Genomic DNA, 61,002 nt, shown 5'->3' with positions numbered 1-61,002 from the left:
GATTTTTAAGACTGAGCATTGAAGCCTGGCATAGTGGCAAATGTCTGTTAATCCTAGAGACTCCAGAGACTGAGGAAGGACGACTGTAAAATCGAGGCCAGCCTCAGCAACTTAGTGAGGTCCTAAGCAACTTAGAGAGACCCTGTTTCAAAATGAAAAATAAAAAAGTTTAGGGATGTAGTGTCGTGGTAAAGCACTCCTGGTTTCAATCCCAATACCTAAAACAAAAGAAGAGCACTGAATATAATGTTCCATGTGTATAAACAAAAGAGAAACAGAAAGAAAAAAACAAACAAAAAACAGCTCGTGTCAGAAAACATATTTTCAAGCCATTAATTTCTCTCCATTTTTATGCTATTCTAATATAAATCTCTGTTACTGTAACTTGACAAATACAATTGCCTTCAAACTAATCTTGCTTTTACACTTGCTTCCTCTTTAATTAATTTGTTGTATAAATCCATTTACAAGATCTTTTCAAAATGGGATTTAGATCATGTCCTTCTATTTAACCACCCCACAGTCAAGCTTTCCTCTAAGAATAAAACCCCAAACTCCTTTCTCTGACCCATATAACCCTTTGTATTCTGATTCTCAACCTCTCCCTCCATCCTTATTTCCAGCACCTTCTGTTGGGTCCAGTATGTTTCAGCCCACACCTTAGGGCTTTGGTATTAAGAATAAAGACTGCCTGTACCTTCTCAGAGCTGGCTGCTTCTTACTATTTAGATTTCAACTTAAGTATCACCTTTCTAGAGTTTGTTTCTGACATCCAGTCTAGAGCATGCTACAAGTTACTTTTATCAATCTGTTTTACATGTACATAGTGCTGCATCTAACATTATCTTTTTAGATAAATAAATAAATAAGATAATCTTTTGGTGCTGGGGATTGATCCCAGGGCCTTAAGCATTGCTAAGCATGCACTTTACCACTGAGCTACATCCCCAGCCCTTACCTTATTAATCTTTTTTTATCTTTAGAAAGTAAGCTTTATGGGAATAGGAAACTTGTCCTTCTTATCTTACTTTTCAGAAGAGTGCCTGACTCACTGTAGGTATTCAAATTAACCCAAGTAGAACTAGTCTATTTTCAATGAACTAGTAGATAAATAACTTTATCTACTAGTATTAGTGATTGTGATGCTTTATTTGGACATAGCTGTTTCAGATAAATTTAAATTTTAACATCTTTTTCACCATTGAGTTTTTTTATTTATATAATTCTATTTTTAATGTTTTCCACAAACATTCTTTCATGTTAGTGGCTACTAAGCAGAAACCATATACTCTTTCCACTGTTGGTATGTATGAAACATAAGGCTAAGCTCTGGGAATGTACCATGAACAAGAAAAACACTGTTCATGCTTTCATGGAGCTTATCTTCTGGTGAGGAAGACAGAAACACACAAATGAAAGCAAAGCAAAATAGAAAGGAAGACAAAATAATTGTAAGTTGTGAGCAGTGATTTGGTGGAGAAAACAAGACCAATCCATCTCTAGAAAATCACAGAACATTCTAGAATAGAGCTCGGATCTGGAACCGAGGGAATCATCAAACATTTCTTTTTTTTTTTTAATATTTTTTAGTTTTTGGCGGACACAACATCTTTGTTTGTATGTGGTGCTGAGGATCGAACCCGGGCCGCACGCATGCCAGGCGAGCACACTACACTACCGCTTGAGCCACATCCCCAGCCCCCATCAAACATTTCTTGTGTAAATTATTTTCCTCTGACAATCATCTTTGGCTTTTGAACTTGCTGTGGAGAGCAGAGGTAGAAGATACAATAAAGCAATGGGAGAAGATTCTTAGATAATGAGACTTGAAGGCTGTTCATTATCTTTGTGATAATGTATTCATTTCCCATTCTAGTTTGTTTAAAACCCATCAAATAAGTGCTGAATGCTTGTTTGGTCTTGGCTAACAAGTATGAGGATCTTTAAGACTGTATACCAAATATGGTGGGGTAAATAATGACTAGATCAGCCTGATTAAATGGGCACTTCATGCTGAGGAGAAGTGAAATTCCAGGTTAGATAAGCAAGATTAGATTATGGTTGATAAGTATTACTTTAATGTGTGTGTTTGAGCTACATCCCCGGTCATTTTTTAAATTTTTTATTTTGAGACAGGTTCTTGTTAAGTTGCTGAGGCTGACCTGGAACTTGTGCTCCTTCTGCCTCAGCCTCCTGAGTCCCTGGGATTACAGGTATGTGTCTCTACTACCAGCCCAGATTACTTTAATGTATTAAATTAATAAATATGGTACTTTGAAAACAACAAAGTATTTGGCCCTTATCCTAACTGTATTGTAAGGTGATTCAAAGAGCCTCAGCTACGGAGTCAGACTGATGTAGAGGTCACCTCTTAGTCAGATGAACTCTGGCAGTTTTCTTTGCTTAACTGAGCTTTGATTTCCTCATCTGTAAAATGGTGGTAATACTCTTTCCATAGTGGTGTTTTAAAAGTTAGAGGTAAGGAGCCCCAAGTGACTCTCACATGGTAGACACTCCATTGGGTTGCTATTATTGGATAATGGTGAGCCATGGAATGTTTTTTGGGGACAGGATAGATAATGGTGAGTTTATACTATACCACTATACATGGTTTAAAACCCTGTGTATCTTAATTTTCATATTCTTGGTGATAGATATTATCCTCAGAGAGATTATATGATTGAGTCAAGTGGTACATGGACTTGAGTCAGTGCACTTAAAAAGGTGGGGTTTGAGGCCAGGGAGTCTGACTACAGAATCTATGCACTTCACCTCTATCCTGGATTATGAAAACTTTATGAAGATTCATTTAGTAAATCTAAAGGTTTTAGATTTTTCAGTAAGCAAGAGAAAGAAACCTTCAATTTAACATTATCATCCTTGTTTAGTAATTAGTGAGTGACAAAATAGTAGTCTTTGTTAGGCATAATAAAACTAGCTGGGCATATGCCTGTAATCCCAGTGTCTTGGGAGTCTGAGGCAGGAAGATCACAAATTTGAGGCCAGCCTGGGCAATTTAGCAAGATCCTAAAAATAAAAAGGGATGTAGCACAGAGGTAAAGTGCCCCTGGATTTAATCCCTAGTAACAATACATAAAAACAAAAACCCCACTCTTCTCTTCCTTCCTGGTCTAACAGTCTTAAAAATGTTTCTTAACTTAGAAGAATACTACCTGTATGATCCTTTATTTAGGTTAAATGTAAAAAAAAAAAAAAAAAGAATATATGAATCAGATAATCTTAAGCTTCAAGTTCCCAAAGGAATCAAATTTTCTTAAGACTTTACTTATGCTGTTAACCATTTTAGATATATTGCTTGTTTATTGGATGCCATTTAGTCTCCCCCACAAATTCACCTTATTTTGATTTGGGGACAAATGGGAAGACAGTGATTTTCTTAACAGCCCAGTGGATTCCTACCTTCCTTTTGGTTCAGAATATGGAGACTAAAAACTATTAACAAGTTCAGTCATTTATATTTTTTCTAATTAGCTCTAATGCAATTAAACCAAAACAAAGAAATTGAGAGTTTACCCCCATATTCCCTACCATCCCAATCAACACATAGTAGTCCTGTCTTTCTTTGGGAAAATGCTTTGGGGTAGAAGGCAACAAACCAAACAGCAGGCAAATAACATCAGCTCTTTTCTGTTTCTTCACCCGGATAGGTAGGGAGAGGGAGCAAGAATCCCCATCAAAGAGAACAAATGTTTAAGTATGCCATTCTAAAAAGCCCTTGTTTTTTCACACGCCCACCCCCTGAGCTCTGCAGTAATACCTCAGAGATTGTATAGTCTCTGCTTTAAATATAAATATATATATAAAACTTCCCCCTGTCTCCTTCCTCTCCTCCTCTCTCTCTCTCTCTCTTTTTTTTTTTAATTTCCTATAATAAAGTTTCCTATTGGATAAGGTCAGCTCTCTGATTTATGCTTGGCTCCTATTGGAAGCTCGCAGGGGCTGACATCACTTAGGAAAGCGAGGGGGTAGGGCTGCCAGATCAGTTTGTCACCACCCAGGCTCCCTTGCCTTTGGCTGGGTGCAACTTCCATTTTAGGTGTTGGATCTGAGGGGGAAAAAAAGAGAGAGAGAGAGAGAGAGAGAGAGAGAGAGAGAGAGAGAGTGTGAGAGAGAGAGAGGGAGAGAGAAGAGAAGCAGAAAAGATCCTGAAAGGAGGAAGAGGTGGTGAAAATCAGCTGCTTTGCTGGATTTGTCTTTCTCAGCACATTGGCGAAGCCTTGGGTTTCTTTCTCAAAGGACTGGTTTTTAGAAGTCCACATTTGAGGTGTGTGCTTTTTTTTTTTTTTTTTTTTTTTAAAGAAAAAAATGTGTGTACAGCCGGGCAAAGGAGGATAAGCCAAGTCGAATTTTTGACTGACGGTAACTAGAGGGAATTTAAAAACGGAGAGTCTGTTATGCTGATGGGTGACTTTTAAGCAATTGTTTTTTCCTTCTACTTTCAATACTTTGAGGGATTTTGATATTTTATTATATTAAAAAGGTAAAATATTACAAGACCTGGAAACAAACTTCTAGATTTAATACTGGGAACTGAATGGAATCAGGGGGGTAAGAGAAGTTGTGTGAATTTACATTTTGGTGTGTTCTTTGATTTTATATTTTTTCTGAATTAAGCTAACATACTTCTGTTTTCAGAGCCCAAATCAAAAGTTGGTTTTTTGGCTTGTTGTGTGTGGGTTGGGAAAGGAATTTGTCCGGTTCGGAAGCTAGTTATACAGATGGTTCTTCATATGTTTCAAACTTTTTCTTTTTTCCTTTTACCATTGGATTTGTGGAAATGGAAAATTGCAGGGAGCTTTGCAGCTTAAATGGTATTGTTTTTTCCTCCTATAGAGAGTTTGAACGGCCCAGATCGGTTTCAGCCCTGCTATTCCTGGGTGGATCCCTCTTACTTTTCCAGGTGTGGTGGGTGGGAGCCTCACTCGCCGCTAGATGTAGCTTTATAAAAGAAAACAAATGGATCTATGTTAACTGAATTGACATATCCTTCTCCTCCTAAAACCTTTAATGGCAAAGATTTGTGGAGGTTGTTTTGTTAAATCTGTAATAGGGTAACGCTTGGTATGTACTTAAAAGGGTAGAAGTTCTAATCATGCTTTTTATTTCACTTGAGTATAGTGGCAATACACCTGAAAAAAATTTCAGCTTTGTGGTCTCTGAAAGGTCCATAGGTTGAATAAGGTGAGCTAAGAGAAACCATTTACACAAACTTTGATGTTTAAAATGCATTTGAGAAAGCAAAAGGAGAGTTTTTATTTTTAAGTCAACTGGAAAGTTATTTTTTGGAGATGAGTTTGTTTGGTTAATTTACCTTTAAGTTGGAAGTCTGTTAGAACTGAAGGGCATGACTGTGCTTTCGTATCTTAAACCTTAAGATTTGTTTGGTTTTGTTTTTGCACATATATTTTTGTAAAAGTACTGATTCCAGATAATCATATAGCCAACTCATCAGTAGCTGAAAGCTAGGGTGTTCTCTTCCTCTTTTTGAAATGCGAATCAGTCCGAAAATTATAGCTGAGTAGATACTGCCCTAATTGTAACAAGATGGGCCTTAATGTATAAGCTGCTCATTAGCTTTAAACTGGTATGTATCTTTAATATTCCTCTGATTTCCTACCGCCCCCCTCCACCCATTCTTTTCAGACTAGAACACTTCCTTGAATTTCCTTTCTAGAATGAGAACATTTCTTGAAAGATGATTTCATCCTTGTGAGGTTGTGGCTTCAGGAGGAGACAGAACTTTGTTCTTCCTCTCAATATAAACTAGGTAAGGGTTACATAAAAATTCTGATGTCTGGGTCTCATAACAAGTAAATTAAAAATAAAAAGTGTGTACAGTCTGTTCGGCATAGTTCTTGTTTAATATTTTTCTGATTTTCTTTCAAATGTGCTCTCTACCTTAACTCCATACTAGGGAGGTTTCATTGGAGGGTTGGTTATGTTGCTGCCGGACTGTCGGAGTGTTGGTTTACCACTCAACCTTTAGCGGGGAGGGATGAGAGAATCTGAAGGAAGAGTACAAAGGCAGTTTGAAAATAGGTTCTGGATGACTGAGTGATAGTGATTTGGGTCCGGTTTTAAATACTGAGCTTTGTGTAGCTGCAGTGAACATTGCAGTTAACTAGGGTCTAGGACTGTTTCCATGAACTAGGGCATTGTTTTGATTTGTGTGTAGTATTAGAGCCTTTGGGGTGATAAGATGGAAGATTTGTCTTTTACCTCACTACTGGTTGTTGTTTTCCCAGGAATTATAGTAAAAGGTACAGATAAGAAAATCTTTTATTTTGCAATTTTTTAAATTTTTTTCTTTATTTTGATTTTGGGGTAAAAATGATGACCACTGTGAGTTGTACAGATTTTTCTTTCCTTGTTTGTCTCTTGTATAATACTGTTGGTTTCTTTGTTATGTGAGCAAGGTAGTGATCCGTGTTCCAGGTGGAGTCTCTTTTGGGTGTTTAGAGTTCTAGTACCTTTCTTAGGATTCCAGCATGGACAGAGGGACTAGAATATGTTCTGTCAGCTATTATAAAATTGAGGTTATTTGAGATCTTAAAAAAAGAAAAGCTCCCAATAATTACAATCCAGCCTTTGGTTTATGAAGTAGTTGCTCTCCAGGGTTGGGTGAGATAAGATTAATGCAAATAAATTAAGCATAGATCACTATCTATTGATAAAATGATTAGCTCTGTATAATTTTTGCTTTCTATTTTGGTACATGATAGTCATCTGTTAGTAACTGCCAGGTTCTCTTGCCTTTCCCCTCATTGTTTTTATGGTGTGCTAATCATTTTGCACAAACTATTACTTAATTCCAACAAAAACCTTTTTTTTTTTTAAAAAAAAAGAAGGAATCCCAAACCTAGAAGCACAGTTTTGCTGAAAATCTTTACTGCCTGTAAATGGTGGAGGCCAGGATTAACCCTGGTCTGACTTGACTACAAAGTCCAATGACTTAACCACTAATATACTGCCATTCTTCAGAGAGAATGGAAATAACAGAACTAAAATGAACTTACAAGAGGCAGGAGTGTTTCATTTTATGTAGGATCAGTAGTCACTCAGATTTCCAACCTTCTCCCATTTCCTTCAGCACCCATGTTGGGATAATGTATGTATGTAAAGATCCATTTTCCTTAGAGCCCTGGGGAGTTGAATATGCTAGAATGGATATTATTTTTAGAACAGGGATCTTTCCATATGTGTGCCATTACTGTCCCTTTTTTTCCCTCCTTTTTCTTTCTTTCTTTTTTTTTGGTACTGGGGATTAAACTCGGGTCATTCAACCACTGAGCTACAACCCCAGCCCTATTTTGTATTTTATTTAGAAACAGAGTCTCACTGAGTTACTTGGTTTCTTGCTATTGCTGAGGCTGGCTTGAACTTGTGATTCTCCTACCTCAGCCTCCCGAGCTGCTGGGATTATAGGTGGGCGGGCCTGGCTCTTTTTTTGAGACAATTTCCTTATATTTCCCAGAGTGGCCTTGAATTGGCCATCCTTTTGCCTTAGCCTAACCTAGTGGCTGGGATTACAGGTGTGTGTCACTGTGCCTGGTTCTAATTCCTTTAAATTCCTACAGTTGTCTCAAACTGTATTTGATTATCAGTGAAGTTTTCTTTTCCCAGAGAATTTTCAGGTATTTGGTTTAGAGGGAGAAACTTGTAGGAGGTAGTTCAAATACCATAGTAATCATACTATATTAAAATTCTCTCTTTTTTGTCTTTTTTTACTTTTAGACTAAGCTGCTTGGGTATAGGTACTATCTTCCTACCTCTGAATCCTTTAGTATCTTAGTATATGTACATACTAAGGTGCTTCGAAAGCCTTGGTTAAATAAGGCACTTGATTGTAATCATTGAGGGATATTTATTTAGCAATACTAGGGATTGAACTCAGGGATGCTCTACCACTGAGTACAGCCCCAACCCTTTTTTTATGTTGAGACAGGGTCTCACTAAATTGTTGAGGCTAGCCTTGAATTTGTGGTCCTCATGTTTCAGCCTTCCATGTTGGGATTACAGGCCTGATCCACCATCTAGCTAGTGAGGAACTTTTGTGGGGAAGGCTTGAAAGGAAGTTGAGATAAGAAGCAAAACAACATAAATTAATAATATTTCCATGTGGTTTTGAAACTTATACTGTAGTTTTTAAGCAAAGTTTCTGGAAATAATAGTAAAGATTTTAACTTTACTTCTGTTTCCTTTCCTGCAAGCAGCCCAAGAAAGGTGTGTGTAAAAAGCAAGAGACCTAGGATATTCATTTCAGAAGCTGTTAGTTTCACCACTGAAAATCTAAATGTAGCCATTTTTTTAGGGAAGAATACATTAGGGCAGCAGCAAGGAAGTACTGCTTTCAGCCCTGGTTGGAAAGAGTTGTTAATAAAAACACAAAGAGTGTGGAAGGATAGTTTTGACCATCAGTGCTTCAGAGAAATCATGTTTGGTGTCTTTTTTTTAGTGGGGGTAGGGGGTGGGTGGGGAGACGCCGGGTAGGCCTGGAGATTGAGCACAGGACCTTGTACATGCTGGTGAACATTCCACCATTGAGCTACATCCACAGCCCCTGATATCATTTGTGCTGTTTTTTTGGTTTTGGGTACCAGGGATTGAACTCGGGAGCACTCAACCACTGAGTCACACCCCCAGCCCTATTTTGTGTTTTATTTAGAGACGGTCTCACTGAGTTGCTTAGTGCCTTGTCATTGCTGAGGCTGGCTTTGAACTCACAATCCTCCTGTGTCAGCCTCCTGTGCACCACCATGCCCAGTTTATCATTGTGGTTTTTATCACTGCTTCAGTCATGGATCTTTAGGAGATTTTGTTCGTTAAGTGTATTGGAACGTTTATGAGTTTAAGAACCAAAATTAGTTTTCATGGGTAATTTAGAATCCTAATAGTAACCGGAAACTTGCCTAAAGGAATGAACTGTAGGTAATCAGGAAAGAAATAACTACAAATATTTTTTTCATGTTCCTTTCCCTCGGAGAAAGGGGTTAAAATCAGACATAGGGATTGCTCTGCCTAAAAAATGCAGCTACCTTCAATGCTTCCAATAGAGTACTGATATAGCGTGGCCGGATGATTGTAGGAGGCAAGAACAACTCTTCTGGATAGGAGTGAAAAGGGGGAAGTTAGGGTGTTATTGTTTTATGTTTAGTCATATATATTTTTTGAAAGTATTCTCCGTAATTTACTGGGAATTTCATGTTGATTATTAAATATTATACACTGTTCTTGATTATAAATATTATATATATGTAGGGCCTATCTGCATTTACTGATCTGGTTCAAGGACAGTTCTTACTTTTAGAGCCCCTTCCTGTCCTTTGGGTGCAGTCTGATGGAATGATTTGGGCAATTTAAATCACGCATGTAGAGAGGGGGCCTTATAAGGATCCATAGTTTTTTTTTTTAGTTAGATGAACACAATATCTTTGTCATGTTTCATTTATTTATTTATTTATTTTTAATGTGGTGCTGAGGATCGAACCCAGTGCCTCCCCCATGTGAGGCAAGCGCTCAATCACTAAGCTACAGCCCCAGCTGCAGTTTGGGTTTTTTTTTTTTTTTTGGAGAGGGGTCTCTATGTTGCCCAGGTTGGTCTTCAACTTCTTGGCTCAAGTGATCCTCCTGCTTTAGCTTCTGGAGTAGGTGGGACTACTAGAGTGTACCAACTTGCCTGGCTCCAGATTTTCTTAAGGCATTCTGTGCTCGTTCATGATAGGTAATTTGTCTTGGTTTTCACAAAATGTTTTCCATTATATGATGATAAAAGTGATTTTAACATTTTCATTTCAAACTTGCAGGAAAGTTTGCATGAATAGTACAGTAACTTCTGTATACCGGTCACTTACTCAGACACCAAGTGTTGCTTTATTTTTATTTGTTTGTGATACTGGGGGTATATCCTAGGTCCACTGACATGCTAACTAAGCGCTTTACCACTGAGCTCCATCCCCAACCCTGTTGTATGTTTTTTGACCAATATGCTGACCAAAAAGGTAATTTCCAATCTGTTTCACTAGTGTGGTGAGACAAGGCTGCATAGCAGAGTGCTTAAGGATATGGATGCTGAAGCCAGACTAAACTGCTTGGTTTCAAATCTTTGTTCCAGTACCTACTAACCTATGGCAAATTGCGTAATTGCTCTGTGTTTTAGTCTTGTCTGTAAAATGGGGATAATATTAACCGTCTTATAGGACTGTTGTGACAATTACATGATTAGATATGTAAAATTTGTGGAACAGTGCAGAGCTCATAGTAATACCTTATATTTGCTATTAGATTGGTAAATGAACTCAAATTTCATTTGTCTGTTGGACTAAATATCTTCCTTCCTCCCTCCCTCTCTTCCTTCCTTCCTTCCTTTCTCTCTCTCTCTCTCTCTCTCTCTCTCTGAGGATAGAACCCAGGGATGTTTTACCACTGAGCTACATCCCCAGTCCTTTTTATTTTTTATTTTGATGGGGGTCTTGATAAGTTGCTGAGGGTCTCACTAAATTACTGAGGCTGGCCTTCAACTTGTATTCCTTTTGCCTCAGCCTCCCAAGTCTCTGGGATTAAGGTTTTAGAACCTGAGATTTAGACCAAAAAGAAAACATAGAAAAAGAAAAAAGACCTCAGATTTGGGGCAGAATTATAGCCCAGATTAGAGTGTGGGTTCATGCAAGACCCTAGGTTCAAACCCTGACACCAGAAACAAAAACAAAAAACTTCAAACCTGAGATTCAATGTTAGATGTAGATTTTTTTTCCCCTTATACTAGGGAATTCACCCATGGCTCTTTACCACTGAGCTACATCTTCAGCCCTTTTTATTTTATTTTTATTTTTTTATTTTGAGGCAGAGTCTCTAACTTGCATAGAGCCTCACTAAATTTCTGAGACTGACCTTGAATTTACATTCTTTCTGCCTCAGCTTCCCAGAATCACTGGAATTACAGGTGTGGGCCATCATGCCAGCTAGATGTAGATTCTTATATTGTGGAATAAATGGACTTTATGGGTGGGTAAGCTAACTTTTTTTATTTAATGGGGGAAAAAGTTTTTTTAGTAGCCAACTTTGGGGAGTTGTATGGATGGGGTTATCCAAAACAATGGTGGTATGAGAATGGATTGCTTTTAATGAAGTGTGGTGTGAATGGGGTAGAGAAACAGGTAGCAAAGCTTGAGTATCTTACAATAATTTCTTCAGAGACTTCAATACTTTAGATTAAAATAACTGCAATACAAGTTACTCCTACCATTTTGTTTTTACAAGAAATAGAACTCTAGGGCTGGGAATGTGGCTCAAGCGGTAGCGCGCTCACCTAACATGCGTGCGGCCCGGGTTCGATCCTCAGCACCACATACCAACAAAGATGTTGTGTCCTCTGAGAACTAAAAATAAATATTAAAAAAAAAAAAAGAAATAGAACTCTAGCATCTAAGAGGTAACTTTAATTTTGTCAGAGAATGGATTGAAAGGTTTTGTTTGGGTTTATTATTTTTGGCTTTGAAAGAGGTTTGTTTTTTTTTTTTTTTTGGTACTGGGATGCCTAACCTCTGAACCGCATCCCCATCCCTTTTTAAAATATTGTATTTAGAGACAGGGTTTCACGGAGTTGTTTAGGGCCTCACTAAGTTGCTGAGGCTGGCTTTGAACTCTTGATCCTCCTACCTCAACCTCCTGAGTTGCGGGATTATTGGTGTGCACCATCATACTCGACTGAATGGTATTCTTTTCTTTTTTTTTTAATATTTATTTTTTTAGTTGTAGTTGGACACAATACCTGTATTTCAGTTATTTATTTTTTTTGTAGTGCTGAGGATCGAACCCAGGGTCTCGCACATGCGAGGCGAGTGCTGTACCGCTGAGCCACAACCCTAGCCCCTGAATGAGATTCTTTACCTCAAAGTCTTGCTTGTCTAACCATGACTTTAGGATAACATTCAGTTATGAATGGTTGTAGTGGAAACAATTGAAACGATTACACAGAAATGAAGGCAGGCTTTTACTATCCCTTTTCTTGAAATAAACTCCTTTTTTGTGTGTGTTCAGGAAACACTTCTTTACAGTTGTTATTTATGGATATTTGTAAAACTGACATATAGAAATTTTGAGTTCATGAATGCTTCCTGTGAAAAGTATGCTTCTAGGAAGAGTGTGCTTTTATATGGAAAAGCCCAGCTGTTGCCTGTGGGACCATATGTATGTGGTAGATACAGCCTTGCCTGGAAACGTGAAGGTTTTTTCAACCTAGGATTTTCTTTTTTCTCCCTTTTTTTTTTTCATGCTAAATAACTTGTGAAAATCGGGTTCTAAATAGGTTTAAAATAATTTCTGGCCAGCCCAGTGGTACACACCTGTAATTTCAGCTACTCAGGAGGCTGAGGCAGGAGGATCTCAAGTTCAAGGTCAGCCTCAGCAACTTAGCAAGACCCTATGTCAAAAAAAAAATAATAAAAGGGCTGGGGATGTGGCTCAGTGTATGCAATAATAAATAATAATGATAATAATTTATGTTGGTGCTCCATAGCCTTCTACCATAACTCCCTCACTCAGCATCCTACTTTTAATTTTCTCTGTGTGTATGTGTGTGTGTGTGTGTGTGTGTGTGTACGCGCATGCGTATGCTGGAGATTAAACCCAGGGTCTTGTGCATGTGAAGCACGCTTTCTACTGAGCTATACCCCTAATAGCCCCTTAACAGTTCTCCTTCAGTTTCTGTCCTATTGGTTTCCTTTCCTCTTCTGTCTCCCTTTTTCTCTCCTTCCTTTTTTCTCCTCATTTTTCACCTTAGGTTGGTGGTCTTCATGGGAGCATTGTTTTCCTAACTAACAATTGATATGGGAGAGGCGTGCTTCTTTTTCTGAAAAAAAAAATTACTTAATTACAAAAGGTAGAAGTGTTAGGCTATTGCTTCTGGTATATTTCAGTTTTACATTAGGATTATAATTATAATCTAAGACGATTGACTTGTTCTAGTAACTTAGTTTTTATCTTTGATTTTCAGATGTCATCTACATTTCCTAATTAGTTACTATTATGGCTTATTTGAGCAAAAGAAATTTACTTTTCCCAGAGTAAATTATTAGGTTTTCTTGTTGTTGTACTTGAGGTTGAACCCAGGACCTTGTACATGCTAGGCAAACACTTTACCACCAAACTACATCCCCAGCACTTTTTATTTTTTGTAACTTGCAGTATTGGAGATTGAACACAGGGGTACTCGACCATAGACTTGTATCCCCAGTTTTTTATTTTTTGTTTTGAGACAGGATCTCACTGAGGTGCCCAGGCCAGCCTCAAATATCAGATCCTCTTTCCTCAGCCTCTCAACTTGCTGGGATTCGCCATGTATCATCATGCCCGGCAAGGAGTTTATATTTTATTTTATTATTTTAATATTTATTTTTTAGTTGTGGTTGGACATAATACCTTTATTTAATTATTTATTTATATGTGGTACTGAGGATTGAACCCAGGGCCTCTCATGTGGTAGGCGAACACTCTACTGCTGATCCACAACTCCAGCCCAAGGAGTTTATATTTTAAGAAACTAAAATTTATTCTATTAGTTGACGATATAAGACATTGTTATAGGAACTAGGTCAGCTTTTCAATTACCTTTATCAAAGCACCTGCAGTTCCTATTTCATTGCAAGTGAAGTAAACTTCATTGAAATAAAGTAACTGATTTATATTCAGTACATTTTAAAATAATCTACTTTAAAACAGAAATTGGTGCCAATCTGATTTCTTTCATGATTCTTTGTTGGAATGGGGAAAGTTCTGTAAGCTCTCTGTTCTATTCTCCATTGACAACTTTGTAAATCAGGACAGAATTGGCTACTTGTGTGTCTGTCCTGCTGAAGATCATCCAAATGGGGAGGTAAGAATATAGGAGCCCCTAGTTTGTATGCCTAAGATCACAATTAGACAAAGGTTTAGAAATAAAAGTGAAACAAAGTTGATTTATTTTCTTAAATTTAACTTTTTGCATTCATTGAAGGAGTAAAACATTTTAATTCATCCAAAGAAATTTGAGAGTGTTATATACCATGGACTAGAGTACAATAAAATAAATAAACCTGGGCTGGGGTTGTGGCTCAGTGGTAGAGTACTTGCCTAGCATGTGTGAGGCACTGGGTTCTATCCTCAGCACCACATTAAAAAAAAAAAAAATTAGACCTAAATAATACTTGTTCTCACAGAGCTTAATATCTAGTTGTGAGAAACAAATAATAAATAAATTAAAAAATGTCAGAATGTGATAATGTTATTGAAAAAAAAAAAAGCAGAATAAGAATGGAGGATAAGAGGTGCCAGAGCGGGAGTGAGTTTATTCACTATTTTGGTACTGCAGATTGAACCCAGGGATACTTTACCACTGAGCCACATCTCAAGCCCATTTTATTTTATTTTTCAAAAATTTATTTATTCTAATTGGTTATACATGACAGCAGAATATATTTCAATTCATATTACACATATAGAGCACATTTTTTCATGTCTCTGGTTGTTCACAAAGTAGAGTCACACCATTAATGTCTTCATACATATCCTTAGGATAATGATGTCCATCTCATTCCACTGTCTTTCCTACCCCCCTGCCCCCTCCCTTCCCCTCCCTCCTCTTTGCCCTATCTAAAGTTCCTCCATTCCTCCCGAGTTCCCCCCATTGCGATTATGGACCAGTGTCCACATATCAGAGACAACATTTGGCATTTGTTTTTTTGGGATTGGTCTAGCCCATTTTATTTTGAGACAGGAATCTGTTAAGTTGCTGAGGCTGGCCTTAGCTTGTGATTCTCTTGCTTTAGTCTTCCGAGTCACTGGGATTACAAATGTACTGAGTGACTGGGATTACAAATGTACTACCGTGTCTGGCTAGAGTGAGTTTTATTGTATAGGTTGGACAACAAAGGCCTTATGTGTAAGGTATGTTTGAGAATACCAGAAGAAATGAGGGATGGAGTCATGTACATATGAGGAGTAGAAAGTGAAAAGACCCTTAGGCTGGTTGGTGACAGTAAGCAAAAAAGAGAAGGGGGAAAGGATAAAGTAAATTGGGTGCATGGTGTATACCTGTAATCCCAGTGACTTGGGAGGCTGAGGCAGGAGGATTGCAAGTTCCAGACCAGCCTCAGCAACTTAGTGAGCCTGTTTCAATAAAAAGGGATAGTGATGTAGCTCAGTGGTAAATAAAGTGCCCCTGAGTTAAATATCCAGTAAAAAAAAAAAAAAAAAAAGAGGGTGTTTGTGGGGAAAAGGGGAATAGTGTAGGACCTTGTTTAGTACTATATAGCGCATAGAAAAGTTGTCTCCTCACCTCAGGCACCAGAGATAATGTTATTATCAATTTTTTGTGTTGGCTGTTGTCAATTTTTTGTGTATTTCTTGTAAGTTGAGGCAGCAGTAGTCATATCCTCCATCTTTCTCCCATTGCTGAAGCCCCATGAACGTAATTGGCGGATTTTGCAGAGATTGATGACTCTTGTCTTGAGAATAATGTTAGGACAGTTACTTAGAATAAGTCTGTATGTGTTTGGGAAGTGAGATCAAAATTTTTATTCTTGTCTACAGGTGTCTTATTACCCACAGCTTTCTGTGAACCACAGTGAGAGACCTAGTAAAATTTCCTTTTAGTACAACCTTTGTTCATTTGGTTTATGTGCTTTTGGCCAGAAATTATGCTTGCCCTGCTTATTTGCTGCTTCCTCTTTTGCTTCTTCAACCAAAATTTCCTGCTTCCTTGAAACTCATCTTTGGAATTTGATGGCTTCGGGACTGATATTCTTTCTTTTGTTTCTAAAAATATTGTTTTTTAGTTGTTGCTGGATCTTTATTTATTTACTTATTTTATTTATATGCTGTGCTAGAATTGAACCCAGTGCCTCACACATGCTAGGCAAGTGCTCTACTGCTGAGCAACCACCTCAGCCCGCTCTTTCTTTTTAATTTATCAGGGAACGCTTTATAGGTCACTGTACTCATATTTCTGTCTTGTACATTGGAGCCATGATCATCCCTGGTAACTAACTCTAGATTTATATTTTCCCTTTCCATATGTATGTTTAGCTCATTAGGCATTATTAAATACATACCGAGCCACTTTGCCTGGTTGTCTTTGATAGAAACTGAGGAAGAAGCACCAACTTTTTTTTTTTTTTTTTTAAAGAGACAGGAGGAGAGAGAGAGAGAATTTTAATATTTATTTTTTAGTTCTCGGCGGACACAACATCTTTGTTTTGTATGTGGTGCTGAGGATCGAACCCCGGGCCGCACGCATGCCAGGAGAGTGCGCTACCGCTTGAGCCACATCCCCAGCCCGAAGCACCAACTTTTTAGTAATTTGGTATTCTGTGGCAACCCATGAATGAAAGTAAAAGAGTATCTGTAAAAATAAAAGGATATCAAGAGTACCTGTGTTTTGAATCACCCACTCTTTCTATCCCTTTCAAGACTTCTGGTTTAGCTAGTCTGTTCCTCAGTGAAAGATCTGTCTATCTGTTTCCTTCCCTCCCTCCTGTTCTCCCTTTCTTTCCTGAAGTTCTTAGTCCTGGTACTTGACCTGGTTACCCTCTATTCTTCCCTTTAATTATACTTATCTAGTTCATATCCTGTTACTTAATGTCATCTTTAGGAGATGACCTTAATCAGGAGATGTTTCACCCCTCCAATTCCCTTCTCTTTTGGTCAAGTAACTGTCTTGACTTGCATGGGAAATATTGCAGGCAATCAAAAGATTCCCAAGATTTTGAAGTTGGTTTAAATAACTAGTTGATATATTACTTCAGCATATGTAGATAAAAATCGAGAATTTGTGATTGTTCTGAGAGTATGTATTTTAATGCTATTATTATTATTATTATTATTATTTGTGGTGCCGGGAATTGAACCCAGAAGGCTCCACCACTGAGCATGTCCTCAGTCCGTTTTGCTTTTTATTTTGAGATGGGGTCTCCTTAAGTTGCCCAGATTGGCCTTGAATTTGTAATCCTCCTGCTTCAGCCTCCCAAGTAGATGGTATTCTAGGCATGTGTCACCACACTTGAATGCTGTTCTTCATTAAGTCTTCATGCTTCCTTGTGGAAATATTTTTCTCTATAGTTCTTTTTTTGTTTATGGTGCTGGGATTGAACCCAGGGCCTTTTGCATGCAAGGCAAGTGCTCTATCACTAAGCCATAGTCCTAGTCATTTATAGTTCTTTTTTTTCTTCTTCTGAGGTTTGAACCCAGAAGCACTTAACCACTGAGTCACATCCCAGCCCTTTTTAATATTTCATTTTGAGACAGGATGTCATTGAATTGCTTAGGGCCTTGTTAGGTTGCTGAGGCTGGCTTTGAACTTGGAATCCTCTTGCCTCAGCCTCCTGAGCCACTGGGATCAGAGGTATGTGCCACTTTGTTAGGCTCCCTATAGTTATTATAAAGACATTTTGCTACTCATTGGCTCTTACTCAAACCAGAGTTAAAGTGACTTGCTTGGATAAGTGTCAGAAGTAACTCTTGAATCCAGAGTTTCTGGTTATTTCTCTTATAAGTGATCAGGTACGCTAGAAATATCCGGGAGATCTTGAATGGTAGATTTAAGACTTACAAAGGCTTTTGGGATAGAATATGGACTCAGTCTTTGAAAATTGGGCACAGATCTTATGTTCTTTAGAGGAAATTTTAACTAGGACATTTTAAAAGTAATTAGGTTGCCCAGCCTGCAGTGTAAATACACCTCCATTGTAGCAACTCAGGACTCCCAAGAGGGTGGTGTTGGCAAGTGAAATAGTTCCTTCCTTCCAGGTTCTGGGTCCTAGAAAACAGGATTTAGGACTGCCATTCCAGCCATCCTTACATTTTTTTTTAATATTTATTTTTAAGTTTTTTTTTTTTTTAGGTGGACACAGTATCTTTATTTTACATTTATGTGGTGCTGAGGATCGAACCCAGTGCCTCGTGCATGCTAGCACTCTACCACTGAGCCACAACTCCAGCCTGCCTTCCTTACATTTAATTATTCATTTATTTTTGTGGTACTGGAGTTTGAACCCAGAGCCTTACACATGCTAAGAAAGTACCACTGAGCTATACTCCTAGCTGTTTTTAAGAGTCTTGCTAAGTTGCCAAGCATTTCACTAAGTTGCCTAGGCTGGCCTTGATCTTGTGTTTCTCCCTTCTCAGTCTCCCAGGTCCCTAGCATTACAGGCATGTGTCACCATGCCTGATATTTTATTTCACTTTGTTTTTTATCATGTAAATTATTTCAGTGGTGAGGCTCGAACCCAGGGCTTTACATTTGCTAGGCAAGCACTCCACTACCACTGAGCTGCTTCCCAGACCTCATCCTTATATTTAAATTCATGCTTTTTAAGAACCTCTAATCCATACTGAGTAATGATTTGAGCTGTCTGGTGAGCAGTAAAAACAGGCCCAGATAATGTATTTTATAACCAGTGCCCTTTTTGTAAGAATGTTGTGGTTTGAGGGTTGTTGGGGATGGGCCAGTAGTACAGTGGTTCCCTGAATGCTATAGGATCACTCTTGGGACTTTTTAAAAACATGAATCCCCAGACTTTTCCTCCAGAGATTGCAGTATGAGGATTGTATTTTTTGAAAACACTTCCCAGATGATTCTGATCTCAGGTTTGTGTATCACAAAATCTGAATTAAGCTTCATATATGTATTATTTCCCAGTGAGTAGTTATTTAGGTAGAATAAGAAGTAGAGAAGACTGGTAGTTCAAGGTGGTAGCATGTGAGAAGGTGGTTAATTTGAAGTGATATACCTGTGTCCTGTTATATTTTGAAATTACAGATGTTACCCCTGATTTGGAGGTTATGCTAGTACTTTACAAGATATGGAGGACTTGCCTGTTAGGGCAAAGGGAGCCTTTTAGACCTTATCTCTTCTTCCCCTCTCCATTTTGAAATTGTGGAACAAATTCTGGAGAGGATGTTTGCATTGAAACTCAGCTGGATAATTTGTTTAAAACTGGACAGGAAGGGCCAATTTACTTCCTGTCTGAAAAGGAAGTGCTAGCTTCCTTCCCTTCCTTCTTGGCTAACTGGCCAACTTGGAATATAGGTGGGGGAGGAGCTGGTAATGTTAGTACTCTTTCTTTCTTCCTTTTTTTTTTTTTTTTTTGGTGGGGGCGGATACTGAGATTGAAAGCATGGGCGCTTTACCATGGAGCTACATCCCCGGGTCCTTTTTATTTTTTACTTTGAGACAGGGTCTCACCAAATTGCTAAGACTGGCCTCAAATTTGTGGTCTTCTTGCCTCAGTCAGCTTCCTGAGTCTCTGGGATTGTGTTCTTAACTGATTGTGCCTTAAGAAATTGAGTTACCATCTTTGTTTAAGTGTGGCTGTACAACATTTGCTCGCTCGCCTTTGTGGTATGTTCTTGTCTCTTTGGTTTTACATGGGAGCTCTGTACTAGGTTTGGCTTTTGTAGTTTCAGGCAGCCTTCTAATCTGCCACACGTTATTTTACATTCAGTTTTGTGTGCATCTCTCCTGTATTGTCTGACATTTGAAAACAGACCAAGTAGTTGCAGGGAAGAAATTGAAACCCATTTGACCCTGAGGGGTGGGTTGTAGAAAGCAGAACATATTTGGGCAGAAGAGAGTGGATGACAAAGGTTTCTTATTTTTAAATTGAGCCAAGAATGCATTCCTTCTAAGTAGGGCCAGTTGGCACCCTTCCTGCTATTTTAGTCCAGGCTTCTTCTTCCTACTGACCAATTGTATTGAGTGTTTGATGTGAGTTTAAACTCTCAGGAGGTGGGGGAAGGGTAGGGGAGGGAAGGAGTGCAAGCAGTGGAAACAGCTGGTGCCTTCATCAAACCATCTTAATTAGCCTTCTTTTTAGAGCTTTTGGAGGTGAGGGGTGGCTGAGGAACTGGAACTGGATAGCAGAATCCTACTAGCTCTCATGTAATGGAACTGGATTCTCAGGCATTCTTAACTTTATGGGATGTTTTGGCTAGTTGGAATGTAGCTAAACCAATCCCAATTACATTCTTGACTCTGCCTCCCCTCCCTCTAATTCTTTCAGCTTTTTTTTTTTTCAAGGGGTGGCTGGGAAGCTAGATAGCAAAGCAGATTCATCCTCCCATTTTAGTATTCAGCTAAGTCTTGGGCCCTTCAGGGACTTCCTTCTTACCCATTCGCTATTCCATTGGTTGGGTTTTCCAAACGTTTTCATATAGCCCCCAGTACAATTAGAACCAGCTCCTCTGGTGAAATTAGGTTGAATGTAATTGGTTAGCTATACTTAGTCTCCTAATGTTCCTTACACTCAAGGATGACTGGATTTCTGAGTTGGCACTCCTTTGCTCTCACCTGCTCAATTTGATGCTGAGAAAACTCCCCATAGGTGCTACTATTTTTTAAATCTGTTCATGTATGCCCATCTGACACTTAATTGGCTCTGATTTATGTGGTTTGGACAATGAGGGAGTATTGGGTAAGAATACTAATGTTTGTAACTAATTTTTCAGTAATTTTATTTTTGGGGATTTATTTTTCTGGAGACTAAACCCAGGGGTGGTCTACTACCCAGCTACATTCCTAACTCCTCCCCCCCTTTTTTTTTTGAGACAGGATCTTGCTAAGTTTCTGAGGCTGTCCTTGACTTGGAGATCCTGCTGCCTCAGCTTCCCGTATTGTTGGGATTATGGGTTTGCGCTATAGCACCAGCTAATTTTTCAGTATTTTTGAGAGAAAAAGGGAATCTTGATTTGGTGCTAAGTAAGAGATATTAAACATGTTTTTTTGTGTGCTTCAGTGACAGAATTTTCAGATTAGACGCTGCTGTTGAAGTCCTGTTCTTTTGTTAGTGCTGAGAATTGAACCCAAGGCCTTGTATGCGGTAGGCAAATACTCTACCACTGTGCTACATTTCCAGCTCTTTTTTTTTTTAAATTTTGAGACAGGGTCTCATCAGATTGCCCAGGCCAACCTCAAATTCGCCATCCTCCTCCTCAAGCTCCAGAGTAGTTGGGTTTACAAACTCTTAATACCACACCCAGCTGAAGTTCTTTTCTAAAACATAGTGTTACTAAATATTATTTTCCAGCCAGCCCTAGAATGCCCGCCCTAGAGTGGCTTACTATTGTGCATATTCCCACTCTTGTGCATATTCCCACTCTATCTCTCCACCTGGTTGTGTCAGATCCAGATAAGAATTAAATCCTTCTAAATTGTGTTGTTTTATGCTTAGCTCCTTTTGCATCATGTTCTGGCTAGCTCAGGATTTAACCCATGTGCTTTTAGCAAGTCCAAGAAGGAGAGGGTCTAGAAGAAGCAAAGGAGAAAAGGTAGCATATTACTGGTTAGTTGCATGGAATGCCCCTCTGGTTTGGGAACTCTGCTGAGCATTACTGTGTTTATGCACAGGGAATCGAGGTTCTTTGGATTTCAGGAATCTCTGGCAAATAGAGCTTTACTTCTATATGCATCTTTGCTTCTGGGGTTTAGGGACTAGCTTCCAATAGGCTGTACAAGATAATAGAAGAAATGTATCATTTATTCTATTTTTGGAAGGGAGGGTTTTCCTTCTTCTAGATTGCATTTCTGCAGCCCAGCAGGAAAAGCTGAGGTTGCTGTTGTGACCTCTTTGCTGCCAGAGCTACAGTGCAATTCCTAGTGGCCCTCCTCTTACTCTCTAGGGAAGTAGGGAACTTTACACCCCCACCCCCACCCCTTGCACTTGATAAACTGCCTCTTTGTAGGGTGGAGTCTGCTGCCTTTGTTTGTTCTCTGTGGGGCCTGTCTTCGGAATTGGTTCTGTGCTTGGAGGGGAAATAGTTTGACTTTGAAAGCAGAAGTGGGTGATAGAGAAGGTGACAGAAGATATACCCTAAAGTCTCCAAGTGGGAATATTTCATTGACTGAATTCAGGTTGGTGATCAAATTGCCATAATGAAGCTTTCTTGGGGAACTTGTCACATGTGGTTGCGCTGAATGTAACAGCACCAATAAGTTTAAAATTCCCAGTGCACTGTCTCAAGACACTTACCAAGCAGGAATCTTAAAAATCCCTCACCCCCTCCAGACTCTTAGATCCACACACATAGTATCTTTCTGCTGATTCTTAAATGCCTGAGCTTTGTCCTGTGTAGTGTTGGCTTGGGGCAGGGAGGGAGGGTTGTTTTCCCGAACATGATAAGGAACTGTGCAGGGCAAAGTGGGAGCTCTGGCTGGTGATTGGTAGACAGGATGCCCTGGAATGTGGTTGGCTTGCAGCCCAGAATCCAGCACTTTGTATTTGTTTGTTTCTGGGAGACTGTGGTCTGGTGCTACTGTGACAGGAAGTGAGAAAGCTGGGAGTGGGGGAACAGAGAGGGGCGATGTCTTTGTGGTTCTCCTGTGAAATCTCTTTGTCCCTGGAGAGCGGTTCTGCTATAGAGCTCTACTGAGAAGAGAGCAGCCTTTGTGTGTCTAATGGGTCTGGGAGCATCTAGCTACTCCGAGGGATTAGAGGGTGTGAATTCTGACTGTGGCCTTTTACGTCTTAGCACTTGAGTTATATAAATGGCCTTGATCTCCTAGCATTGAGAAGCTTTACTGAGTTTTGTGTGTGCTACTATTACTTATGGATCTCTAGGATTTAATTAAAAGAGGAAGTCTAGAAGGAGTTAGATGTTAAATAATGTTCATGTTATATATATATTGTAGATATCTTATTGGATCTGAAAGGGACAGAGAGAAACAGGTAATGCTGGGTCCTGTGTTTTAGATCTCATCCTTATATTCAGAGCAGGAAAAAAACAATCCATTCTTTGATTTCATTGAGGGTTACTGGCAATTCTTTAGTGTTTGTACATAACTAGTTTACTGGCATTCTGCCCCGCCCCCCCCCCCCCCCCCCGCTCCCCCTCATGTCTAGACTAAAATGGCACCTGTGGCACTGTTTGTCCTCTTCTTCTTCTCTTTTCTACCTTGTTTTGTGTTTTCCCTGCCCTCCATTCCAGCTGTGAAACAGGCATCTTTTCTCACTTTGTGGATTGGGTGGCTGAGTTCTCAACTTCTTGCCAAGCTGGAGCACACACACAGACCTGCCTTTGATTGCCAAGGAGGACAGCTGCCCTAGAGGCAGATTGCTAACATACCCCTAGAACAATCCCTCCCCTCTGTTCTGATGCTGGCTAGCACAATCTTCCCTGCCTCTAGTTCCTTTTTTTTCCCATCCCAACTCTGATATTTGCTTTTGGCTTAGTGGGATGTTACAGTAAAAATGAGAATAGGAATATTTGTGATTAGGTTTTCTTTGTTCCAGAGAGGTGAACAGAGAATGTGGCGAGATAGCCATTTTCTAGAGCAGGGTAGCCACTGTGAAGATAAATGGCGTGGGGGACTCTTTTTTCCCTATTACTTTTCCTCCTGAGTTCTTGTCCCTTAAAAGGGGAAATAAGTCTCAAGTAGATTGTAAGCTTTCTTTTCCAGAACAGTAGAGGTTTGCTCTTTGAAATGAAAGAAAGACCCAAGGTCTAGCTGGTTCCATCCCATCTTGCTCCTCTCCCTACCCAATGAAAAAGCATCTGCATTGGGTTTATAATGATTTTTAAGGTCTTACTGAGTTGCTTAGGGCCTTGCTAAATTGCTGGGGTTGGCTTTGAGCTTGCGATCTTCCTCCTCAGCTTCCCAAGCTGCTGGGATTACAGGCATGTGCCACTTTGCCTGAAATAACAACTACTTTTGATATAGTCTACACATCTGGAAAAGGGAGCCACTAGTTGGCTAGGTGGCACATACCTGTTACTTGGGAGGCTGAGATTGGAGGATTATTTGAGCCCATAGGTTCAAGACCAGCCTGGGCAATGTAAACCCCATCTCCAAAAGCCGTGGGGCAGTAGTCATTATTTTAGAGGGTATTGAGAGGATTATATATGAACTTCTGGGGGAGATCAATAATACACACTTTTCTCCCCCTTTTAGGGTTAAATTTTCACTTTCATCCAGATAGGGAAAAACATTTCCTCCTCTTACCTGTTCTGTGGTTGAAACAAGACTTCAACACTTCTTCAGATTGATTTCTTCATAGATTTACACCTTTCTCCTTGCTGCTTGGCCCTAAAGGGAGGTGTATTCTAAACTTGATAGAGGGGGATGTCTTTTCAAAGATTTGAGGAAGTGGGACTTTGTAAATATGGTTCTATTGCATGCTTTCACCTTTTCCAAGTTATCTTCAAATGATAGACAAAGAGATTGAGAGGCAGGAATGCCATGGATAAAAAGTAAGGGTATCTGTTAAAATCTGGCCTTTTTAAGAAAGGAATGTGAGGGTGACCTCTAGCAAACCCTAAGGTTAAGTTTTTCCATGAATATATTCTTTCTAGCCTAGAGTGGGAGAAGAGTAAAAGGTGTCCCAGTTAATTTTAGGATCTCTTTTATGACAAGGGAGTTAACAATACCTTCTCATTTCAATTAAATTTTTCTTACTTCCTATTATGTACCTGACCTCCCTCTCTTTTTCTCCCTCCTCTACTAGGAAGGAGAAAGGCATTTGGCCTTTCCTCTTCCTCTAGTCTGACACCTCCCTGGTTTTTTTGCCCCTCCCTCTTATCTTTGTTTCCTTACCGGCCTCTCCCAAAAGCCCTGTTTTCTCCTTATAAGGGTAAGTGAGGTGCCTTTGGCAAGGTTGCAAAGGGATCCAGGTAAGTAATTGTGTGCCCCTGACTCTGGATTGAGAGAAAAATTCAGTGTTATCGGTCCCAGTGGAGGGCCTTTGAGAGGCATGTGGGTAATGGGGGAGGAGAAGGAGGCTGCCCGGCCTGAGAGATCAGAAGGACTTGTTAGACCAGTCCTATGTGTGTGTCACGCAGCTTGAGAGAGAAGCAGGTTTTGTTTCTTTCCATACCCTTTCAGTTCTGGGCCCTCTCACTAGCTGAGAACCACACCCTTGCTTTGCTTCAAAGCCAGTCTAGCATTTAGCCATTTTAGTGTGGCTTGGTGAGGGGGTTCCCAGAATACTTTGGATGGGAGCAAGACAAATGTTTTATCAGGTTTCTGAATTTTAGGAGGTCTATCATGATGATAGAAGTGATTATTTTTTTTTTTTTCCCTTCTCCTTTTTGAGATGGTGGCTTGCTATGTTGTCCAGTCTGGTCTTGAACCCTAGGCTGAATTGATCCTTCTGTCTCAGCCTCCTGAGTATTGGGTCTACAGGCATGAACTACCATACCTGTTGGTTCTTTTATTTTTATCCCCTGGCTGTACTTGGGATCAAATGTAGGGCTTGCCTCATGCATTGCCAAGCAAGCACTCTACCACTGACCTACACTCCCTTTCCTGTTTTGTTTTGTTCTGTTTGTAAGTCATAGTAAAAACTTTAAATCCTAACAGTAACTGTGGGTCATGATTATAAGACAGATAAGTTTAAGGAGCCCCATTGGACCTAAGTTCCATTTAGCTAGGAGTTTTTTATGTGGTGCTGGGAATTAAACCCAGGGCTTCAAACATGCTAAGCAAGTGCTCTACACTGATAGACGTTATTTTATTTTGAGACAGGGTCTCAGGCTCCCAAGTACCTGAGGTCACAGGTGTATGCATCATACCCATGATCTTCATCACCATCTCCTCCTCCTCATTATTATCATTTTGAAGAAGTGAAGTCTTGCTGTGTTGCCCAGGCTGGCATTGAACTTAGCACAGAAACTGCTAAGACAAGGCCATTTCTGAAGTATAGGTTTTGTTGCTCTGAGTAGTGCTTGAATGAGATGAGGTTGTGAAGTGAGCAGGGTTCTCTCTAGACCTTTTTTGGTTATGCTGTGTTGCCCAGCCAACCTTAAGCCCCAAGTTCAAGCATTCCTCCTGCCTCAGCCTCCTGAGTAGCTGGGACTATAGGTTTGTAACACCATGCCCATCTCTCTCTCTCTTTAATATTTTTAGTTGTAGATGGACACAATATCTTTATTTTGTTTATTTAGGTTTTTTATATGGTGCTGGGGAATGAACCCAGTCCCTCATGCATGCTAGACTAGGCAATCGCTCTACCACTGAGCCACAACCCAGCACCCCTACCCCTTTTAGATCTAAATGCCGGTCAGCCCCAGAGACTTGAGGTTAGCATAGAAGTTAGTCGACAAGTGAAATACTAGAATTATTCTGACTGAGCTTCAGAAGGTGGAACATCAAGTGAGAACAGAGGGTGGGTACTTAGACTTTGGACTCAGGTACAAGAACTCTTTCTGATAAGGAGCCATAGAAAAAACTTGACAAAATATATTCCTTTGATTTAGAAACAAAGTGGCAATTTTCTGTGTGTATTTGTGATTGAACAAGAGTAATTAATTTTGAATTTTGAAGCAGATCCTTTCTTTCTTAAATGTTGTCACATACAGTTCTATAGTATTCAGTGGCCATATTTTATTGATTGGCTTTTAAAAAATATTTTTAGTTGTAGATGGTCACAATAACTTCATTATATTTATTTTTGTTTGGTGCTGAGGATTGAACCCAGTGCCTCACATATGCTAGGCAAGTGCTGTACCACTGAGCTACAACCCCAGGCCTTGTTTGGTATTCTTGTGTGTGTGTGTGTGTGTGTGTGTGTGTGTGTGTGTGTGTGTGTGTGTGTGTATGTGGAGGGGTACTGGGGATTGAACTCTGACACTCCACCACTGAGCCACATCCCTAGCCCTGTTTTGTATTTTATTAGAGACAGGGTCTCAGTTGTTTGGTGCCTCAGTAAATTGCTGAGGCTGACTTTGAACTCGATCCTCCTGCTTCCACCTCCTGAGCTATTGGGATTACAAGTATGCACCACTGCATCTGGCCTTGATTGGTAGTCTTTAGAAGGAGATTCAGTGCATTTTGTTTAAAAAACTACTTTATATGCCTAGAAGACGGTGGAAGTGAAATTTTACTTATCATTGCATTTAGAGGAAAAGCATAAATTTATGGCATTGGTTTGATTTTATAATGCATAAATAAGAAGAAAGGAGGAGAACTACCTTTGGGATTGGCTGCAGAGAATAAAATTTCTGTCCCAAGAACTCAAAAGAAGTTTAGAGTTCTTCATCTTTTTTTTTTTTTTTTTAAATTTTAACATTTATTTATTTTTAATTCTCGGCGGACACAACATCATTGTTGGTATGTGGTGCTGCTGGGGATCGAACCCGGGCCGCACGCATGCTAGGCGAGCGCGCTACCGCTTGAGCCACATCCCCAGCCCATAGAGTTCTTCATCTTGGGACAAATTCTTTTTTCTCTTCCAGTAAAGGCTTGTTTGTCTAAATCTGGTCACATCATGGGATGTACTTATGTGAACTGCATGGTGGGAAGGAAAATAAATTAGCTCAGTTACATCCCAGCCCTTTCTATTTTTTATTTTGAGACAGGGTCTCACTAAGTTCTTAGGGCCCTGATAAATTGCTGAGGCTGGCCTTGCACTTGTGTTTTCCTGCCTCAGCTTCCTGTGTAGCTGAGGTTTGATGTGTGCCACCCTGACTGACTTAAGTAATAAAAATTGAAGCTTTCAGGGGCTATACCTTCTTCAAGATTGCCTAGCATGTTTTTGGCAGAGCCAGTAGTTAGGCCCTGGGTCTTTTGACTCCTAGTCTGGAGTGTTATTTTGTTTTTTCCCATTGAGAGTGTGAAGAATTCCTATAGAATGAGAAGTGCATATTGAGATGTGTGATTTACTCAGAAACTCTGCAACACCACCAAAATTCTAGTCCTTTGTGTTTTATAGAAGTATTTGTAGTAGTAACATTAATAACTTTCTATGTGTTAAGACCTTTTCCTATGAACTTACATGAATCATCTCATTTAATCCTCACAGTTATCCTATGTGTTTTTACTTCTCCATCGACAAGAAAGCCGAGGTTAAAAATAGGTGGTACTGGTCTGATATTATATAAGTGTTAGGTCTGTGACTTGAACCCAGTCAGATTTCAAAACCTATATTCTTAACCTTTAAGAATCATAATTCCAAATTATATTTCTATAGCTGGTTTACAATAGAACAAATCATTTCAGGGACTTTGCTATTGATGACTGGTTTTTGCCCTATTATTTGTTTGGTATTGTCTAATTGTTTGGCCTTCTGGGCACCGATTCAATTTAACTTGTTTTGGTTTGGAGTTCTGACAGCAGAGAGTGAACTTTTATCATTGTCACTGCTTGAATGAGGGAATCTTGCTGCTGTAGACTCTGGGTAATAACAGGTAGGCCTTCTAGTGTGGATGGGATCCAGTAATATAGGATCTAAAACTTGTTAATCATAAAGCTGGCTGACTATTCTTAGGAAATATTAATCTTAGGAGAAAAACAAGTTTCATTTTATGTGCCACCCTTTTCACATCAGGAATCCTTGATTTTTTTTTCTTTTTTTTTTTAAAGTGAACGCTTTGGAAACATTAAGTGGCAAAACTAGAAAGGTGTTGGACCAGACTTATAAGCCATTCCTGACTCTGCCAAAGTCAGTTAATGGTTTGCAGCTCTGGTTTGTAGCATTATCTTTTTATGATGTGTATGGCTTGTAGAAGAAACGTCATCAAATTTCTGAGTTGCAAGACTGGTCTTCTGTAGCTTGCTCAATGTCATTATTCTTTGTCCCCACTCGTTTCTTTTTTCTCATTTTTTCCCCTCTCTAATGTAGAAAAGGAATAATCTTTATTCTAAAGAAAAATGGAAACATCTTCTTTCCCCCTATTTTTATGATAGTTAGGAAGAAAGCTCTCAGTAGTTGTAGGGCATAGAGGCTCGCTCATGTATCTTTTTTTTAAATATTTATTTTTTAGTTATAGTTGGACACAATATCTTTTATTTATTTATTTTTTATTCATGTGGTGCTGAAGATTGAACCCAGGGCCTTACACATGTTAGACAAGCACTCTACCACTGAGCCACAACCCCAGCCCTCGCTCATGTATCTTATACTGCATATCTTTTTGGACTTGGCAGCGTGGTGTAGAAAGAGAATGTAGGCTTGGGAATGGCAGAGACCTGGGTTTAAATTCAAAATTTGCTATTAACTATGGGGACTTGGGCAATTTCTTCACCTGAGTCTGTTTTCTAATTTGCAATCAAACTTAGTTCCTTGTGGTTACTATTAGGATTGCCAGGATAATAAGTGTGAAGCATTCAGCAATTGTTAGTTCTTTTCACATTCTCTTTTTTCCTTTGTAATAATACTGGTAAGGCCTTGAATAGAGAATAAAAAAATTGGTATTAACAGATTTGTAATGCTGTAATGAGTGCCAGGCACTAGAGAAGTGCCCTCTGTCCCAGAAACACTGGCCTAGGTGAGACCTCTAAAATTGAGTAGGGTAATCCATTGTTTGGGTACTAGAGATTGAACCAGAGGTGCTTTACTATTGAGCTACCTTCCTGGCCCTTTTCATTTTTTAATTGAGACAGTGTCTCACAAAATTGCAGAGGCTGCTCTTGAACTTGCAGCCCTCCTGCCTCAGCCTCCTGAGCCAGTGGGATTACTGATGTAGGTCACTGCACCTAGCCTCAGCTATGATCTTAATTGTTAATTTAATCTACTACTTCACAAAATAGTTTGGAGCTGAGATAGTAGCATGAAGTAATGTAATTGGAAGACAGAAACTAACTCTTGAAACAACTTAGTACCTCACATTTGTATAAGAGTTATCTCATCGAATCTGCACAGCAACTCTTGAGTTACATTGGGCTGGTGATACTGGCATTGTACAGATGAGTATGTGGCAGGGACTTAACTGCCATTGTTGGCGAGTGGCAGAGTGAGGACTGGGACTGGTCTTCTGAGTTGTATTCTGTCCAACATAGCCTTTGCTTCTGCCTTCTTCAAGCAGAAAAATTTTCTGCTTTTAGACTAGGAATCTGACCTCCTCTTCCCACCAGCTGTACTGTCCTTTTCAATTTGGTCAGCTTTAAAATTATGAAGATGGGAGAAGCTAATGTTTCTCCAGACACTGCTTTCTGACCTACCTTTTTCCTATCTTCCTAACTCCCTTTTTCTGAGTTTAAGTTGTGGGGTCAAAAAGTAGTCATTTATGGCAGGATAACAAACAATTTCTGCAGCAGGGAGTGTTGTCTCTGTATGTCCCATGTAGTGGTTGTTTGGGCTTTTATTAGCAAGGAAGATTACAGGGCGAGGTTGCCAGAGTGGTAACTGCACTGCAGGCGCTGTTCAAGCTCAGTAACTGGAAGAATCTCTCTTAAGTGGAGTCTTCTTTGTGTGGAAGTTCATAGGTCATTGTACATAGCGGATAAGGGCAAGTGTTTAAAATGAAGAAATAGAGATGGAAAGAGAACAGTTTTTAATGATAAGGATACTTATTATAAGACCTTTGAGTGGCCTGTTAAAATGTAGGGTAGGAATGTGAGAAAGTGGCAATGGGCTTTGGACTCAAAGGAAGAACAGGAGTTGATAAGTGGTTGTGGGAGTTCATATCTGGGTGGGGGGGGCGGTATACTTTCTGATTTAGGGAATGAATTAATTCAAGAGTTTTGGGCACCTGTTTATCAGTTTTCTCTGGGGACTCTTGCTTGCTGAATGCTGCATACACTCTAAGGCAAGTAGGCCCAATCCTTTGTGCTTGGTGGGGCTCTGGGGAGCGTGGGAAACAGAACCTAAGCAAAAGATTCAGTCTAGGCTAGTCTCTACTTGTCTTCCCCACTGCTACTATTGCATTGGTTTCTCAATGTCTTTGTGGGCATGCTGGAACTGGGCTTTGAGGTTTCTGCCTTAGGGGTGAAAAGAAGGGGGAAGGGCATTCCAACAGGAATTTTCTCCCCAATTTGATTGCTGGGAACAAGGGATAAATGGGTTTTTATCCATATTATAAACAGTTCTTGATTCTGTATAGAGGTGCAAATAGAGGAACTCTTGATAGGACAATAGAGTCCATATTTTAATGAAAACTACATTCAAAGCCCAGATATCTGAACATAGCAAAGTCTAAAGGGCATTGGTCACATTAAGCAATTACAGTTCATTCATTCAGTACACACACACACACACACACACACACACACACACAATGTATATATTTATTTTTTGGTATTGAGCCCAGGGGTGTTTAACCACTGAGCAATATCCCCAGCCCTTTCCTTTTTCTTTTTTGAGACAAAGTCTTGCTAAGTTGCTTAGAACCTCTCTAAGTTGTTGAGGCTGGCCTTGAACTTTGGATCTTCTTGCCTCAACCTCCCCATCCAAATCATATTTTAAATTAATGCCTTTTATTCCTCAAACTTCCCCTTGATTCTCTTGTATTTATGCATTGGGCATATTTTATTTTCCTCTCATTTCCATTTTTCTTTCAAATATTTCTGCAGCTCTCTCCATCCTGCTTCCTCCTTGCTGTGGTGGCTGGGATGCTTCTTCCATGATTTTTTTGAATCTAGACTGGGCTGTTCTCTGTGTTAAAACAATCAATTACGATCCTTCTCTTAACAGGTGTGTATTAAAATCACATTTATTAAGAATAAATAAATATTTTTAAGTGGCTTTTTTCCACGGGGGTAGGGGGTTGATGAGAGAATGGAGAGTAGGGGAGATTACCTCCCACCTGCCTTTTGGACTGGCCATAAGGTCACCCATAGTGACAATCAACTAGGTACAGCAGTATGACTACAATGCTTCTTGATTTATTGGCCAACTTGCTGTTATATAATAAGGATATATTATCATTTATTGTATAAACAACACACATAAACCATCTAGATACTTGGGTATTTGTTCTGAGTTAGAACAAGTAAAGTGGTAAAAAGATAATCTGTTTAGAGCTTTCTGTAAGATTATAGAGTCATAGGAAGTTCTAGCCTTTGACATCTAGGAGTTAGAATATGAACTACTTCAAAATGTACTTTTTAAGAGTTTGAGCCTACTGCTCCTTTTCCTATTCCCAAAGAGGTAAAAGTCCTAGGAAATAGTGTCCCCCCCACCCCCCATAGATTATGTTTTGTGCTTCTATTACTATCTCGTCTCAGTTAAGGCACATTTTGCCCTCAATATTGTAGTATAGTTTGGAAGCTAGAAAGACCCATCCATAAATGTATCAAACATGGAGGACTTAATTTTGTCCTTCCACCTTTGATGAGGGGGAGGTATTTTTTTTTTCCAATTTTTACATTTCTTAGTTGGGATTTTAATTTAGCATATTAATTTAGTACATTTTGCCCCTATTATAGCAGTATCAGTAACAGATTTGAGAGAGGTTAAGTAAAATCTGTACTGCCTTGTTTTAGAAGTGGCTTGGCCCTGAAGGACAGTGAGTGCTTGTCTGTACCATGAAGTTAAAACTTTCATTAAATTGATACTAGCAAATTTTTCCAGGGAAAAAGAATCTAATTTTAATCTCATGCCATGATTACCACATTTAGTCACATTCTCCTCCTACTGACAGATCTAGTCACCACTTTCCTTTCAGTAGGTACTTTTGGTGGGCTGTTGAGGAAGGTAGTGGGCAAAGGACTCTGCTTGAGTAGACACTGGTGATGGGCCCCGGGCTTGGTGGTGGCTTGCTTTCTGCATTGTAGTAAAACCACGAGAGGGCATCTTTGGCTCTGGGATTAATAATTCATCTGTCTTCTCTGACCTGTGATCTTTTCTCTCCTCTCTCTTATCCTTTCCCGATAGTGTGAAGTGAGGGGGGCCTTCTCCCTCCTTCCTCCTCCCTCTGTGATCCACCTTCCTTTTTACCCTGCCCTGCCACGGCTCTGCCCCTTACCTTCATGGACGACTCAGAGGTGGAGTCGACCGCCAGCATCTTGGCCTCTGTGAAGGAACAAGAGGCCCAGTTTGAGAAGCTGACCCGGGCGCTGGAGGAGGAACGGCGCCACGTCTCGGCGCAACTGGAACGCGTCCGGGTCTCACCACAGGATGCCAACCCACTCATGGCCAACGGCACCCTCACACGCCGGCATCAGGTAACCCCTCTCTCCATCAGACCAGCAGGTAGGACTTTGGCATGGTCATGGAGAGGGTAAAATCCTTATTGGGAAGCTGCTTTACCCTCGGTGATGGGCTATCCAATGCCCATGCTTCATTTTGAACTTTTCCAGAGGTGTTAAATACTGATTAAGAAATAAGAAATATTGCTGCTGTGCTGAGTTGGGTGGACTTACCTCTAGAAGCATCATCTGACTTCTTGTTTTGTTGGAGTGGGTTTTCTGGGTTGGGATGCCGTGGCAGATATAGTTTGGGGCTATAGTCAAATTACTTGTTTTCTCTGATTATTTTTTTCTTGGCATCAAAAATTCAAGAAAGTAAATGGGCACTTATTGGTTGGGGAAGTTGGGCATCTTGTACTCCCAGCTTCATTCAGTCCTTTCAGGGAACACTCTGTTCTCAGAAGGTGTGACTGTATCCATAAATTGTATATTCCTGTTCCATATTGCCTTTGTGGCCTCTTTTTTGTTGGCTGTATAAATCATGTCTTGGAGGAAGGGGTTATTGTTAATTCTGTTGGTTAGAATTGGAGAGGGAGCTTCATTCTGCTGTTTAATCCAAATAACCGCAGGAGCCAGTGGTCTCTCGTTGGCTGACTTTCTGATGTGACTTTCGAGAGTTGGTGTTAGAAGTGAGAAGTATCTTGTGTTTCCTTTGGTTTATCTAGTCTGACTTTGTTGTGAGGGTGTGTGTGTGGGGGGGGGCGCGGAGGGCATTGCTTGATAGACTGCATCTCTGGATGCATCTCTGGACCAAAATAGTGCTCATGCCTTGACAGTCCTTTTTATTGATTATTTAATTTTTAAGATAGAAAAGGTCCCACCTATTGAGGAACCTTGCAGATTGAGCTAGAGGACAGAATTCCAGTTGGGGATAATCAGGAATTTGAAGGAGGCTGTATATTTACAATGTTTCTAATTTTTTCTAGGAGCCAGAGTAGAGGGCTAGGGATGATATATATATATTGAAAAGACGACTCAGGCTTGGAGGTGGTGGGGAATTCCAGGATTTAGTATGTGGTTTCTTTCTCTTGCTCTCTTATTTTTAACTTCTGCTCAGCAATGAAACCACACCTTTCCTTCTTCCTGAAAGTAATGTTTAACTTCCTCTCCCTCAGCATTATACTCTTCATGTAAAGGGGAGTGGGGTGGGAGAAGAGTTTCCTAAGGTGGCCGGATCTCACTGTGTTCTCTATTGAAAGAGGAGCAGGGAAATATGTATTTCTATGTGGTATAATGTCATTAGATTATTTCCTGCTATTTAAGACAGAACAATTTAAGGTTAACATTTTGGAATGTGTTCTGTAGTTGTAATAATTGATGATAAAGATGTTGAGAATTTAGTATTCTTGGAGGGGAACTGGGGTACCTAAATTCTTCATACTTGGAAAGGGAGACTTACATCTTTCTTTAAAAAGCTGTATGGAATGGGAGTTTCCAATGGTAGCAGAGCATGAAGGGAACAATAACGAAGACTTTTGGAAATCCCCTAAATTAGCCTTTTCAATTTTCCTTATATTCTCAGGGATTTTCAAAAAGGTTGCATGTAGGGAAACTTTTCCAAAACATTCTTTATTTCAGCAAATAGTTTTTGAACGTTTATAATGTATCAGGCACTGCGTAAGGCACTAGGGATGCTACCTTAAATAAAACTGACCCCCAAACCCCTCTGCCCTCATGGAGCTTAGGTTTTTATGTACCAAAGACTCAGTCTGCCAGAGTTGCAGGCCTGATTTCAACTTTGAGGAAAGTTCTAAGCTAAGAAGTAATATGGTTATTTTATGAGTACTGACACAAGGATTTCAGGCCACAAACATCTTCTTGAAAGCCCTTTTCTTGTTTGGGAAAAAGACATTTATGTTTGATAGAGTAAAGGAAGGCCACAAAATGAATTGTCTTTTCATGGACTATGTTTCAGAACGGCCGGTTTGTGGGCGATGCTGACCTTGAGAGACAGAAGTTTTCAGATTTGAAACTCAACGGACCCCAGGTAATTCTTTTGGCTCAAGGCTGGGTTGTTTCATTCATATCATTTTACTTCTTCAGCTTATAAGAGCATCATGGTAATTCATAAAGTGTCTGGCACATTGTAAACACCCATCAATTAGTTTCTTTCATTTAGGAAAGTAAAAAGGTGGAGCTACAAAGTATATATGTAGCTTTGTTTTGAAATGAATATTAATGGCTATTGATCTTCATTACTACCTCCCTGTCCCTCTTATGTGATCCCAGGTACTACATTCCTATTTTAGGGAGGGCATAATTCTACTTTGCAGAAAATCCTACCTAAAATCTGGTTGGTCTTAGAAGCCTTCTAAGACTTACAGTAATATAAAGGCTTACCTTACAGTAATATAAAGTCAGTCAAATGATTGGTCTTCTAGGGATTTTCTGTTTTATCCTAAAAGTTCTTTGTTTTTGGGGGGATGAGGAGTGGGCGTGGTGGTGCACGCCTATAATCCCAGTTGACCCTGAAGGCTGAGGCAGGAGGATCAAAGCCAGCCTTAGCAATTTAGGGACTAAGCAACTGAGAGGGACCCTGTCTCTAAATAAAATTCTTAATAAAGGGCTGGGAGTGTTGCTCAGTGTTTAAGCGCCCCTGGGATCAATCCCTCCTAATAAAAAAGTTCTGTATTTATTGGATAAGCCCGTTTTGGGAGATCACTCAGTTGGATACATGGCCCCTTAACATAGTTCATATTTATTTAGATAACCATAGATGACCAGAATTGGGAAGTTAAATCTGCTACCTTTGTCACTTGGTGTCAATATGGCTATCAGTTGTTTAGCTTGGTACATATTAGTTAAATGACTAGAATGGGAAAATTATATTTACTTTTGTACAAGTTTGAAAGGTAACAGTCACTTCTCTTTAAAAATCTTGAGATCTATAAAAAATGGATGAATAGGCCTCACCCTTCTGCTTCTTACTAGGATGGGTTCTTAATAACACATGGTTTAATAGTATTTTCTTTCTTTTCCTCTTTTCCATATAGGATCACAGTCATCTTCTATATAGCACCATCCCCAGGATGCAAGAGCCAGGGCAGATTGTGGAGACTTACACAGAGGAGGACCCTGAAGGAGCCATGTCTGTTGTCTCTGTGGAGACCTCAGATGATGGGACCACCCGGCGCACAGAGACCACAGTAAGCTGAGATTTGCATAAGGTCTCATTAATAGAAAATAGAAGAAGTCTTTCTGTAGTTTGTATTAGGGGAGAGATTAAGCACTTAATTAGGGTGAAGGAAGGATCACTAATCTGTACTTATGCCAAAAAGAAAGTGATCTCTCTTTACATGGAAAAGTGATATGGGAAAATCTGATGGATTGGGAAGAGAGAGCATGTCAAGGTCTGTAGGAGCTTCTCCGAGAAGCAGTAATTGCCAGAGCAGTTTTCTTGCTCAGATGTATAGGATGGGAAGAAAGGTAGATGGTATAGGCATTTCTAGTGTAGTGGCCTAGAGATTAGGGTTTGCTTCTTTTCTTGGAGTGGTCTGGAAGTAAGCTTGTATCACTTATTTCCCTCAGTAGTTTTTTTCCCCCCATTCCTTAATTGAAGGTCAAGAAAGTAGTGAAGACAGTGACAACACGGACGGTACAGCCAGTCCCTGTGGGACCAGACGGGCTGCCTGTGGATGCCTCATCAGTTTCGAACAACTATATCCAGACTTTGGGTCGTGACTTCCGCAAGAATGGCAACGGTGGACCTGGTCCTTATGTGGGCCAAGCAGGCACTGCTACCCTTCCGAGGAACTTCCACTACCCTCCTGATGGTTATAGCCGCCACTATGAAGATGGCTATCCAGGTGGCAGTGACAACTATGGCAGTCTATCCCGGGTGACTCGCATTGAGGAACGATATAGGCCCAGCATGGAAGGCTATAGGGCACCTAGTAGACAGGATGTCTATGGGCCACAGCCCCAGGTTCGGGTAGGGGGGAGCAGTGTGGATCTGCACCGCTTTCACCCAGAGCCTTACGGGTTAGAAGATGACCAGCGTAGTATGGGCTATGATGACCTGGATTACGGTATGATGTCTGATTATGGCACTGCCCGTCGAACTGGGACACCCTCTGACCCTCGCCGCCGCCTCAGGTAGGCAAGAGTGAAAGGAAAGGGTCTTTCCAAGATGGGGGAAAGAGCTGGCTTTTCTTTCTACTTTTAAGAACCTTTAGGGATCAGACTTTTCCATGGGAATTCTGGGTGAAATGAAAGTAGACTGATTGATGTTTAGTAGACACTTTCCCTTGTTGCCTCGAGAATGCTTTAGAGTGGGATTGGCAGACCTTTACAGAGGACCTACTTTTAGGCTTTGTGGGTTCTATGTTATCTTTGTTAGATGTTTTTTGTTTTAAAAAGCAAGCCTCTAAAAATATAAAAAATATTTAGTTCTTGGGTGGTATGAAGACAGGTTTGGCCTGTGGGCTACAAATCTTGCTTCAGAATAAATTAGGAACTGTGTTTTCCAAAGAGACATGAAAAGAAGGAAAAATTTAAGGTTTTCTTGATGGTGAGGGTGCTTTGGCAGCTGTTACTGAATTTCTGTGTATGGGTCATGACCTTCTAAAGCCAAATGCCTTGGTGCTTACTTTCCTCATGTATAGGGAGCGTTGGTTAATAGTGAACTGAACTGGGTTGGGGACAGGGGTAGAGGCCCCATTATCTAAGCCTGAATCATTTACCTTTCAGGTGTCTTAGCTAATCCAACTCCCATGTGACTCACCTTTTATTCCTGAAGGGGCACCAGACTTCAGCTGGTGCAACCTGGAGCAGGGGTAGATAGCAGCAGTCTGCCCAGGGTGTTGTCTGCTTTTCTGACTTCCTCATTAGTAAAGAGTGATTGGACCCAGGTGGGTGTGGGTGGCTAGGCCATTTTGTGCTATCCCTGTAGCAGCTGACATAGAGAAGGTTTGGGGCCTGGTTCTTGGGTTTGTTCCAGGATGGCACTGGACTTAGAAACCTGCTTGACTATCAAGATCATTTGCTGCTTCCTGTTCCGGGCCTAGGAGAGTAATACAAGGTCAAACTTAAACAGTGAAGCAGTTGATTAGCGTAAAAAAGCACTGAACTTGAAAAACCTCAGTTCTAGTTGTACCTCTGCCACTAGTTGTGTAGCTTCAAGCAAGCCATTTGATCTTTCTGGACACAGCTTTGTTATTTGTAAAGTGAAAGAATCTTGATCCTTTGCCTGTAAAAGAAGGAAATATAAGATTTCTTCAGGTGACTAAAATTTGGTTATGGTAATTGTTTTTTATAATTGCTTATCTTAAAATAATAAGAAAATTAAAAGGTGCTTAACACAGAGCCTGAAAACCCCAGAAAAGCACACCATCCATTCAAAAAGAACTACAATTAACATTTTGGTGCATAGCCTTTGAGTTCTTTTTCCTATATTTGTGAACATGCTGTATTTTTACCCCTGGACTAAAAGGAAATCTTTCTTCACGTACAGGTTAGTTGCCTTCTCTTAAAATTTAGCTAATATAACCAATTTATTTTGTTTTAATGATATTTTGAAATGGCCTATTTATTTATTTATTTATTTTTAACTAAAATGCTTTGGGCCTTTGAATCACTGTTGAATGGTTGTTGTTAACACCCATGAGGCAGATCTTCAGCTTGCTAACCTTGAGTGTTTGGTGGCAGTGGGAGTGGTTTTGTGGAGCAAACAAAGGTCTTATTTGTGAGAGTTCCACACAATAGGTTCTCCTCTCTCCTGTGGGAGCCGCAGAATGAGATGAGTTCAGAGATAATGGTCTCTTCCTGGTGGTTATGAATAAATAATAGTGTGACAGACTCACCCTCTAGTGGTTGCTGGTAGTACTGAAACAGGAAGAATTATCTTCCCACTGACTTCTTTCCTGCAATTGCTGTGTGTTTCATGTGGCTGGGCATCCTAAATACAGTGTTGGTCAGTAGATTTTGACAAAATTGGAGGTATTTAGAAATTGGAGAATGGGACTCATTTCAAACATATTTCTGAGAGCTGGGTATGATAGTACATGTCTGTAATCCCAGTGACTTGGGAGGCTGAGGCAGAAAGATCAAAAGCTTGAGGCCAGCCTTAACAATTTAGAAAGATCCTGTCTCCCCAAAAAAAGGACTGGGGATGTAGTTCAGTGATAAAGTGCTCCCTAGGTTCAATCCCTGGTAATAAAACAAAACCAAACCCATATTTGTTGACTAGCAAGTCTGATGTTGCTATGAACTGAGAATTAGTGTTTCAAGACATACACCTTATCAGTACCAAAGACAGGTATTCATATGATGTAGCAAGAAGTTCTTTTCTATTTTTCTCTATCAGCCCCTCCCTCTTTAATAATTTCCAAAATAGGATAAGGAGAACCTTAAATATGAAGTATGTTTAAGGGTCTTATTCTACCAACTGTTCCCTATGTGTAAATGCCTCATTTCCTGTTTAGCTAAGGGCTTGTTAGAACTGTTCTCAGGCTTTATTTGATGATTTCTGTGACACTGAGTCATTTAGTTTGGTTAGCTATGCTGTCTGAGGATTTATTTTAATCGCTATCTGGAAATTAATAATTTTCAGGTATCATTCAAATACATGTTCAGTAACTAGATTTGGTTCTCTTTTTTTGTGTGTGATTAACTTCTCCAAATATTACTTTCTGAGCCAGCAAACTTGATGAAAAAAAGGGTAGCTTTAATTTAATTGAAGGTACCTTTGAAATTATTAAAATTGATTAGCATATTATTAATGCAGAGGAGATATATGATCTGTGTATCAGTGCTGGGGATAATCCTGCCTTAATGTTGGGGGGTTATAGGAGTGTCCCAAGCTAGGCTTAACTACTTGATGTATTTCTCTTTTCTGTTGGTTTTTCCAAAAATCTGCAGGAGTTATGAAGACATGATTGGCGAGGAGGTACCAGCAGATCAGTACTATTGGGCTCCTTTGGCCCAGCATGAACGGGGAAGTTTAGCAAGCTTGGATAGCCTTCGCAAGGGAGGCCCCCCACCTCCCAATTGGAGACAGCCTGAGCTGCCAGAGGTTATTGCCATGCTGGGATTCCGCTTGGATGCTGTCAAGTCTAATGCAGCTGCATACTTGCAACACTTATGCTACCGCAATGACAAGGTGAAGACTGATGTGCGGAAGCTCAAGGGCATCCCAGTGCTGGTGGGATTATTAGACCACCCCAAAAAGGAAGTGCACCTTGGAGCATGTGGAGCTCTCAAGAATATCTCTTTTGGACGTGACCAAGATAACAAGATTGCCATAAAAAATTGTGATGGTGTTCCTGCCCTTGTGCGATTGCTCCGAAAGGCTCGTGATATGGATCTTACTGAAGTCATTACTGGTAAGTTCTAGGCCCCAGGAAGTGCTAAGTTTGGGTGACTCTTACCCCTAGAGAAGTTGAGAGTTAGAGGAGTTTCCACTCCTTTAACTTTTGATTATAGATTATCTCTAATCAACTACGGTCACAAAGAAGATTGTCTTCCAAACATGGAAGCTCAATGTCAGTTGCCAGTTATCCCCAATTGTGTAACTTAAGTGTATGCCTGTCTTGACTCACATGCTAGGCCCATCTAGACATTTGAGCTGTGATCCTTGCTTTATTTAGAACAGTGGTTTTTCAGATTCTGAGCTGTGATCTGATAGTGTGAATTGAACACAATTTTGTGGGTCACAATCACCATTCCAAGCAAAAGAAAAGAAAAAAAAAAAACGCCTAGTGTGGTGATGCATGCCTCTATTTCCAGTGACTTAGGAGGCTGAGACAGAAGGATTGCAAGTTCAAGACCAACCTGAGCAACTTAGTGAGTCCCTAAGCAGTTTAGTGAGACCTTGTCTTATAATAAAAAGGGCTGGGGATGTTGCTTAGTAGTTGAGTGCCCCTGGGTTCAATCCCGCATATCCTAAATAAATAAAAGGAGAATGTATAGACCATTGGTTCTTAGTTGGAGGAAATTCTCCCCTCTCTTCCCTGAAGACATTTGCAATATTGGAGACATTTTTGCTTGTTTTAACTGCAGTGTGGGTAGAGAGTGCTATTGGCATCCAGTGAGTAAAGGCCAGGAGTGGTAAACATCCAGCAGTAGACAGGACAGCTTCCTACAACTAAGAATTATGTGACCCCAAATGACAGAGGAGTCAAGGTAGAAGAGGTCAGTATAGGTGGATCGGTGAGCATTAGTTATAGGCAGTACTATTTTTATGGAACTTTACTTCATGATCTGTATGTTTGTAAAATAAAAAATTTATTTCTTACCACGGGTTACACACAAAAGCTTGAATATCAATGCAAGATATTTGATCATTAAGGAAGACCAAGAAGTCGAGCAATAAGGGATTCTCTTGACATTCTTCAAACATATGATCATGGGTGTTGGAGAGCTATCTTATGAATTGTCTCTGCCAGGAACCCTGTGGAATCTCTCATCCCATGACTCAATCAAAATGGAGATTGTGGACCATGCACTGCACGCCTTGACAGATGAAGTGATCATTCCTCATTCTGGTTGGGAGAGGGAACCTAATGAAGATTGTAAGCCACGCCATATTGAGTGGGAGTCGGTGCTCACCAACACAGCTGGCTGCCTTAGGTAATAGTAGGGGCTTTGAGAATATAAAATTGAATTTTTGAGGATTGATATAATTTCTTTAAAAAGAAAAGTTAAGATTTTTTTTTTTTTTTTTGTACTAGTGTTTGAACCCTGGGGTGCTCTACCACTTAGCTACATTCCCAGCCTATTTTATTTTGAGAGAGAGTCTCACTAAGTTGCTGAGGCTGATCTCGAATTTGTGATCCTTGTGCCTCAGTCTCCTGGGTAACTGGAATTACAGATGTGTACCACCTGCTTGGCAAAAGTTAAAATTCTTTCACCTGCTATTCATCCTCTACTATCTTTTTATTGTGTACTGCAACTCCAACTGTTTTACCTTTATTGCTACTCACTTATATTCCACATATACCTGCTGTTGGTTTGTTTTCCCTTAAACATCTCTTTTATGCCTCTTTGACTCTGTTCATCTAACTTGGTAAACACTTATTCAGAACGTACAATGTGTAGGTAATCATCTAGTTCTGGGCTTTGTGTGTCTGTATCTCTTCCCTTGGTTTTCTATATTTCAAATCAGACACTCTGCTCTGTGGTATATTTGTACTTCCATTCAAGAAGTATCTATTCTATCTTGAATTATTAACCCATACCCCACATGGTGATAAAGGTTCAGAAAGCAGAAACTGTCAATGAACTTTCTCTTGACTGCTATGCCTTGCTTATAATAGATATTCACTACTTCCTATAGTGAGTAAAAAGGGTATTGAGGAAGCTTATAGATGTTGTGGGATAGTCAATGGGGGGATTTCTGAATTTGAGTCATTTAAAGTATTTTCTGGTTTCCCTTTAGGAATGTAAGCTCAGAGAGAAGTGAAGCTCGTCGGAAGCTTCGGGAATGTGATGGCTTAGTTGATGCCCTTATTTTCATTGTTCAGGCTGAGATTGGGCAGAAGGATTCAGATAGCAAGGTAAATTAATTCCATTCATTGCATCTACAAAGTACTTGTAGTGCAAACCTACCCACTCCTGCTTTCCATTACATAAAATGCCTATCCCAGCACCTTCTTCCTAAAGAAGGAGTGTTCAACTTAGGAATTTTTTTTTTTTTTTCCCTCACATGTATATGAAAGTTGCCTAGTGGTCTTCTAAGATAATTCATTTTCCAAGTAGGAAAGTCAGTGATCCAGTTTTGGGGTTGGCTAAAGCCACTAAATTCGAGGAGTTTGAGAAGACTGGAATACTGAGATGGATTGTATTATATTTTGAGGGTTGATATTTTAATACCTAAATCATGGGAACTTGCTGCAAAATCACCATAGTTATTTACTTCTCTTATTAAATCTTGTGTCCCTAAGCTTGTGGAAAACTGCGTGTGCCTCCTTCGGAACTTATCCTATCAAGTTCATCGAGAGATCCCACAGGCAGAGCGTTATCAAGAGGCACCTCCCAGTGTTGCCAACAATACTGGGCCACATGCTGCCAGTTGCTTTGGGGCCAAGAAGGGCAAAGGTGAGTCTTGGTTCCTCATTCTTTGCTCTTTAATGTGGGACAGGGAGAGGAAGGAACACTTAACTTTAGGTACAGAATATTTGCAAAGAGTCTGGGAATCTGTCTGGTCAAGACTGTCTTGTTGCTCTGCCGCTGCTTTCCCTGAGCTGTGTGCTTTTATTGTGGTGGTGGTGGAGGTAGTGATGGTGGTGGTGGTGGTGGTGGTGGTGGTATTGCTGTGAATGACTGAGGCACTGAGAACTCAACTAATCTGGGGCCTTCTTTCCCATTCCTCCTTTCTGTTTCCTGTGTTTTTCTTTACTTTTCTGTCCTTTCTTGCTTATTTGACCATGCTTTTGTTGACATCTTTCTCCTGCATTTTCTTCCTTTATCTCTCCTCTGCTTTACACCTTGGGTGACGCATTGGAAGATGAATGGTTCTCCAGAGGTGAGTTGAATCTTTTAAGGAGCTTGACAACTTCTAATTTGCATGTTTTGGTTTTAGCTTCCCTAGTATTTCCTTGCCTAACCCTTCCCTGTGGATGCATGTAGGAAAATTGAGTTGAGGAAAGCCATTGAAACAAATTCAGCTCTTCTGAGCACGTGGATCCTGGCATGCTGTTTCTGGGCAGCAGTCCTTTTTATCAAAACTCAGGTCAATAGTGACAAGAGTGGTTATCCTTGTTTTATCTATCTGCTGCCTGTTTTCTGTCTTTGTTTCTGCATAGCACCCTGCTGGGACAAGTTGGGCGGGCTTCCCTTCTTTTGCTCCTTTTGATGCATCTCTGATCCAAAGTTTCTGACTGAAGAATGAAAAATGTGTCAGGTGAAATTTTCCTTTTTAAAATTCTTTACCCCTATTCTCTCCCTGCCCCATACCCTTTTCCTATTTCTACAGGGAAAAAACCCACAGAGGATCCAGCAAATGATACAGTGGACTTCCCTAAAAGAACAAGTCCTGCTCGAGGTAAGTTATTTTTTTTCTTCTCAGTCTCTAAAGATCTCATCAACATAGCCCACAGATAGGGTATTTGGTAACCTAATAGTAGACTTTATGCAACATATGTACGGTTCTCTCTTCTCTGACTTGGGGATTTGAAGTGACAGTGAAAATCTTGGTAAAATCTATAGTATTGTAGAAGTAATTCACAAAGGCCTGTTTTGTTAAGACAGTGCTTCAGGTTATTCAAGGATAGGATAAAGTTCTGATGGTAGGCTATAGCAGAAACTTAGCTACCCTACGTGGTCACTACAGTTTTGGAGGCTTAAACTTTATTCTTAGAAGAATCCTGTTTATCATAGTTTGCATCTTTGGACTCATTGTATTGATGACTATAAGGTTTACAGCTCTCCATGGATATAAAAATAACTGGGTTAAATTAGAAATAATTTATTTGAGATGAGAAATCTTGAACCTTGATTGCTATCAATGAACTAAATGAGTTTTCTGAGAGCTCATGGTAGAACCAAGGCCAAAGTAAGCTGTGGGGGAGAAGAGTCAAGGAGTAAGGAGAGAAAGGAGTTGAACATGATGAGTTGATATATCTTTTGCTTCTTACCATGACTAATTACTCTTAAGAATCAAATCTTGGTACCCAAAGAGGGGGTAAAGAAAAGAATCAAGTCTCTGAGTTGGTTGTTGACTAGTAAGGGAATTCAGGGAGCGTAATGGTAAATACATCTACCTAGAGTACTAAGGCTGGATTCCTGCCACCAGAGCCTAGTTTGTAGGTATTGATTAGTATCCTCTGCCTTCTTGCTCTTTCTTGTACAGGCTATGAGCTCTTATTTCAGCCAGAGGTGGTTCGGATATATATCTCACTCCTTAAGGAGAGTAAAACTCCTGCTATCCTAGAAGCCTCTGCTGGAGCCATCCAGAACTTGTGTGCTGGGCGCTGGACGGTGAGTATGTTTTACAAAATGGATTTGGAAATGGGAAGATTTATATAGCTAGTTTGTTATTTATAATCTGTTGTCTTCCATGTGCTGCCTAGTATGGTCGATACATCCGCTCTGCTCTGCGTCAAGAGAAGGCTCTCTCTGCCATAGCTGACCTCCTGACCAATGAACATGAGCGGGTGGTGAAAGCTGCATCTGGAGCATTAAGAAATCTGGCTGTGGATGCACGCAATAAGGAGTTAATCGGTAAGGAGTTGAATGCCAGCTGTTGCCTCAGCATCTAGCATAGTGCCTATAGGGGCTAGTAATGTATCTATTGAAATCATCTAAGGAAAAGATTCTAGCCCTCAATAGTCTATAAATTTTAGGGTGGGTGAGGGAACATGGTCTAATGGTTCTTAGATAAGAAGTGATGACTCTTCACAAATAGAATGTTAATAGCTGTTATTTATTGAGCACCTTCATTGTTACTGGGCATTATTAAATACTTCTGTGTTTTCATTTAATCCCCATCACTTTATAGAGGTCTGTTTTTTTTTTTTTAAATAGGATAAGGAAACTAAGGGTATAGAAGTTAAGTAATTTGCTCAGAGTTAATATAGCCAGTTAGTGGCAGAGCCTAGGTTGTTGAGTTGTTGAGCTTTTAAATTCATAATGCTTTCATTTCTGTTAAGTTACTACAGTATTGACATTCTATTTTCATTAGAGTATCTGAAAGGACTGGGTAACATATTTGATGTACAATATTCACATTGTTTTAATGTGATTGAAGAATGAGAGAAGGAAAGACAATGAGTTCATGTTATTTCATGTTCTTTGCCCTTTTGATATGATAATCCTATAGGATAGTGAATCAAATTCATATGGTCAGTATCTCCACTTGATCTGATCAATATAAAAAGTAGTGTAAGGCTCCTTATGGCCTAACTCTGCCTTTTCTCCCTGCTTTTTTTCCTTTCTGCTGTTTTAGGTAAACATGCTATTCCTAACTTGGTAAAAAATCTGCCTGGAGGGCAACAGAGCTCCTCTTGGAATTTTTCTGAGGACACTGTGGTCTCTCTTTTGAACACCATCAATGAAGTTATTGCTGAAAACTTAGAGGCTGCCAAAAAGCTTCGAGAGACGCAGGGTATTGAGAAGCTAGTGTTGATCAACAAATCAGGGTAAGCTTACACTTAAAACCACAGCTAGAAGAATTTAAGTATGAAAGGGAGGTTGCTAGGAAGGAACTTTTTTTTTTTTTTTTTTTTGCAGTGCTAGGGATTGAACCCTGGGTCTTATACATGCCAGTCAGACATTCTTTTCACTGAACCACATTCCTAGTCCCCCTCTTGCTTTCTGAGATTATTCCTCTTCCTTACATGTGAAACGTGAAAAGACATTATTCTTTTTCTGTCTTAATATTGATCCATAAATTGATAATAGACACTTATGTCAGACAATATTGTATTTTACTCTTTGGGACAGAATATAGGTTTTGGAAAATTTGATTTCATCCTTTTTGGCATTTATATTCTTACGTTGTTACCAGAAAATATATGTCCTAAGCTTCTTTCCTGGTCTTACATCCAAATTTAATATGGTGTTACTTTAAGGAATCGCTCAGAAAAAGAAGTTCGAGCAGCAGCACTTGTATTACAGACAATCTGGGGATATAAGGAACTGAGGAAGCCCCTGGAAAAAGAAGGATGGAAGAAATCAGACTTTCAGGTATAGTAACTCTCAAGACCAAAACGTTTTTTTTTTTTTTCCTTCTATTTCATCATCACACTAAGTCTATTTTTGACCCAAGTCTCTAATTAGTAGACCTTATTTGCTTTACTTCTCAAGAACGGTACTTATAGCTCATTTGCTGCTGAAATAGCTCTGGTCTCCCTCAGTGTCATAACAGTAAGTAAGTAAGTAAGTGCTGGTGGTGATGAAGGGTGATGATGGCCTTGGCGACTTCTCCAAATCTCCCCTGACCCTTTGAGCAAGTTTACCATTTTCTGAGACTGTTTCCTTCTGATAGTATGAGTATTTGAAACTTTTAAAATTTCCTGTTCAGGAACACAAATAGAAGCCTATTGTTTCACTATGTTGAGTATTTATTCAATCCTTAAGCATTACTTTTTCTTAAGAGTTGGAAGTAGGAATGTAGAGGATTTAATCTTTTGTGGGATAAAATGTGCCTTAGGGGCTGGGGCCTATGGGTGTGGGGTGGGGTATGGAAAGCTGGGGAAGGAAACCATGTTTAAGGAGAGCCTCTGGAGGAGGTAGGGCGGGGCAGATTGCTTTGTGGGGTGGAGGCAGGCTGGAGAATAAAGACATTCTGTTCTATGACTTGGCATTTTGTTTGCCTCCAGGTGAATCTAAACAATGCTTCTAGAAGCCAGAGTAGTCATTCATATGATGATAGCACTCTCCCTCTCATTGACCGGAACCAAAAATCAGGTATAGTACCCTCAGAGTAAACTCATCTTCTTTTAGCCACTTCTGTTATTCTTTATGGGCTTATTAACTAAGAAATAGGATATATATTTATTTCTGAATGAGTTAGTCTTTTGTGGGAGGGGAATAATGCTTTGCTCCAGAATTGTAATGCACAAGCTGGCAGATCTGAGCTTTAGAAATCAAACGTGCAATTTGCCTGAGTGTGATTTCTTCTATTTTTGCTTGTGAACTTAACTTAAAATCACTGGAAAGTGAACCTTAGGTTTTTATTTTATTTCCCTTTAAATTTCTATATAATGTCAAGTAATGCATGTTTACTGTTGAAAAGTTATAAAATACAGATGTCCAGAAAAATAATAGAAAATCAGTTATTTCTACTACCCAGAGATAGCAACTATTATTTTGGGTTATAACTTTTTAAAACCTTTTGCCATGTGAACAAACACGTTCTTCTTCTGAAGAGATGAATTATATATTTTGTTTTACCCTTATTATCTTAATGACTCTTGGCTTTAGCCTCCATGCGTGGTTCTTGAATTGTTCTCTGAAAGTCTGGAGGCTGTTGAACATTTGCTTTGATGGCATAGAAGCAGTGGTGCATATTGTTGGTGGCTTAGGGCAGTGATATCACACTGAATGAGTTGTAGACCCCATTACCACATTCTTATATTTTAAAAAAAGAACCATCTGAATGATATAAATAAAAATGTCAGTAATCTTTATGCTCTCAGTATACCCCTTAGGATATTTTGGTTGTGATAATGAAATACCATTTGGCTTTGTGGTAAACCATAGTACCTGGCTTTAGTCATATATTGTTGTTAATGGCTTTTCAACTAAAGAATCGAGGGAAAAGCTGGTTTAGTGGCACATGCCTGGGATCCCAGGTACTTGGGAGGCTGAGGCAGGAGCATTCCAAGTTTGAGACCAGCTTTGGCAACTTAGATCTTGCCTTAAAAAGATTAAAAAGGGCTGGAATGAAGCTCAGTGTGGAGCAACCCTGGGTTAGAAACCCAGTACTGCGGTGGTACGAGGGATCAAGAGGGGAAATACAAGATTTCCTATTTGAATATACATAATGTCTTCTATGAAAGTGATCACTGAATGAAGGTTCAAGGTAGAAGAAGAAGGAAAGGCTGAGGGGGAAAGGCCATCTTTACAAAAGAATGTACTTAGTGGAGCTATAAAAAATAATGGTATGTTTCTACCCTTGAATACACATCTTTTACAAAGCATTTCTGCTGCAAAGAATGACATTCAATCCCTGCAAACACAAAAAAAGACATTTGTCTTGAGGCAAAGCAGTTGTACTGTTGTTGGAGTTACTAGTTCGATTAGCCACTTTTTTATGGAACACCATTTTACTTGAAATAATTGGCCAACAGATTGTAATTAGACATAGGTATTTGGCATACATTTCTTTAAAATGGAATGCAGTGAGCTTGTCACTTAACTGACAGTATTTGGTGCCTGAACTTTGAAGATTATAATTCTGAAAAACATGAATTGGTCTCTGTGAGCCTGGTAATTTCCCAATACTTTTCTACTAAAATCTTTGGTGATATTAAGGAATGTGTCTTTCAGTCTGTCTATCCAGATAGATAGAGAGATATAGATGTATAAATAGTATTAATATTTGGAACATTTATGAAGGTCTGTGAACTTGTATTTTGCAAGGAACTGGCGCCATGATGCTTAAAAATCATGCATGGGTAATTGATACATTCCAAGTACATGACAGGCCAATAATTTTAGTTTAATAGAATATAAAGGGATTGTTAGTTTGATTTCATATTCCACATTACGTTAAGAAACTATTACTTACTGAATATTTATACACTATCAAGGAAAAATGTTCATAGTTATCTAAAAAGACTATTAAAGTTTTCCTTCCTTTCTTGACTTCTTATCTATGTGAGGCTGGATTTTCTTCAATAAACCTTAACCAGAGTAACTACATAACAGATTGAATGTAGAAAAAGATATGAGAATCCAGTTCCCTTTTTTAAGCCAAACTTTGAAGAGATACAAAATAAAACAATGATTTTTTTTTTTAATTAAAAATATTTGTAGGTGGGTGTAGTAGTGCATTCCTATAATCCCAGCCTCTCTGGAGACTGAAGCAGGAGGTTCCCAATTTCAAGGACAGCTTAAGTAATTTAGAGATACCCTTTTAAAATAAAAAAGGACTAGAGGCAAAGCTCAGTGGCAGAGCATTTGCCTAGCATGTCCCTGGGTATGGTCCCCAGTACTGGGGGGTGGGGTGGGGGGAAGTAACACGTAGTAACTCATATTTTAAAATGAAATAGACATTTAAAAAATTCTCAGTACCATAAATATTCATATATATAACCCACACCAATGAAAATTCTTTGGATCCTCATAATGTTTTAGGGCTCAATTTTTTTTAAGACTACAAAAGAGAGACCTTGAGACAGAGTAATTTAAAAAACTGCTAGCTTAGATTGAATTGTGTCTTATATTTAAAGTCTGTTGGAAAGGAAGAAGGATAGACCAAGAGAGTAATTTATGATATATGTAGATTTTGAAGAGTTGGTTTTTGACCTGGATAACTTTCTGACTCCATGTAGATAAGAAACCTGATCGGGAAGAAATTCAAATGAGCAATATGGGATCAAACACAAAATTACTAGGTAGGTGGTTAATTCCTGCCTAAGGTTGTGGAGTATTTCACTGGGATGAGTAGAGATGTCCAGCTTTATAGTGTTTTCTTACACACTCACCATTTATCATCCTATAAAAACATTGGCTGATTGTTTTCTGTTTCCATTTGGAAGGATATGAGGACATTTAGTAAAACTTTATCCATCTACTTTTTCCACATTCCACTTAGAAGTTTTCAGAAAATCTTCATATGTTCCCTGGTTACTACAGAATCAAGTTTGTATCCCTTGACTTAGTCAGACTCCAGTCTCTGAGGTCACTGTCTTCTCTCCATGCACTCTCTTCCAACCTTCCTGGTCTACTTTGCTGCTCTATCTTTTCATTCTTTTTTTTCCTCCATATTTTGCTGATGTCATACCTAATTCAGGATTGCCCTTCCCATTTGCTTTTCTAAATTCTCTTCATCCTCAAAGACTTCAACTTAAGCTCTGTTCTCTTGTCTGTCAGGTCTTTTCTATTACAGAATATATCACTCTTTTTCCTCTTAATCTCAGTACTCTTGTCTAGACAGATTTCTTTAGTTTAGCCTTATTATCATTTGTCATACTCTGGGTATTTCATATATATATTATCTTCCCCATTATATTCAAGTTCCTTTTAAGTCCAGGACCATCAGAGTTTAACGCGTTTCAGAATCATTTGGCACAGGACATTTCCTAATAGGGCTGTCTAATTCACACTTTCCTATTTGATATATATTGCATATCTAGTGGTGAATATCATGTTTCTGTGTACTTTTTTCACTAGATAACAACTATTCCACACTGAATGAGAGAGGGGACCACATCAGAACACTGGATCGATCTGGGGATCTGGGAGATATGGAGCCATTGAAGGGAACACCCTTGATGGTAAATCCTCTGTTTACTGTTGTCTGTCTAAGGCTAATTCTGTTTTGAAGCTTGAACATTTCATGAAATAGAAAAAAAAAAAAGCCCAAAGAAAGTTAGCATCTTTTTTGGGTAGGAGTTTCAAGGAAAAAATAGGGTTTTGACTCATCTTGGGATTCCTTGGGCCACTGTTCTGCATTGGTTGAGTTTGCGGAAGAAAGTCTGTAAAGGTGGTACTGATGACTACTAATACTAACTGATCTGTTCTCACACATCACCCTTTCTGTACCTGCCTGTTATGAATGTTTTGTCCTTCTTTTACTATTACCTTGTTTGTTTGAATTTATACATCTTGGAATATTCTTTAGATCTGGCACACTCTTCATGAGGTTTTTATCTTTACTCTCATACTAACAAATTGCATGTGTTCACAGCAGGACGAGGGGCAGGAATCTCTGGAGGAAGAGTTGGATGAGTTGGTTTTGGATGATAAGGGGGACCAAGTGTCTTACCCCACCATGGTATGTCCTCTAGTCATCCCCAAGATTGTCCTTGAGGAAGGAGGTTCCTGTGTGCCAGCAGTTTGCCAATCTTGCTGATGTGATCAGGCAGAGACTCTGGTCTCAGCTATGTGGTGCCTGGGGACTTCTGCTTTTGTGATTATTACCTCCTAAGAGCCTGGGATGTGCAGATGGTGATCTGATTCTCCATTATGTGCTGCTTTCCTTCTTCCAGACTTGCTTGATTGTCTTTTTTCAGGTTTTCTTATTTCCAACCCTATTAACATCTTTTTCTTTTTTTTTCCCCCACAGCAGAAGATTTAGCACCACTATCTCTACTCCACCTGGGCTTATAATATATGTACTTTTATTTTTTGGTGGTGAAATGGACTGATGATTTTTCCCTCTCTTCGCTGGACTATTGTGCCAACTGCCAGGCTGCCTCCTGCCCTTGTAGCCCAAAGCAGCTGCCTTCATTCCATCAACTCAACTTCTTCCAGTGAAATTTAATTGTCTCACCCCACCCCCTCAATCCCTCCTGTTCCTCCCAAGAAACCTGACTCAGTTATTTGCATATCTTGAGAATGCTGCAGATTAGCTCTTTTTGCCAGCTCTCCCTGGAACTCTTGGCCTTGTATGTAGGGAGGGAGAGAGTGGGAATCTTCACTGGAAGCCATGGGAAGAATTGGAAGTTAACATTCTGTATATGCAATGTCCAGCAACCTGCTATACTGATGATTCTTAATCAAGATTATTTTTCCTGGTGGGCAAGGGACTTTTTAACTTTCTTTTGGAGAATGGGAAGCACGAGCTCTTCTCTTATTCCAGTGGCTATTTATGAAGCAAAGAAGGCTGGCAGCAGTGGTACATTCCACTTGGCAGGGGCCCTCGATTAAGTGAAGGCCTTCTAAAACTGGGATTGAGAATCCTTCTCTCCTCACCTCTGAGGTAGGGGCCATCGAGGACCTACTGACTCCATCTCTTCTGTAAGCCTCATGCCAACCCTGGGCTGCTGCTGCCCCTTACTGAGGCTGTCTTTAACCTCCTCTCCCACCCTGTGATAAGTCTGCTGACTTGTCCTGGCCATTTGCAAGAAGCTGTATAAAGAGGAGAATGTCAAGGAAGACTTTCTGGTTGAGAAGGAGCAGAAAGATGTCTTATGAAAAGAAGAGGAACCTCTAGGAGGAGCTAGAAGGAATGTACATGAAGTGGTTAGTCTGAAACTGGCAGGAAGCTTCAAATCTGGCTTCCCCCAACCCTTACCCCATTTCTCCTATTCCTACCCTATAGGCCTGTCCTCCCCTGCCTCCTATCTGGATTGGTTGGCCAACTGTAGGACTTGATGTACATAACTCTTGTCCCCTTTACCCTTATAAGGTGGAGATTGCCCCTGGCTTTGCCTCTTCTTTGTGCCTTTGGCCTGGGGTACATCTCCTCCCTCCCTTTCATGTGCCTTTCTTTGCCTCTGCAGTCTCATTTCTCATGATTTTGCAAGTTCTATTTTGTTGCTTTCTTACCCACTATTAGCCCTCAATAACAGAAAGAAGAGGAGAAGTGACCTAGAGTCTCAAGATTCTGGGAATTGGCATAGCCTCTGATTTTAGCCACAGCAGGTTTTTGCTCAATAGCTTGTAATTGGGATTTTGTAAAAATCTCATCTTGATGGATCTCAAAGCAAGATTGGTAGGGGTGAGTGGTGCGACTCTTACTCCTTAGTTGTCCAGGATATACCATAATCTCTGAAGGAATTATAGTGAAAACAAGGTTTCTCCCTAATTCTCCCTTCCCTGCAATATGCCCCTCTCACTTTTAGTGCATATTAGCAGGTTGGGCTAAAGAAATCAGCTGCTACGTGGGTTGTTTTTTTTTTTTTTTTTTAACCCTTTTCCTTATTTGCTTTCTACTTTCCTTAATCTAAAAACTCTGTTCAATGCAACTGGAATTCTTATTCCCTCTCTTCCCCTTCCCTTATATATTGAGGCTATGGGGTAGGAGAAAAGTGCACAACCCACCAACCCCTTTCCCTATGCATTAAAACTCCTTATTTACCTTCCTCCCATTTCTTCCCACTCTCATCCACCTTTTCTGAAAAAAAGGAGCCTTTTGCTCTCTGTGACCCTCAGAGCACACTGCACAGGGGAATTTCCCCATCCAGACCTGGCTCCACTCTTGGTTTCTCTTGTCCTCCTCTGCTCTTCCTGGTGCTCTTTTTTCTCGGTGGGGTGTGGGTAATAGAATAGCCATGGGCTTTTGGGGACCTTTTAACTATATATTTTTTTCTCTTTCATTTATAAAAACACTAAACATTCAATTCCAGACAACCAAAAATCCCACCTTCCCACCGAAACTACTAAGGGGCAAATGTCTTATGCTCCATACCTTTTTCTTTTTCTTTCTTTCTTGTTAATGCTTTTAAAAACAAATGAATTTTTTATATGAATAAAGTTTTTAAAGTGTGTATGTGGGAGGTCTGTGTCATTTCTTCACTTCGAGCTGCATTTCTTCCCTCCTTTTCATCTTGGCTATTTTCTTAAGTATCAGTGTTCTTTTTCTTTACAGAGCAACCAGAAGGAGGTTATACCAAGATGAATTTATTTTGAGCTTAGTTCCAACTCTTACGAAGAACATTCTTTTTAATTATATGTGAAACAATTTTTTTTTCCCTTTAAAGATTCTTAAAAATTCAATGTGGCTGAAGTAGAGCATGGGGAGCATATTGCTAATTTAGGAAGCTGAAGTATAAAGAGTTAATAGCTTCCTTGGTCACTGGGATTCTGGCGCATTATTTAACAAAACTAACATTGAATAAAGCCACCTGCAGTACATGGCCCTCTTGAACATATCATTTTGAGTAGATTAGAAGCTAGCAACCCCAACTACCATCCTAGTAAATACAAAAATATAGATTTAAAAGGCGCACGTATGTAAGTACTGATCACTGGGCCATTATTTTGCTTCTCAGGCTGTATGTAGCAGACTGGGCTAGTTGTTTAACATAACATCTTACCCAAAGTCAGGTGTCCTACCAAATAATGTTGTTTGGGGTAGCAGATACTTGTTGGATTACCAGGGATTTTTACTTAACTGCATGCAGATGACAAGGATTAAGATCTATGGGAAGAGACTTTATTTTTCTGAAGACCTTGTGTCCTGTCATATAACTTAAAAATATCAAGAGAATTTATGCAAAATGCTTTCTGTATGCCCAAATTTTTAGATTAAAATTATATAGCTGGCTCCTGAGATGGTCCTGTCTCATTTTGTTGGGTGTAAAAACTGTTGGGCTAGTGAGACCAGGAAATCTCAGCACTGTAGTATATCTATTAAGTCTAGATGGTTGTCTGACAACTCTAATTTTGACTTGAAGGATAAAGCAAAGCACAAAGCCAAAATGCTATTAGAATTTGCTTTCCAAAGAAGTTTTTTTTTATCTATGTAGAAAAACCTGGCTACTGGTCAATAGCCGTATTTCCCTGATTCATTCTTTATTATTCACCAGCACTGAACTCAATACAAACCTTACTCTGGGATTGGTCCATTTGTTTTATTTCATTCAGTAAATACTATGCTAAACATTGTAGAGGTTAAATTCAGATTAGAGAATAAAACAGATGGGTCCTTTCTCATAGATTATAATCCATGAGAATCCTATATAGCTAAAGACTTATTATCTATCTATCTATTTTTTTAAAGCCCTTATCTAAAATGGGTTGTTAATAGAATGATCTGAAAGCCCTATAAATTCTAAGTTTCTTGATAGTAATGCTTCTGAAGCCTCTTGGTATCTCTTAAGCCAACTTTAGGAACCTTTGGATTTTGTCAAGATTTGCCAACGTATTTTCAGATCCTTTAAAGCCTAAGAATTGTTCTAGAAGTGGTTAACAATTACCGTTAACACTTTCTGGTTTTTTTTTTTTTTTTTTTTAAGATGTTTGTGAGATAGCTACCTCTAATGAGTATTACTGTGGCATACTTTCTGACAGCTCAGAGCGGTGAACTCCCTTGGTCATGTGTTCTTTCTTGCTAAATTATTTTGCTGTGAGCTATAAACATCTAACCTGGGAAGAACTTAAGACCAGTCTTTCTATCATTCTTTCTCATTTTGTAAAGGTTCTTGGTACTTTCATAGAGTTACAGATAACTGGTCCTAGCTTTTATACCTGAGCAAGTACATAAGAATCACGAGGGCTGTTTATTGAAAATGCAGATTCCAAGAGTTGGGAATAGCTCAGTGTTAAGAGTGTTTGCCTTAGTATGCACAAGGCCCTCTGTCTGATCCCCAGCAGCACATCAGATTCCCATGTTCCATTTCAGAAATTGATTCAATAGATGAGACTTGGGAATCTGAAATCTTTAAGACACCCAGGTTATTGGATGTATGTGGTCAGTTAACTGTAACTTTTTTATTATTTTTGTGATATTTTATCAGGGGTATTCTACCACTAAGCCACATCCTCAGCCCTTTATATTTTAAGATAGAGTCTTGCTAAGTTTCCCAGGCTGGCCTTGAACTTGTGATCTCCCTGCCTTAGCCTATTGTGCCTGAATTAACTATAATATATATATTTTTTTAGTTGTAGATGGACACAAAATCTTTGTTTATTTATTTTTATGTGGTGCTGAGGATTGAACCCAGTGCTGCACACGTGTAAGACAAGTCTACCACTGAGTCACAACCCCAACCCCTGAATTAACTATAATTTAAGACTCTGATCTAGTCACTGTAAAACTTCAAAGTGGAGCCCAGAATGATTGGCTTCAATACCCCTGGCAGTAACATTTCATGGTGGATATAGATACTGTAGTGTGATGATAATGACATTGAGAGAATTTATAGAGGAAATAATGTCTATTTCAAAGGAATTGCTTGCATAGTATTTGGGGGTAGTAGTGAAAGGCTACTCATGTAGCATCTGGAGAGAAGAAACTCCTTATACATGCAAATCATGTCATGTAGGTAATGTCTAGGCTGCTGAGAGGGGACCCCAGCCCAGGGTATGCTGCTCCCTAGAATACAGAATTTCCTTAAGTTACTGATGCATCACTTCTCACTATGAAGATTACTTCATCTGGGGAATAATTGGTCTCATTGTCCAAAGACAAAGAGGCCAGGTCTGGAAATTTTAATTAGTCCAGAGAGAATCTACCTTGAGAAAGCACAAAAAATTAAGAAACAAGATATTGCTAGCAGCAAATTTTTTCCATGTAACTTGGACCCCTTGACTTTCCTGTTCTGTGTCACTTAAAGCACCAGTTCTTTAGCTGTTCCAGAAATTTGGGTCAGACATGGATAGAGAAAAGGCTAGAGGAAGTATATAAAACAGCAATGAAGATAATAATTTTGAACTGCCTGCATTATTATAACCTACTTATGTTGTTCTTTCACATAGAATGAAATGATCAGGGCCGGCTGTCCATGAATGAATTGAGCCTCAAGATCATGATGCTTGTTGCTATAATTGTAAGAGTTATAAGTGATTTGCAAGCAATTAGGCCCCCCCACACTTTTTTTTTTTTGTGGTGCTAGGGATTAAACCCAGGGCCTTGTGCATATGACGCAAGCACTCTACCAACTGAGCTATATCTCTAGCCCTCCCTTTTAAAAACCTAAGTATATGTCTCCATGTTCATTGTGAAAAAGGACAAGCTCAAGGACATAAAGGGATTTCTACCTTGTTGTCTTTCCCCAATATCTCTAAATGCTAGTGGACAAATAGTCTGAATACCACAGACATTTGTGCCTGAGGAAAAGAACAAAAAATATGAAGTATCTGGTCATGTCCCAGTTGCTTCTTATTCACTCTTTGTCTTAATTCCTTTTTTAGGCATGACATTGGTCTTTTTGCAACTCTTGTCAGAATGAGGGGCGAAGAGCACAGCAAGGTGTTGCATCCTGTAATCCCAGCAATTTAGGAGCACAAGGCAGGAGAATCACAAGTTACAGGCTAGCCTCAGCAATTCAGTGAGACCCTCTCTCAAAAAAGAAAGGGCTAGGGATTTAGCTCAGTGGTGGAGCACCCCTGAGTAAAACCTTCAGTATTCCCTCCGCCAAAAACCAAAACAACAAAAACAGGGACAGGACAAATGGGGTATGTGTATTTGGAACTAATTCAGGCTTTTGTTTTTGGTGTTATGGTGATTTCAATACCCTGAAAAGCCCTTTAGCAGAAGCAACTAGAATGCTTGGTAAATAGATTTGTAAAAAATACCTTTAAACACATTGCTGAGTGGTCACAAAAGTAAGAAACCCAGTTTTCAGAACAAAGCCAAAGCTGGTATCCTAAGAAGTAACTACTAAAACCAATTTTTACTTAGAGTTGTTGCCAAACTCAACAAGCCTTCAGCTTCTACAGAATATGGGAAAGCAGGTTCCCACATAAAGCTGGACACCCTCCTCAATATAAAAGTTAGAAACAGACTCGATAGAATGAGATAGCAAAGATTATTTGTCTTAACTTTGTAGTGAGATGGAAGAAAAAAATACATGGAGTATCTTCCTTGAGAATCCCTAACTATAAATGTTCCTCTGTGGGTTTTTAGTTCAAAAAATTTAGGCTACCCTCCTGGTCCAGAAACTTCTAAGTGGAAAGTTTAAAGTGGTAACAGTTGGCCAGCCTCCAGGTGATTTCCAGAAGCCAGTGCGACTCCTTTAAGGGCTCCAAAGCAATCTCCATAGATAGACTTATAAGGAAAAACGAGCAACCTTGCTAAAAAAATTCCAAAATACACAATGGAATAAGGCAATATGAATGAAAATGAGGACATAGAAGCTAATCCTTAAATAGTTCACATATTGGCACTGTCACAGACTATAACAAAATACCTTGATTAATGAGCTAAAACAGGTTTGGAAGATTTAAAAGTTCAGCAGATGATGGGAGTGGAGAGGATGAGATAAAAATGAAAAAAATTGAAATAAAGATGGATTAAACAGATGAGTCAAATTGAAGGTGTATTAGTGAATTGGAAGTTTTCAAAAAATTGTCCAGAATGCACCCCAGATAAGGAGAAAGACAAGAAGAATAGAAAATATGAATTTGAGAAATGGATGATGGAGTGATAAGGTCTAATGTACAATATTTGGAGCTTCAGGAGGAGATAATATTCAAAGCGATAATGGCTCATAAATTTTTCAGATTTGATGAAAGTCACCAAACCTCAAATTGGGGAAGGCCAGTGAATCTCACGCAAGATAAAAAAGCAACTCATCTAGAGGCATCAAGGTAAGATGCAGAAAAGTTAAGAGTTCAGGCAGCTGGAGAGAGTAATATAGGCTATCTGTAGAAAACAGCTGAGGTGGATAACTTCAACAACATTGTAAGTCAGAAAACACTGCAGTAGTGTCTCCATGTTAAGAAAAAAAATTAGCAAAACTGCCTATTGCAGGGCTATTAAAAACATTTAAGGCAATCACTTTCCACTCACAAAAGAGGAGGAAGGAAAATGATCTCCAATGGTGAATAAGTGCAAGAAGGTACACTGAACAAAGATTGGTAAATATTAGTAAAAGTAAGTCTTAACCTTAAAAATATAAGGTTATTGCTTGCATAAAAGCAGTATGTAATTTGTTACATATTACTGGACAACAGTGATGTGCAAGTTGAAAGGGTGATGAGAACTCCCTTTTAGTTTCTTATATTTAGGAGGAAAGTAAACTGATCAAGACTTTTTTTTTTTTTTTTGGTAGGCCTAGGGATTAAACCCACTGATCAAGACTTTTGTGAAACTAATGTACATATTAGTTATAATAGCCACTAAAAAACAGACATAGAGCATGTAACTTCTAAAGAAGTAGAGAGAGAAGAAGGCATAGGGAAGGTAGGGAGAATTGGAACTGGTGATTTACCCAGTAGAACAAGCTGAGCTCCCAGGGCTGTGGTCACAGGTGGTGGTGAAGTATTTACTTCTGAATCACTGTGCTGGGGTTAGCATGTAGCAAGTGAAGGAGATGCATCCAGAAAGGAACAGTGAAGAAAGAGCAAAAATAAACATAAAGAAAACAGGCCCAAGACAGTTTCCATAAAGGAAAAGTTTATAATTTAAGTAAAAGTTTGTTGGCTATTGTGAGTTGGTCAGCCTGGCTTAAAGACAGAAGAGCAGGACAGAATACTTTTACACCTTGCTGACTCATAAATTACAATCATTGAGTGGAAAGTCTGAGTAACCTCCCTCATTCTAATAGGGCTTTATCCAAAGTAGGGCTAGCCAAAGCTGGAGATTGCCCTTTGATGTGATGGAGCTATGCCTTATTTTAAAGACTGCTGGCTTTAGAAGGGGTCAGAGGTATCATTGGATTGTTGAAGCTCATCTCTGCATGATTAGTCATTTCCTCTACTCCAAGAAGAGCTTTCTCAGGAATATTAATTGAAATTTTGGATTATTGCTGGTACATCACCATGCAACATATTTGCAGTAGACATTTCTGTATGATTCACTTAAAGCATATTTACAATGCAAAGCATAGATTTTATATGTGATCAATATATGCTACCTAATACCTTATTCAAAAGCCTAATGCTTTCATTCTTTCTTTTCTCTTTATTGGAGTTAGTGTCTCTGAAACCTAGGTCCAGATATTTTGAGATGATTCAGAATGTTAATGTATATAAAACTACTCAGTACTAAGCTCAGGGTATGGAACCAGACTGGCTGAATTCAAGTTCTTATTCTAGTACTTAAAACTTTGGCAGGTTTCTTAAGCTTTTAGTGCTTCTTATCATGGGACTAATTCCTATACATTGTAAAGATCAAATGAGATAATTAATGTAATTGAACTTAAAATATTACCTGGCACATACTAAGTATATTATTTATTATTATTGTATTTATCAGGTACTTTTGTCTTCTGTATGTACATAATTTATTTTGTCTAACTACTTCAGGGATGATTTCTGGGCTACCAAAAATAACAAGCAACTAGTGTACATGTCCAACCCCTGGATTAGGGAAAGGAGCTTTAGTTATTTGATGGGTACTTTGACCTCTTTGGTCCAGGCCCTGTTCTAGATTGCTGACCTTTCAGAGTTATCCTTGCAGAAATTAAAGTTAAGGTCTTAGAGACTGTGGCACCCCAGGGTTGAAGCGTCTGTTAAGTCTGGTGATCAAGTAGGCTTTTCTGAACAGGATGAGAAAAGACTTCCTCACAAGATAACAGGATTTTCTGAATGTCGTAATTCTTTCTTTTTTCTTTTTTTCTTTTTTGTGAATGATAAAAAACGTAATCTTCATGGCAAAGCCCATGAGAGAGAAGAAAAGATTCAGAGGAATGAAAGAAGATATATATATAAACATTTATTAAGTACTTAGCTATATGATAGGCTCTATACTAGTAAGCAATGTTGTAGTGACCACAAAACCTTATTCTCAAGAAGCTTGTAGTAAATTTCCCTGAGTGCAGAGGGTTTTTCTTTTCTTTTCTTTTTTGGTATCAGGGATTTAACCCAGGGGTGCTTTACCACTGAGACACATCCCCAGCCCTTTTCATTTTTTGTTTTTGAAATAGGGTCTTGCTAAAATGCTTAGGGTCTCACTAAGTTGCTAAGGCTGGCCTAGAACTTGCGATTCTCTTGCTTCAGCCTCCCAAGTTGCTGGGAGGACAGGTTTGCAACACCTAGTCTGGCAAAACTGACACTTTTGGGGGCGTGTATTGGAGATCAAACCCAGGGTCTTGCTCCCATGCTAGGTGAGCACTCTACCATTAAGTTCCATCCCCAGCCCCTTTGAGGGCAGTATTTTAAGAAATGAAATCACT

The 61,002-nt window shown here is 39.4% G+C and overlaps 1 protein-coding gene across 16 annotated transcripts; it reads left to right on the top strand.

Moving 5' to 3' along the window:
- The first annotated feature begins 3,981 nt into the window (after positions 1-3,981).
- On the top strand, positions 3,982-53,711 carry Ctnnd1 (catenin delta 1). Of its 16 annotated transcripts, none has more exons than XM_021730623.3 (22): positions 3,983-4,285; positions 5,696-5,788; positions 31,274-31,394; positions 32,577-32,866; positions 34,806-34,877; positions 35,884-36,036; positions 36,450-36,985; positions 39,749-40,212; positions 41,275-41,458; positions 42,267-42,384; positions 42,772-42,925; positions 43,335-43,352; positions 43,803-43,871; positions 44,679-44,806; positions 44,899-45,049; positions 45,774-45,966; positions 46,399-46,513; positions 47,149-47,236; positions 49,828-49,890; positions 50,669-50,772; positions 51,186-51,272; positions 51,564-53,711. In XM_021730623.3, the coding sequence occupies exons 4-22, from the start codon at positions 32,672-32,674 to the stop codon at positions 51,573-51,575; spliced, it is 2,904 nt and encodes a 967-aa protein (XP_021586298.2). In that variant the 5' UTR covers positions 3,983-4,285; positions 5,696-5,788; positions 31,274-31,394; positions 32,577-32,671; the 3' UTR covers positions 51,576-53,711. The 16 variants fall into 16 exon arrangements, with proteins under 16 accessions (XP_077902119.1, XP_021586302.2, XP_040140244.1 ...); XM_021730622.3 differs by having other exon boundaries at positions 5,665-5,788; XM_078045991.1 differs by lacking the exon at positions 5,696-5,788 and having other exon boundaries at positions 51,567-53,711.
- The last annotated feature ends 7,291 nt before the right edge of the window (positions 53,712-61,002 follow it).

This window comes from Ictidomys tridecemlineatus, chromosome 4 (assembly GCF_052094955.1).
Source record: "Ictidomys tridecemlineatus isolate mIctTri1 chromosome 4, mIctTri1.hap1, whole genome shotgun sequence".
NCBI lineage: Eukaryota > Metazoa > Chordata > Mammalia > Rodentia > Sciuridae > Ictidomys > Ictidomys tridecemlineatus.
The sequence above is the reverse complement of the archived record's forward strand: the minus strand, read 5'-3'. Positions and strand labels throughout refer to the sequence as shown.

Bases quoted from the DNA above. Each gene is read 5' to 3' on its own strand.
- Ctnnd1 (XM_021730624.3), top strand. From the start codon at position 32,672: ATGGACGACTCAGAGGTGGAGTCGACCGCCAGCATCTTGGCCTCTGTG. The intron at 36,037-36,449 runs GTAAGCTGAGAT...CCTTAATTGAAG, and splicing joins CCCGGCGCACAGAGACCACA to GTCAAGAAAGTAGTGAAGAC. The intron at 47,237-49,827 runs GTATAGTACCCT...GACTCCATGTAG, and splicing joins TGACCGGAACCAAAAATCAG to ATAAGAAACCTGATCGGGAA.